Source organism: Phyllobates terribilis, unplaced genomic scaffold (genome assembly GCF_046119375.1).
Source record: "Phyllobates terribilis strain yellow unplaced genomic scaffold, ASM4611937v1 Scaffold_7__3_contigs__length_470593459, whole genome shotgun sequence".
In the NCBI taxonomy this organism is placed as follows: domain Eukaryota; kingdom Metazoa; phylum Chordata; class Amphibia; order Anura; family Dendrobatidae; genus Phyllobates; species Phyllobates terribilis.
Genome location: NW_027362767.1, coordinates 357,704,498 through 357,776,586, shown reverse-complemented (window position 1 = coordinate 357,776,586; position 72,089 = coordinate 357,704,498). Strand labels below are relative to the sequence as shown.

Sequence of the window (72,089 nt, the reverse complement as noted above, 5' to 3'; positions counted from 1 at the left end):
AGAACAGGACAAGGCCGCCTGGAGCGGTGAGCGAGAGAAGCAGGATGAGACTGCCGGAGCAGCGAGCAAAGGGTCAGAGCAGAGCGAGACTGCCGGAGCAGTGAGCAAAGGGTCAGAGCACAGCGAGACTGCCGGGGCAGCGAGCAAAGGGTCAGAGCAGAGCGAGACTGCCGGAGCAGCGAGCAAAGGGTCAGAGCAGAGCGAGACTGCCGGAGCAGCGAGCAAAGGGTCAGAGCAGAGCGAGACTGCCGGAGCAGCGAGCAAAGGGTCAGAGCAGAGCGAGACTGCCGGAGCGGCGAGCAAAGGGTCAGAGCAGAGCGAGACTGCCGGAGCGGCGAGCAAAGGGTCAGAGCAGAGCGAGACTGCCGGAGCGGCGAGCAAAGGGTCAGAGCAGAGCGAGACTGCCGGAGCGGCGAGCAAAGGGTCAGAGCAGAGCGAGACTGCCGGAGCGGTGAGCAAGGCAGAGCAGGCAAGAACCGCCGGAGCGGTGAGCAAGGCAGAGCAGAGGGGACAGGGCTCTGTTCACACGGAACAGACTGGAAGGGAGAGGCAGAACCAGGTACACGCAAGATACTTGCAATGAAGTAGCGAGTGGACTCTAAACTCACAAACGGGAGTACAGGGACAACGAGTAGGAGTTAGGTACAGGATCAGATTCTGCAGGAAAAGGGAAGGTACGGACATAGAGAAAAACAGGTAACAGGCTAGGAGAGTATTCAGACAAGAACAGACACAGCAGCAAGATACAGGAGAGGTTCTAGGTATGCGGCCACTAGAAGGCGAAACGGACAGGCTAGGAGCGTGTTCACACTGGCCTGGAAATACAGCCTCCAGGATAGGCAGAAGACAACAGGCTAGAAGATAGTTCAGACAGGACACAGTTCAGACACGGGAACTGATACCGCAAGGCAGGAAACATAGACAGGACCTGGCACATCAGTGACTAGACGCCAACTGACAGAACACAATGCTCAGGCATGGATTCCAGGGAGGAGCTGGGTTAAATACCAGGTGACAGACAGCAATAGGCTGAGGACGCACAAGGGGTGTGCCTGCAGCAGCTACAAGAAGCAGGAAGTGATCGGGCGCCGCCCTTAAGCAGCAGAAACAGAGGCAAGCAGAAAGCATGGAGGGAAGCCAGGCTAGCAGACTGGACTGGAGATCAAGTGCACGCTCTTGCACAGTGGGAGATGGACCACTATGCAAGGACGCCGCCAGGTATGTTCCAGTACCCCCCCCTTATGCCCCCTCTTCTTCAGGCATGCCAGAATGTTCCGCAGGGAATTCGAGGGCCAATCCTTCACTTCAAGGAGTTCACTTCCACTGTCCACAGGAAAAACTGGTCTCATCTGAGTAGCTAGGATGCTACCTCCTATCCAGCCATCCTCAGCAACAGACGAAACGGGTGGAGTACCAGGAACAGCACACAAGGAAGTCTCTCTCCACTTATTATCAGGTAACACCCCAGAGGGTTCAGGAGACAACTGGAAGTCCTCCGCTGGGTTGGAGGGGTGCAGAGACTCGGGGGTAACCTCTGTTTCGGGGTATATCTTGTCAAGCTCACAGGATGAAATGGGCAAGGTATCAGGTACAAGGTGTAGAAAAGTCACTGTCTCTTTGTTATTTGGTGGTACCCCGGAGGATTCAGGAAACAACTGGGGGTCCTCCGCCAGGTCGGAAAAGTGCAGAGACTCGGGGGTAACCTCTGCTTCGGAGTACACTAGGTCGGACTCGCTGGAAGAAGTGGCCGAGGTATCAGGTACTGAGTATAGGAGAGTCCCTGTCCATTCGCTATCAGATAGCACCCCGAAGGATTCAGGAGACAACTGGAGGTCCTTCGCCTGGTCGGAGGGGTGTAGAGACTCTGGGATAAAGTCTGCTTCGGAGTACACTAGGTCGGACTCACTGGAAGAAGCGGCCGAGGTATCAGGTACCGAGTATAGGAGAGTCTCTGTCCATTCGCTATCAGGTAGCACCCCGAAGGGTTCAGGAGACAACTGGAGGTCCTCTGCCTGGTCGGAGGGGTGTAGAGACTCGGGGATAACCTCTGCTTCGGAGTACACTAGGTCGGACTCACTGGACGAAGCGGGCGAGGTATCAGGTACAGAGTATAGGGAAGACTCTGTCCATTCGCTACCAGGTAGCACCCCGAAGGGTTCTGGAGACAACTGGAGGTCCTCCGCCTGGTCGGAGGGGTGTAGAGACTCGGGGTTAACTACCGCTTTGAGGTACCCATTGTCAGGCTCACAGGACGGAGCGGACGAAGTATCGGGTACCGGGTGTAGGGAAGTCTCTCTCCATTTGTCATCAGGTGGTATCCCGGAGGATTCAGGAGGCGAAAGGGGGTTCTCCGCCAGGTAGTAGAGATGCACAGACTCGGAGGTAATCACTGCTTCGGAGTAGCCTTGGACAGGCTCACCGGTTAAAGTGGGTGAAGCATCAGATACCGGGTGCAGGAAGTCCTCCTGTGTGGATTCTAGGTGGGCAGAAGTCTCTTCGGGCAGGAGAACTGGTGCGCTACCCACCATATTACCCGTCGGGGCTGCTCCGGGATACAGGGAAGTGAAGCTTCAGCAGGGACTTCAAGGTTAGGGTCATCGAAGACCATTAGAAAGGCCACTAGGAAGGCCATTATGTCCAGGACGATAGGATCCTGTGCGTCCCGTAGGGGGGGTGATCCAATTCAAGGCATCACCCGCTAGGTAAGACATCATGAATCCCACCTTAGCCCGATCGGTGGGAAAACAAAGAGGGTAGAACTTGAAGTGTAGCATGCATTGCTCCACAAATGCACGACTCAGTCTTGGATCCCCATAGTACCGTGGTGGATCCGCAGGAACGAGTGCTGATAGATCCATCTGGACGGGTGCGAAATTCGCCTGGAACTCAGCTAAAGAAATTTTTTTTTTTATTATTATTTATTTATTTTTAATGCACGTATTCGCTGGAAAACGTCTCAGAGAGCGAAGGCCGTGGGGCTCAACGGGAACCATGGCCTGAGCATGCTGTAATGCACACGCCCGGGCTGAGTGGCGTGTGCGTGTATATGTAGTGATTCCACTGGACCGGGCCGGAGAGTGAATGCCTGGAGGGGCGTAACAAAGTATCCACCCGATCCGACCAGGGTCGCACGACGGCATATGACGCCAGTGCACCAAGGAGGAACCGAGCAGAGTGACCAGGTGCTACTCCAGGACAGACCCCAGACACGGCTGTTAACCCACACAGGGGAATACAGGAACAGGCAGGTTAGGCTGGCACACAGACTGCTGGCTGTAGGCAGACACGGCTGGTATGCAGACTGGCGGATGCTGGCAAGCACGACTGGTATGCAGGCTGGGAGGTACTGGCAGGTACGACAGGTTGGAGCACCGAGTGGATAGGACCCAGTACAGACTGGGACTCAGGAACAGAACCGCAGATGCGGTGGACAAACACAGCAGAGTGAGGCCGCCCAGAGCGGCGAGCAAGAGCAGAACAAGACGAGACCGCCTGGAGCGGTGAGCGAGAGAAGAGCAGGACAAGGCCGCCTGGAGCGGTGAGCGAGAGAAGCAGGACGAGACTGCCGGAGCAGCGAGCAAAGGGTCAGAGCAGAGCGAGACTGCCGGAGCAGCGAGCAATTGGTCAGAGCAGAGCGAGACTGCCGGAGCAGCGAGCAAAGGAACAGAGCAGAGCGAGACTGCCGGAGCAGTGAGCAAAGGGTCAGAGCAGAGCGAGACTGCCGGAGCAGCGAGCAAAGGGTCAGAGCAGAGCGAGACTGCCGGAGCAGCGAGCAAAGGGTCAGAGCAGAGCGAGACTGCCGGAGCAGCGAGCAAAGGGTCAGAGCAGAGTGAGACTACCGGAGCAGCGAGCAAAGGGTCAGAGCAGAGCGAGACTGCCGGAGCAGCGAGCTAAGGGTCAGAGCAGAGCGAGACTGCCGGAGCAGCGAGCAAAGGGTCAGAGCAGAGCGAGACTGCCGGAGCAGCGAGCAAAGGGTCAGAGCAGAGCGAGACTGCCGGAGCAGCGAGCAAAGGGTCAGAGCAGAGCGAGACTGCCGGAGCGGCGAGCAAAGGGTCAGAGCAGAGCGAGACTGCCGGAGCGGCGAGCAAAGGGTCAGAGCAGAGCGTGACTGCCGGAGCGGCGAGCAAAGGGTCAGAGCAGAGCGAGACTGCCGGAGCGGTGAGCAAGGCAGAGCAGGCAAGAACCGCCGGCGCAGTGAGCAAGGCAGAGCAGAGGGGACAGGGCTCTGTTCACACGGAACAGACTGGAAGGGAGAGGCAGAACCAGGTACACACAAGATACTTGCAATGAAGTAGCGAGTGGACTCTAAACTCATAAACGGGAGTACAGGGACAACGAGTAGGAGTTAGGTACAGGATCAGTTTCTGCAGGAAAAGGGAAGGTACGGACATAGAGAAAAACAGGTAACAGGCTAGGAGAGTATTCAGACAAGAACAGACACAGCAGCAAGATACAGGAGCGGTTCTAGGTATGCGGCCCCTAGAAGGCGGAACGGACAGGCTAGGAGCGTGCTCACACTGGCCTGGAAATACAACCTCCAGGATAGGCAGAAGACAGCAGGCTAGAAGATAGTTCAGACAGGACACAGTTCGGACACGGGAACTGATACCGCAAGGAAGGAAACATAGACAGGACCTGGCACATCAGTGACTAGACGCCAACTGACAGAACACAATGCTCAGGCATGGAGGAGCTGGGTTAAATACCAGGTGACAGACAGCAATAGGCTGAGGACGCACAAGGGGTGTGCCTGCAGCAGCTACAAGAAGCAGGAAGTGATCGGGCGCCGCCCTTAAGCAGCAGAAACAGAGGCAAGCAGACATCATGGAGGGAAGCCAGGCTAGCAGACTGGACTGGAGATCAAGTGCGCGCTCTTGCACAGTGGGAGATGGACCACTATGCAAGGACGCCGCCAGGTATGTTACACTGGCCATCAAATTAGCGCTGGAGTGGCGCTACTTGCTGGAGGGGGCTCTGCACCCGGTGGTCATCTACACTGACCACAAAAACCTCGCTTATTTGCAGATCGCCCAAAGACAGGCCAGGTGGTCTCTATTCTTTGCCCGATTCTGCTTCACTCTGCATTACCGCCCGGCGGACAAGAACATTAAAGCTGACGCTCTATCCCGCTCATTCCTGTCTTCCGACCAAGAGGAGGAGCCTCTATACATCATTGACCCCTCCAAAGTAATGACTGTGGCTCCGCTTGACCTGTCTCATCTTCCACCCGGTAAGACCTTTGTAGCGGTTCCGGATCGTAAGAAGATTCTACTCTGGGGCCATTCATCCAAACTAGCCGGTCATGCTGGCCCGAGGAAGACATTTCTGCTCATCGCCCGACATTACTGGTGGCCTTCCCTGCACAAGGATGTTGCGGACTTCGTCGCGGCTTGTTCCTCCTGTGCCCGTAACAAGGTTCCCAGGCACCTTCCATCCGGCCGTCTCCTTCCCCTCCCTGTGCCTTCTGCTCCGTGGCAACACATTGCAATGGACTTCATTACGGATCTCCCTGTTTCTGCCGGTTGTACTGTCATTTGGGTGGTCGCTGACCGCTTTTCTAAAATGGTCCACTTCATCCCTCTGCCTGGCTAAGGACTTTATCCATCACATCTTTGGTCTTCATGGCCTATCCCTCCACATTGTGTCTGATTGCGGGATTCAGTTCACTTTGCGATTCTGGAGAGCTACGTGTAAGCTGCTGGATGTCTCCTTGGATTTTTCCTCTGCTTATCATCCTCAATACAATGGTCAAGTGGAACGTATCAACCAGGTCCTTACCAGCTTTCTTCGGCACTTTGTCAACACTCAACATAATGATTGGGTTGAGCTCCTGCCCTGGGCCGAGTTCTCCTATAACAACCATGTGAGCGAGTCTTCTTCTAAATCTCCGTTCTTTGTGGTCTACGGTCAACACCCCCGGATTTCGCTTCCCGTTTCCTCTTCAGTGGACAATCCTGCAGCGGAGTCTCTGGTCAGCGAATTTTCGGGTATTTGGGAAGACACTAGATCTACGCTTCTTCAGTCCTCCGAGCGGATGAAGAAGCATGCTGATAAGAGAAGTCTGGATCCGCCCCAATTCCGTCCGGGAGACATGGTCTGGCTTACCTCCAAATATGTTCGTCTCAAGATACCTTCCTATAAGTTGGGTCCGCGGTTCATCGGTCCGTTCGAGGTTCTGAACCAAATCAATCCCGTGGCTTACAAGCTGAAACTCCCGGTCACCTAGCGAATTCCCAACTCCTTTCATGTATCCCTCCTCAAACCTGTTGTCCTTAATTCTTTCTCTGACGATCCAGGTACCGCTCCAGCTCCAGTCTCTGCTGAGGACGTCTTTGAGGTAGAAAGCATTTTATCCACCAAGAGGGTAAGAGGAAAGACCTTCTTTCTTGTGGATTGGAAGGGGTTTGGCCCAGAGGAGAGGTCTTGGGAACCCAGGGAGAACATTCATGCCCCACATCTTCTTAAAAAATTTCTTACGGGCCTAAAGAAGAGGGGGCGTAAAGGGGGAGGCACTGTAGCATCAGCATCTCTGCCTCCTGCTGGGCAGAGACGCCGTTCCCCTCACCACCACGGTCCAGGTCCGGCTTCTTCCCGCTCCCCTGCTGCTGTGGATGCACTGGGCACAGCTTCCCGGGCACTGTGCTTAGGGCGCGCGCTCCCTCCCCTTTAAAGGGGTAAAGGGGCCACCTGCCTGGTTCCTCCCTGGTTCACGGAGTTGACTAAGCCGCCGTGTGACCTTGGTCGGGCCGAGTAGGCACTTAGTCACGCCCCTCTGGTCCCTCCTTACACCGAAGCACAGAGGTTCCACCACCCGGACCCGTAACAAATATATAGTTAAAAGGGTTGTCTGATCAGAATATACTGATGAACTTTGCTTCGGCTATTGCTTAAGCTTGTAATAGCTGATCATTGGCGTGCCATGCATCACCCCCCCCGATCGGACATTGATACATAAGTGTACACTGACAGTATGCTTTCTGCTGTCTCTAATATCATGTCCTTACTCTGTCTGAAACTAAATCTATCAAAAACTGAACTCCTTGTGTTTCCTCCCTCTACTAACTTTCCTGAACCCAATATTGGCATCTACGTGTGTGGTTCTACCATTACTACCCAGCAGCACGCCCGCTGTCTTGGGATCATATTTGACTCAGATCTTTCCTTCACTTCCTATATCCGATCACTCGCTCATGTCACCTACACCTCAAAAATATCTCTACAATTCCAACTTTTCTTACCTTTGACTCGGCAAAAACTCTTACTGTCGCTCTTATTCATTCTCGTCTGGACTATTGCAACTCTCTACTGATCAGTCTCCCTCTTACCAAACTCTCCCCTCTCCAATCCGTCCTGAATGCAGTAGCCAGGATAATTTTCCTCTCCAACCGCTACACCGATGCCTCTGCCCTGCTCCAGTCATTGCACTGGTTACCCATCCGCTACAGAGTTCAATAGAAACTTCTCACTCTCACCCACAAAGCTCTCCACAGTTCTGCACCATCTTACATATCCTCCCTCATCTCTATCACCCTACCCGTGCCCTCTGTTCTGCTAATGACCTAAGACTATCACCCTCAATAACCCGAACCTCCCACTTCAGTCTTCAAGATTTCTCGCGAGCTGCGCCACCTCTCTGGAATGCACTGCCCAGTACACTTCAATTAATTCCGAATATCTGCAATTTTAAGCGTGCATTAACATAATATTTCTTTAGACTGGCCTATTGCTTCACCGCACTTATGTAACTATTCCAGTTTTGCCCTTCCAAAATTTTCTTCTAAATCAGGACCCTCGTATCATTTGTTTACACCCTCCATGCACTTAATAGCACTGTGTATCTCTACTTGTACTGATACTGGCTGGTGATCGGTTCATGCAGCATTATGTGAATACCCTATTTATTACACTGATGGTTGACCGCACAATACAAGCAATTGTTACCATCCAACTTTCGTGTCTCCCCTATTTCCTCATAGATTGTAGCTTGCGAGCAGCAGGACCCTCACTCCTCCTGGTATCTGATGAATTATGTGTTATTCTGTAATGTCTTTATTGTCTGTACAAGTCCTCTGTAATGTAAAGCGCGGCGGAATATGTTGGCACTATAGAAATAAAAATTATTATTATTATGATGCTCTGGTCTACAGCGTACAAACACTGCTAAACAACTTTATGTATCCCAGCTTCCTGAACACATCTGACTGTGAAACATTGGAGGGGCACTTCTGGATTACCTGCAGGCACATCTGATTATTATTATTTTTTTTAGCAGCGTTAATCTGGTTTGAAATTTAAAAAAACTTTGATTTAACTCCACATTTTTACTGCAACACCAGGACTTCCTGCACTTCTAATAATTTTTAGACATGCATTCTTCGTGTATGAATTCTATCTTAGTTTTTCACATACAGCACTGATATCTCGTATACTTTATGGGGCAGTTCACATGTCCACGCAAAATAGCAGAGATATGTCCAATGTTGATCAGTATCGGCTCAAAATCGGCAACTCAAGTCATCTGAGTTGTCTGTTTTTCACAAACTGATAGGAAATGCTTCTGAAACTTTTTTTGTTTTGTTTCTCATCTGAAGAAACTCAGACTAACCTCAGATGACACAGATGAAAATCTGATAACAGTCTGAACGCAATCACTGATGAAACTTAGACCGATATTCTCATACGAGAAAATCACTGACGTCAAAATGAGACCTGAATCACACATAGGTCAACCTAGACCCTGTGATGATCTAAGTTTGCTTCAGCAGAACAGTGATAGTGATTGGTACTCGTAATACAGATGCTAAAGGGAGTCACATTATTGTTACGTAAAACCAGTCTAACGCTTTGACTGTTGACTATTTATGTGGCTCTTAGTAATGTTTGTGTATTAAGGTTGAGTCAGCCTTGTAATGATTGACATAGTCTTAAATTATTTCACATACCCACCAATTAACTGAATTCGCTGGTATGAGTTAGCCATAACTTCTAGTTCTAGATATATAATTGTATCTGAGGCTGTCAGGGGTGGGCTTGTTTCTGCAGCAAGCACGTTTCTCTGCAACCCTAACCTACCTTAATATAGGCCATCAATGTGTTAGGGAAGATATGTGTAAAGGAGTGGAGAAGCTGTTCACACCTCCCTTGAAGATCTCATGCTAATATAATGCATTGCCAAGTTTTATACATTATTTCATCTAGTTTGTGGCCTTCAGGACTTAGTGAGCCAGTGGATAGTGTTAACTATTGAAGCTACACATGGTCGGGGGAGTTAAGGTGGGACAGGAAATACTGTTTCCTGTTTGTGAGGGAGATAGGGAAAATATAGAAAAGGGAAGGACCTATGGTCGAGCAGACCTGCATCGAAAAGGGTGTTCTGTGTGGAGAAGGGAGACCATACTCAGATAGTAAGTTCTAAAAGTGAACAAGCATCAAGTGGCAGGATACCTGATCTCAGGCAAGTGGGGCTTGGTATCTCTACTAGATAAGAAGTGTAAAGCCCCCGTCTCACATAGCGAGATCGCTAGCGAGATCGCTGCTGTGTCACGGTTTTGGTGACGCAACAGCGACCTCACCAGCGATGTTGCTATGTGTGACACTTTGCAGCGATCAGGCCCCTGCTGTGAGGTCGCTGACCGCTGCAAAGTGTCCTGGACCATTTTTTGGTTGTTGCCCTCCCGCTGGTCAGCACACATCGCTGTGTGTGACCAGCAGGAGCAGCGATCACACGCGCACCTAGTAACCCGTTGTTTATCATGGTTACGAGCCTGCTAAAGTGAGCGGTAACCTCCAGCTCACTGTAGCAGAGTGGTAACCATGGTAAACATCGGGTTACTAGGTGCGCGTGTGCCCCTAGTAACCCGATGTTTATCATGGTTATCAGCCTGCTAAAGTGAGCGGTAACCTCCCGCTCACTGTAGCAGAGTGGTAACCATGGTAAACAACGGGTTACTAGGTGCGCGTGTGCCCCTAGTAACCCGATGTTTACCATGGTTACCAGCCTGCTCCTGCTTCAGCAGCAGGCTGGTAACCAGAAGCAGGACATCGTGGAAAGATTCTTTCCACGATGTCGCTGCTCCCCTGATCGTTGGTGAGCCTGCCTGTTTGACAGCTCACCAGCGACCACATAGCGACGCAGCAACGATCCCTGACAGGTCATATCGTTGTCGGGATCGTTGCAGCGTTGCTAAGTGTGACGGGGCCTTAAGTGTAGCCAGACCTGAGTGTCATAGAGAAGATTTCCAGGCTGGGGTACGAGTTCTCCTATGGGGAATTGAAGATGCAGTGGCACATAAATGAGCGCGTGGACCACAGCACCTGGAAGCTGAGAATAGTTGTGAGGGGTCCTGCCTCTGGATTGTGCAGAAGATCTGTTCTTTGAGTGTCATGCCTGCTATCTGATGTATATGTGTTTCACCAGTTTGTTCAGTAAAGTTAATTTTTGAAGTCTGGTCTCCCTCATTCATCTCTGGGTGTTGCCCTGCAATGTCAAGCGGCAGCATGCGGCCTGCAGTGGTGTATTTACAAGGTAAAAGCACACACATGCAGCTACAATCCCCATTTTTTCTGTAGTGTGGTGGGCACAGATGTGGTCCCTTGGCCATCCCGTTAAATACGAATGGTGTTACTTCTCCTGGCTCCAGTGCCATCCCTCTATCCATTGTCCGGTATCATTTGTCCATGTGATGTTATCCCGTCGGGACAAATAGCCCGGCTCAGGAGGTGGGAGTCCATTTCAGTATTCAGGTACTTGGTGTCCTGCCACTATATACTGCTGGAATTTCTTTGCTACACAAGACTCCGCTGCTACAACTTTTCTGCATGGTTATTTCAGCACTGCTATCAGCCTCAGCCACTACAACTCTGCTATATTGTTGTTCCAACTATGTTATCTCAGTCTTTGCTGTCCCAGCTTTGTTACACTGGTTTGGTGTCTCCTCTAGAGACCAACTCCTTCATTCTGCTGCATCGGCACCTTCTGTCCGTGCTGCTCAAAAACTTCTCTCTCGGACAGATTTAACAATCCACCTCACCAGGTGAGAAATAAAACAATATTCAACATATGAAGTGAGCCGCAGACACGGCTACATGTCCAAGGAAGCCGCAATTGCAAGTATTGCTTTTAATGGACCCCCAGGTCTCCTGTGAGCGCTGCTGCCCACTCATTCTGCTAAAACCTGTCTGACTGAGCACTAATGAAATGCTTGTATGTCAGTGAAGACTTTATTAACAAGATCCAGCGGTGGAATGAGCAGACCTGGTTGAGCACATGATAGGACGTGCTGGATAGCTTGAATATTAGGCTGCATCAATCAATGTTTCAGAAACACTTTAACAATATTGGAGGAAGGTGAGAACGGTGTTGTAGTTTGCAGTTTTTCCTAACCTCATTAGGACGTGCATTATTTCAGTGTGGTCCATTATATGGAAAATGTCATGTTTTGGAACGTTGCATTATAAGTCCAGCTCTGACAGACATTTCTTTGCTATAGACTATGGTGCTGTTCACATGTCTATATATTTTTTGCAGATCGTTTGTCATGCATCAAAATCACCCATACAGGTCTACGGATCTGTGACAATCACAGACTGCACACAGATACCATCTGTGTGAAATCTATTTTTGCAAACGTATGGCTAAGTTCACACCAATCGGGTCTGCAAATTGCGGATCTATTTTCCACACAGACAAAAAAAAAAATGTTCATCTGAACGTACTGAAATGGACAGGAGAAGCTTTGCAATTTTTTTTAGTTGCCGCAGGACAAAATAACTGATTGTAAAAACCGACACATGGACCAAACAATTGTTGCATTAATGTCCATTTGGGGAAAACCACTGTTTGGGCGCACGGCAGGGTTCGGAATGGAAGGAGCGCCATTTGACTTTTTGAATGTAAAATTTGCTTGAATAATTAGCGGATAACATGTTGCATTTGGGGAACCCCTGATGTGCCTAAACAGTGGAAACCCCCCATAAGTGACACCATTTTGGAAACTAGACCCCTCAGGGAACTTATCTAGATGTGTTGTGAGCACCTTGAACCACCAGGTGCTTCGCAGTAGTTTATAACATTGAGCCATAAAAATAAGATTTTCACATTTTTCCTACAAAAATGTTTTTCAGCCCCCAATTTTGCATTATCATAAGGGTAACAGGAGAAATTGCACCATGCAATTTGTTGTGCAATTTCTCCTGAGCACGCTTATACCCCATATGTGGAAGAAAACCACTGTTTGGGCGCACGGCAGGGTTCGGAAGGGAAGGAGCACTATTTGACTTTTTGAATGTAAAATTAGCTTGAATAATTATATATATTAGCGGACGCCATGTCACGTTTGTGGAGCCCCTGATGTGCCTAAACAGTGGAAACCACCCACAACTGACCCCATTTTGGAAATTAGACCCCTCAAGGAACTTATCTAGATGTGTGGTGAGCACCCTGAACCCCCAGGTGCTTCACAGAAGTTTCTAACGTAGAGCAGTGAAAATAAAAAAATCTAACTTTTTCCACAAAAATGCCCCAAATTTTTATTTTCACAAGGGTAAGAGGAGAAAATGGACCCCAAAAACTGTTGTGCAATTTCTCCTGAGTACGCCAATACCCCATATGTGGGGAAAAAAACACTGTTTGGGCGCACGGCAGGGTTCAGAAGGGAAGGAGCACTGTGTGACTTTTTGAACGCAAAATTGGCTGGAATTGAGAGCAGACGCCATGTCACGTTTGGAGAGCCCTTGATGCGCCGAAATAGTGAAACCCCCCCACAAGTGACCCCATTTTGGAAACTACACCCCTCAAGGAATTTATCAAGGGGTATAGTGAACATTTTGAACCCACAGGTATGACACAGAATTTGATAACATTAGGTCATCATATTGAATCATAGGTCATCAAATATGTTGTCATTAGTCTTGAGTGCAAGTGCTGGCTACTTGAGTTTGCATTGGGTACGTGGGTATGCCCCAAGTATCACGGGTGCTTTTTATTTACATTCATCTTTTTGATCGCATTTGATTCCATTTTTTGTTCGGCGGTATGATTGTGATGCATGTTTTTTTGCTTCATTTTTTATTTATTTTTTTACCGAGTTCACTAAAGGGGTTAACTAGTGGGGCAGTTTTATAGGTCAGGTCGTTCCGGATGCGGCGATACCAAATATGTGTACGTTTATTGTTTTTTTTTTCATAACACTTATTTATGGGTACAGTATATTTTGATTTTTTGGGGATTATTTTTTCATTTTTTTTATTTATATTTTTACAATTTTTTGTTTCACTTTCTGACACTTTTTTTTTCACTTTTACACTTTGTCCCACTATGGGACTTTCATTTTTTTGCAGGCTGCTCGCTTGTATAGCATAGAGATGTAGCAGCATCCTTATGCTATGCAGGCTGCAGCCCTGCACACACAAGTTACTTAGAACGTGCACTGAGCACGATCTATCGAACTTCCTGATGCCTGGTGACCCGGATGTCGTCCGACATTGGGTCACCGTGGCAACGATCGAGACCCCACGCCATAGCTCTCTGATCCAAGGTAAGAGGGGCGCTCTTACTTCTGCCTGCCCCGGAAATGCTGTGATCATCTTCGATTGCAGCATTTCAGGGGGTTAATGTGCTGGGAGCGGACCGGGACCGCTCCTGGCACATAGTACCAGGTGTCAGCTGTCAAAATCAGCTGACACCCGGCGGCGATCGCGCCTGCACAGCCAGTGCGCGGGCGCGATCGCCTGTGCGGAATAGTACGTACCTGGTCCATAAGTACCAGGGCACAGGAACGTACTATTAGTGACAATGTCAGTAAGGGGTTAATGCTGTGTAAAATAAACGGACCTCACAATGACAGGCCATAGGCTGATGTTAGCTCATGTCTTAGTGCACAAGACTATTTTTTTCACAAACCTCAGACCTGTGTGAAAAAATTATAGCATGCTCCAGTCCGGTCTGATTTGTAGACTGGTGCACCTAACTCCTGTACCCGTTGGCTAAGCGGACGGGCACCCGGAGCAATACAGGGTGGCCGTCACATCTGGAATTTGCGGACGTGACTGATCTGATAAATTTTGCGGTTGCGTGAATTTAGCCACATAAACAGCCATCTGAATGAGGCCTATGACGTCTACACACGACGTCTACTTCAGTTTGGCAAACAAGTCAAGAGATTGAAGAGAAAGATGTTTTATTTTTTCCTCCTAAAGTGTCTTTTTTATTTGGTAGTTTCCCGAGTGCTTTTTCAACATTTTTGACTGTCAACCATTTTTTTTGTAGTACCTCTTTTTTTACTGGCGCTTTTCTGTTTTGTTTTTTTTAACTCCATTCAACAATGAATAAACAAGTTGGGGCTTTCAAGCAAAAACACTGGCAAAGCGCACAAAAATACGTCTTTTGAGCCTTCCCATTAACTTCTATTATAAAGTAGAAAGTGTCAGCGGAAAGCGCCTAAAGAATGGTTAGGTCACTTCTTTTAACTGTTTGGCGTCTTTGGAAACCTGAAGCGGTTAAAAGACGATCATAAGCCTGAACATATGAACAGCGAGTCGTTTGAATATATACATTTCTATACAATTTCTCTTGAGTTCTTAGGCTATGTTCACATGTTGAGTTTTTTTCTGCAGGCAAAACCTGCTCTCTTGGCAGTAAAGAAGCTGCTTACAAAAAGCAGGTTTTGCAGTGTTTTTTGCTGCTTTTTCAGGATCGAAAGTTCAGCTTCGCTTCCACCACAGAAGCATGAACAATGCAAGGTATTAGGCCACTAATGCAAGACATATGTGAAACCATAAAACCATTTTTAAAAAAAAGAGCAATTTGATCAAATTATTTAGTGGAAAAAGATTTTTATGTCTGAAAAAACAGTGACTATTCTGAACGAAAAAGTTCATATGAGTTCATGAAAAAATATACAAATGTAACAGCAGGGGGAGGTGAATTGGTCGGGAATAGTTTACCTAAGACATTGGTAGGGCATTGAATTTGTAGGACACTGTTTACTTTCACACTTTGATCATCCCTTGAGTTGATCAGGTATTGTTCAATTTCCCACCTTGGTCGGCCAATGTTTACTTTACACACATCACTAATTTAATGAAACTGTACTAATCCTGACTGCCATCTCAGGTGAGGAGGCCAATACATTATGGTTTAAACTTGGGAAAAATCACAAAAAAAAATGGGATTAGCCTCCAAATCAGAAATTACTTCGGAAACAAATGTGCCAGCAGAGGTGTCAGTAATGTGCCACTGGATACAAATGAATTAATTGCTTGCTTTCATTATTGTGACTGCAGAACGATTCCTTTAGTCATTGTACCTGTTCATTGCTGTCAGAGTCCAGAATGCGATGTTCACAGTGTCAGAACAAATGAACTCCCTTGACCAGCCATGCTAATTAGTTTAGTGAGACAGTGCACTTGTACATGTCGGCTGTGCAGCTCAGGCCAGTATTGAAAGTTTTGGCCCTTTAGCTTCAATATTGGGGTCTAAGGGGTAACGTTTCCACTTTTGGAGACTGACATGCCAAGTGTAAGGAGACTTATAGGACATGCAATGCTCCTATGGGAAATTAAATATGCAATTTGTGTATAGCTACAACACTGGCATACTTGACAATTTCACACTGGCTATATCGCCCTCCAGTGGTGAGGTTCTATTACTGCGTGTTACAAGCACCTTTGCTGTATGTTCCTTTTTTTGGTATGGACAATAAACACTAGTGAATCCAAGTTGTTAACGCGATTTTCCTTGAGATGGTTGAGGGAAAAGAAGCCCTGGGTTCAGGACAAGATGGACAGAGTGAATGTGATGTCCTCTTTACCAAGAGTTGGTTAGTTGTTTCCTATATAACCAATAAGGTGCAAAACAAGCAGGATCGAAATCCAGTGTCTGACATATGGGTGGCATTCCTTCAAGCCTTAGGAAATTAGGATATGGTCATTGTATAAGATAGGATAGTAATATTTTATATTACAATAGTCAGGTACGCGTTCTGTTATTTTTACGTACCCATTATAGTCTATGGGCAAGTTCACTATTTCTTTGCGGACCATCCAAATTTGCAGATCACAATCTCTTATTCAAGTCAACGAATCTGTCGAAAGTTAAAAAAAACGGACAGCACACGGATGTCATTCATGTTGCATTCTAGTGCTTTCCTTTTTCAGTTATGAAGCTTAGGAAATCATAATTTTTGCTTCTTTTTTTTCTTTTTTTTGACACATAAGAAAAAAAGCATGTCACTTTGATAGTAAAAATTGACACAGTGACCAAAGAAAAAAACAGTGATCAAAATCTACCCGTATTTCTCAAACACACACAAAAAAATATTTAAAAGGGGCTGTCCCTTTTCAGAAAAAGTTTTTCCTACAAGTTCTGGTATTAGTAAAAAAACAAACAAGCCGTACTTTACTCCCCCTCCCCAAGTGCAGTGGAGTTTCCAACATTGTTCCCGCTTTTTGCTGTTGTTTGCAATGCTGACGCCACATTGACAGCTGAGGTCAGAGGCACTGAGCAGCTCATGCCATGTACATGGGTAGATCTGCTGAGCTCAGTTGTCTGCAGTGCTGATGACATGACGTCAGCGCTGCAGACAGACACTGGGAGCAAAGGCGGAGACTCAGTGGGAGATTCAGCACTGGACCTGGGCAGGACAAGTAAAGCTCTGTTTGTTTTTACTACTAACAGAACTTATAGGAAAAAAAATTTCCAAAAGGGGACAAATCTTCCATCTCTGCAATAAGGACTTTATTTCAATTGTATAGATTAGTGAGCTTCTATAAACGCTGACGATACTTTCAGAAAACTCTCATTTGATAGATAATGTGATAAATAAATCTGCAAACCTCTTCATTTAAAAATTATGCTGCCATCCCCCTAAAAAAAAAAACACTGCAAAGTGTTGGCCACTAGGTGTCTCTCTTCTGCCTAACTTTCAGTCTGCTGCCTGAGACACTGAGACGGATTTCAGGGAGTGGGGGTGAAGTGTGGGGTTCTCTCACTCTCTACTCATGTTCTTTTGTCATACAGTCATAACAGAGAGGCAGCTTTCACTTTAGGGTAGTCAATTCACTGGACAATGGCAGACACAATGTATGCTGGGAAGTAAGGGGAAGGGCGTTCCAGCTCTGAAAGTGCTGGTAGAATGCTGTTAAAGAGAAACTGCCCACTCAAAATGAATGAATCGGAAATTACGCAGCATTAAAATTTAGGTAGTTTCTGGGCATGTTAGCAGTTTTAAGTTGTTGCGGGATGGATAAAGTTTTTTGACAGATTGTGCTTGTGAAAGGACAGGTACGCTTTATGCGTTGTGTATTTTTCTAATGCAAAAATTACCAGGAAAATAATAATCCCTACAAGCATCACTATGACTGAATACACGGATTATGGGATGATACATGGTGGATAGATGAAATTAGATTATTTCCATTATTTATTGTTATTATTCCTGAAAAATGAAACACAAACAAAATGTAGAAAATGACCATCCATTGTACAATAAAAGTATCGTATAGGCATACATATAAAATGCAATTTCTTCAGATTTCTTTCACAGATGTCATTTAACAAAGAATCTTGGTTTTCTGTAACAAATTCACCAGTAATATGTTTTCAGCCATTCAGTGACGGTAATAAACGGTTAAAATAGTTTACGTTTCGGACATATTTCCTTAAAACCATTGCTATGCCTGTATGGAGGGAGAGCGCTGCCAAAGCAACCGCCGAATGCGGTCCCCGTGATGAAGTGAACAAACGCTGTCGTTTTCCAGGTGAACTAAAACCTTCATGTTCTCAGAACAACCATTGTGATAAGACCTGGAAAAAAGAAAGCAGAGACAATCCCGGAGTCAGCGCCACATAGAGTACAACAGTGATGAGGATGTGTCTGTAGAAAGGGTTAAGTGCATTAGATGATAGGGCAGTGGTGCTGTGGCCACCTGCAGGCTAAAGGGAGGTAGTGCAACATACTAAACCAAAGTTTTTTTTAAGGGATTTGGGTCACCATTGAGAATAACTTAAATGCATATATTTAAAAATAATTTTGGCTAATGGGTTTCATTAAAAACCGTTTGGCTTTTACCTGCTTTTTGTTTCCCTGCACATTGCTAGCTGCAAAATGAATTAACTGAGAGTCTTTCAGCTCATTTTTTAAGTCTTCTATCTGTCTTTTTCTGAACTCCTCTGCGCCGTTTTATGACCACTGACTTCTATCGGTGAGCTGAACTTTCGTGGGGTCATAAAAATAGCTGAGAAGTGATTAACTACTGACAGATAAAAGAGCTACAGGCTCCCTAAATGAATCAGATCACTGAAGGATTCTTAGTTAACTCATTATGCAGGGAAACAGCCTGTAGAAGCCAAGTGGTGCAAAATTCTTAATTAAGCCCAATGGCAAATTATATTTAGCCCAAAATACATGCAATTAAATAAAGAAAAAAATTCCCCCAAAGGTGTCTATATCCTTTAACTCTGTAGCAAAAATAAACCACAATTAAATAATTACAGAACTACAGGGGTGTGATAGTTACACTGTTAGTACTATGGCTTCTTACTGAGTTATTAGGAAATATTTTGTATTGATCGGAATAGGAATCGAGCTTCCAGATCGATAATGTTAGGGGAGGAAATGAAACGGAGAAGGTGTTTGGCAGCTCAGCTAATCCCACATACATATAATAACCAAACAAGATAATGGAGGGATTAATTATTAAATGTCTAGTGCAGAGGGCTTCCTGGTCACAGCTTGTATAAGTGCACAAGTCTACTCAGCCCCAGAAGGTTCCTGAGAAAAGGCCTTAAGCAGTAACTAAACTTTGGCAAATTGCTTTATTAGGGAATCAGTCTTCCTTCCTGTAAAAAAAATTGCATGTTTTTCCTCAGTCTATTTGCCTGTCTTCAGCTGCAACAATATTAGAACGTACTCATTTGGAGTACTGATGATGGCAATGATCGGCCACCTATATCCTCCTCTGAGTGTTCTGCTTAGGCTGGGGTCACACGATTGTACAGTGGGCACGGAAAGTATTCAGACCCCTTTAAATTTTTCACTCTGTTTCATTGCAGCCATTTGGTAAATTCTAAAAAGTTCATTTTTTTTCTCATTAATGTACACTCTGCACCCCATCTTTACTAAAAAAAACAGAAACGTAGAAATTTTTGCACATTTATTAAAAAATAAAAACTGAAATATCACATGGTCACAAGTATTCAGACCCTTTGCTCAGTATTGAGTAGAAGCACCCTTTTGAGTGATGAGTCTTCTTGGGAATGATGCAACAAGTTTTTCACACCTGGATTTGGGGATCCTCTGCCATTCTTCCTTGCAGATCCTCTCCAGTTCCGTCAGGTTGGATGGTGAACGTTGGTGGACAGCCATTTTCAGGTCTCTCCAGAGATGCTCAATTGGGTTTAGGTCAGGGCTCTGGCTGGGCCAGTCAAGAATGGTCACAGAGTTGTTCTGAAACCACTCCTTTGTTATTTTAGCTGTGTGCTTAGGGTCATTGTCTTGTTGGAAGGTGAAACTTCGGCCAAGTCTGAGGTCCAGAGCACTCTGGAAGAGGTTTTCATCCAGGATATCTCTGTACTTGGCCGCATTCATGTTTCCTTCAATTGCAACCAGTCATCCTGTCCCTGCAGCTGAAAAACACCCCCATATCATGATGCAGCCACCACCATGTTTCACTGTTGGGATTGTATTGGGCAGGTGATGAGCAGTGCCTGGTTTTCTCCACACATACCGCTTAGAATTATCACCAAAAAGTTCTATCTTCGTCTCATCCGACTAGAGAATCTTATTTATCATAGTCTGGCAGTCCTTCATGTGTTTTTGAGCAAACTCTATGCGGATTTTCATATGTCTTGCACTGAGGAGAGGCTTCCATCAGGCCACTCAGCCATAAAGGCCCGACTGGTGGAGGGCTGCAGTGATAGTTGACTTTGTGGAACTTTCTCTCATCTCCCTATTGTATCTCTGGAGCTCCGCCACAGTGATCTTGGGGTTCTTCTTTACCTCTCTCACCAAGGCTCTTCTCCCACGATTGCTCAGTTTGGTTGGATGGCCAGGTCTAGGAAGACTTCTGGTGGTCCCAAACTTCTTCCATTTAAGGATTATGGAGGCCACTGTGCTCTTAGGAGCCTTGAGTAATGCAGAAATTCTTTTGTAACCTTGGCCAGATCTGTGCCTTGCCACAATTCTGTCTCTGAGCTCCTTGGGCAGTTCCTTTGAGCTCATGATTCTCATTTGGTCCGACATGCACTGTGAGCTGTGAAGTCTTATATAGACAGGTGTGTGCCATTCCAAATCAAGTCCTATCAGTTTAATTAAACACAGCTGGACTCCAATGAAGGAGTAGAACCATCTCAAGGAGGATCACAAGGAAATGGACAGCATGTGACTTAAATATGATTGTCTGAGCAAAGGGTCTGAATACTTATGACCATGTGATATTTCAGTTTTTCTTTAATAAATTTGCAAAAATTTCTACATTTCTGTTTTTTTTTCAGTCAAGATAGGGTGCAGAGTGTACTTTAATGAGAAAAAAATTAACTTTTTAGAATTTACCAAATGGCTGCAATGAAACAGAGTGAAACATTTAAAGGGGTCTGAATACTTTCCGTACCCACTGTATATTCTCTCATGTGAGAGAATCGGATCGATGATGTAAATGACATTCTGATCGGAGTTTGACCAGAGTGTCAGCTTAGTGTGATCAGATTCTCTCGCATGAAAGAATTGTACCACAGGTGAGAAGATGGAGAACAAGATTTCTCCATCTTCTCCATTGTGTGTATGGAGAAATCAGTCTGCACTCAGATGTCATCTGAGTACAGTCTGCTGATTTCCATGCACCAATAGACTTGAATGGGTGAGTGCCATCCAATTTCACAGTCACTCGCAGCATGCTGCAAATTTTTTCTCATGCCGATTTAGTATGAGAAAAAAGTCACAGATATGTGCTGCCCCATAGTATAACATTGGACCGAGTATTACCCATTAAAACATTGGATAGAACTCATCCGATGAATAGGCTCGAGCCCTCATGAGAACAAGCTCCTGCAGCAGCGCATCCTCAGAGTTAATGAGACACAGGTGCTGAGCTGATCCTTTCACTGCCATCATCTGTACTCCAAAGGAGTACATACTGATATCAATGCAGCTAAAGGCAAAGCAAACAGACTGGGGAAAAGCAGCAGTGTGGAAGCCACTTACATGCAAAAAAAAAATAAGTGGAGATTATCTGCATAAAACTATTAGGAAATTGCTGAACTAATGCACAAAGGGTGTGCACAGAGCATTCATGTAATGGCTCACACAATGCATTACTGCGATAGCTGGCTGTGTACCACACTGTGTACAACAATTCCTAATGTACATTCATCCATTATGAAATCTGGTGAAAAATGTTAGATGAAAAGATGTTTAAGCCAAAACACATAATTATACAGACGCAGATAGAGGACTCCATCAAAAGCCCCAGTAGTAGTACAAATAAGTAGCTGGTAACAGTGCAATCAGACACAGGGTAATGAGAGCTTATAGTCTGACCTATTTCACCTGCTCGGTTGCTTCTGTTATTTATGAGACACAGTTTATCAACATTGTTATAAACTAATGGTTTAAAGAGATTGTCACACCAGTAAATGTGAAATGGAAATTACAATTACATGTATGGAATGGCGCCACCTGTTGTTCAAAGTGTATAATTACGTTCCACCTACTGAGCTGCGGGATCTCTATCTCTGTTCTGGATGTAGTGATCTTCTGCTCACTGCGCTACCTCCTATACTAATTGCGTCTATGCTGATTTGTCAAGGAATCCCTGAGTCTAAGCCACAGCACAGGGAATATACAGCAAGACTGAAAAAACGGCTTGACTTTTGACCAAGATGTACAATTTAGTTTTATTGTTTCAGACTATATTTACAGGTGCAAGGAGGGGAAGGAGACCAACTGAGAACTTATCATGAAGTATTTTTACAGCTTTCAGAGGGGGAAGAACACTGACTGGTAGAGATCTGGAGAAGGATGAATGGAGAACATACAGGGTGCATGCAAGGGGAGTTGGGATATTTGGGGAGAAATTATTCATGTGACACTCCCCAGAGGTCCACCAATAATAACAAACATTATTAGTGATGCTAATAGACAGAGAAGAGGAGAAAATATATGAAAAAGTTATAATCTTGGGTAAAAATGGTGCAAAGTAGTTTGAGAAGTTGTCCAGGATTTTTTTTTTAAATGTGCCAAGAGCTGGAAGTGTGCTAACATAATAAAATAATCTTTAGTGAATTCTCTGCTGCTCCAGTGCCATAACTATGGTGGTCTTCACAGACCCTGTATGACAGTGTCATGTCCAACACTCACAGGACTGGGCAGTGACGCTCAGAGTTTTGCAGCTTTAATTATTTCTAATGTAAATATATTTGAATCCAAGCATAAATGCCTTACTCGTGGCTCCAAGGTGATTAATATGGGGCTTCATCTCACGTGTTCAGCATCTTATTCTTACCTAAAACATAGGCAGCCACTAATTTTTGATTCATACTTAAGTGGAGGTAGAGAGGCACCACAGATTCCATTTCACCCAAAGTGGGCATCATCAGTGCGGCGATGCAAACTATGCCAAGGAAGACCATCAGTAGACTCGGTCCTGAAGAAGAATTTCTAACATCTGGAAGAAGAAGTAAAAAAAGAAAAAAAATCAGAACTGACTTCCTGTTGTTAAAATGCTAATTTTCATCTGACTTTTGACAACTCAGTAGGTGATTGTTGTTAGCTTCTCTACCCAATTATTAAGTTTTAATATGAGTTCACATAGGACGGCCATAGCATGTGCAAATTGTATATCCTGAGGCCAGCAATAAAATTTGTTATTTGCTATAATACCAACATTTTTTTTGCCCTTGCATTTTTAGGCCTCATTCACATGTTCAGTATTTGGTCAGTATTTTACATAAGTACTTGTAAGCCAAAATCAGGAGTGGAACAATCAGAGGAAAAGTATAATAGAAACACGTCACCACTTCTGTATTTATCACCCACTCCTGGTTTCGGCTTACAAATACTGATGTAAAATACTGATCAAATACTGAATGTGTGACCGTAGTCTTACACCCAAACCATGAAGTCATGTAGGATTTATTCCTACGCTCCATCTTTCAGAACGCTCCGCTCCACCGCCTCCCAGCTGCCTGTTTTCTGGAGAGCGGTGCGTTCCTTAAGATTGACAGTTTTTCGAACTTGCTAATTTTTAGATCAATTGAAAACATTTTAAATATGTTGTTCCATAGACAGCTAGATGACAGATAAGTAACTGTTGTGGCATCACTGATGCCTACGACTTCTGCACATTCCACTCACCCGCTTGGCATGGTGTCTGCTCGAAGAAGACACTTTCCGCTAAATGTTCTTTGATCCTCTTCTCTTCCTCCTCTTTGTGCTGTTGCTCTTTAGCGGACGGTAGAAGCGTTGCTATCACCTCTTTGCGTCCCAATGCTTTTCTCTGGCTTTGTTCGGACACTTGAAGGCGGAATTTGTCAATAACGCCAAAGTGACTGGCTCGGACATCTTTGTGTCGTATAACACTGCAGGAGAGAAGAAGAGACACAATTAAAGCAAAAATCTAGACTCTACTGCGGGCTGAGATGTAGGATATCAGAACTGGAGAAGCGACGTCCCTACTCTGCTTTCATCACAATGAAGAATGCTCACTACCTTTACAGTTCCCTGAAAGAAAAATCTATTTGAAGAGAACCTGTCAGATCCCCTAAACCTTACAAACCACCATAGTATCATTTAAAAAGATAATTCAGCATCCCAATAATGCCCCCTAGTTAGTATTATTACCAAAATGACCAAATATTAATGTCCCCCAGCTTATGCAAGTGACCCTAACTAGTTTGAGGAGGGAGGGAGTTTCTTAACCAATCCGGCCTTATATGCTGTAATAAAGGCACTGGGGAGCATTGTGAGGCTTGCAGGACCTTATAGGTTTCCCTTTAAATAATAAAGCACTACAGTGTCATCAGGATAAGGGATTTACGTTTTCCATAGTTGTGATACAAGTCTATATGAAACAGTCATGGCCTCCGTCCGCAGCAGCCCCCAAATCATGCACTTAGTTAAGGAGTATGAGCACTGTGCATGTTCTGCTATTTATATATAACAAGTCCCTTTTCTGCTCACCTATTTCTGCCATTGGTCACGCTGTATCATAACGTCAGTGTTAAGAATAATCCACCTGGATAGAAAATACTCACATATCAACACAGCACTGAGGTTTCACCGCACCAGCAGCATCAACAACAACGTACTTGTTTGGGGTTGTGCACAGGACTGTAGAGAAAAAAAAGAGAGTGTTGGTGAGTGCAGACCTGCATTTTTATTATTATTAAAGGGAATCTGTGAGTAGGATCAAACCTTCTAAGCCGTCTATATGGGCATGTAGGTCAGAGGAAGCGGAATAAAATGATACCTTGACGTCTGTGATCTGATATCTTATTCTAGAGAAATCCACATGTTTTTCTTAATATGTAAATGAGCTGTTAAGATCTATGGGCCGGACATAGATCTCTCTGAGGATCTGCCTCCAGGGCTTATTATAAATGAAAGGAGGCGTTACCAGTGTGAGACAAGTATATCAAGAGAACAGACTGTCAGCCATTACATGTCTCGCACAGACCCTTTGTTTCCCGGGTAGATAAGCCATAGCCAGAGGTGTCTGGCAGAGGCTTTGTCCGCTCTCCTCACTGAAAATACATGATCACTTGGCAGAGCTGAAGGTTCAAGCAAAACTGCATATAAATCTGTCTGTTCAAATGAATAATTGTAATTTTGCTTGATCATTAATTAGTTAGTTAGTGATTATGCTATTTGGTAAACTATGATGAAGGCAAACTTTAAAGGAGTTGTACAGAGTTTAAAAAAGGCAAATAGTAGGAAATGGAGAAAATTAAAAATAACCAACACTCGCCTGTTCAATCCATGCTAGCTCCAGGTACGCTGGTCTTTGTTTGTTTTTTTTATTTCCTGTAATGACATGCTATGCATGCACAAGACCACTGCAGGCAGTCACTGGTTTCAGCATGTACAGCAAACAACCTCTGAGGCCAATGACTGTCTGCAGTGGCCACATGGATGCGTATGTCAAAGTTACATGGAATTAAAAACCAACAGCACCGGGATAGCCGTGAACGGAATACATGAGTATTTGTTAACCATTTCTCTTAATGCCAGACAACCTCTTTAAAGAAGCACTCCTCCTCCTCCCATTAAAATGTTTATCCTCTTAATACATTGCAGTCATCATATTATACAGCACTGTGTACTTACAATTGCTCATTTTGCCTTTCTACCCAGTTAATTCTTCTGTTTTCCATTAGGTCTATGACATCACGTGATTAAAAACGGAATAGCTGAATCCTTCTAAGCTCTATGTAGAAACAGCAGGTCAATTTTCCCTGAATGAGTCATAAGTCACTGCAAAAGTCCCTAGCAGAGGGAGGAGCAGAGCAGCTGGGTCAGGAGTTGAAGAGGGGAATGATAAATGAAGGGACAAGAGACTTTCTGCTTCTACATGGAGCAGAGAAAAGAGAAGAATTATCTGGGTAGAAAGGGAAAATGAGCAATTGTAAGTGCACAGTGCTATATAATATGATGATTGAAATATGTTAAGAGGATAAAAACTTTGATGGGAGGAGGAGGAGGAGTGCTTCTTTAAGCCATAGGTATATATAGTGCATCAATAACTTTTTTTAATCTAACCCTTGTAATCAGCGACTTGCTGGCATTACGGTAATGATCCAGGATGTGTTTTACCTGACCATGTACCTTCCCCCTCAGGTGACTGGTCACATGACTGTGACATAGCACAGGTCCTGCGTGCACAGAATGTCTGTCTGATCACATGACTGTGACATCAGCAAGGTCCTGTCAGTGTGTGTGTGTGTGTGTGTGTGTGTGCACGGGATGCATATATAAACCCTGCTTGATGGGAGACAGGTGTGTTCGGTGAGAGAGGCATGAGGCCTGTTCCCCATGTGTGTGGGACACCGGTCGTGTGAGGCCTAGTGAGGCTGAGTGAAGCCTGGCAACCTGAAAGGCCGAAACTGGATCCTGTGAGTGGATGCTAGTGGCCTTGGAAGGCAGAGGCTTGATGAAGAGTCCTGAAAGGCAAAGCCTGGATCCTGTGTGGATGTCAGTGGCCTTTGAGGGAACGACGGCTAGAGACCCCCACCTGGGAAGCCGCAAAGCCACAGTGGTGGCGGATTAAATGGACTGCAGCAACTAAACCCGGCAAAGGTAATACACTTTGTTCTATGGACACTTATATAGACATTGCTATAGTATTACCTTGCTGAAGGCTGTAACTTGGGCCAATTGGGCCTGTCTGCTACTTGAGAGACTCCCGGATGTTAAGTGTGTAAACATGCCGGTGATAAACTAAGAAGGACTGTGTGATATGTGGTTTATGATAATATAATAAACTGCTGTATTGAGAAAATACTGGAAGGACATTGCACGTGTGCTTAATTTACCCGATGCAGCAAGTATCCCCCAGGATGATGACTAGCGCTGCCTTACACCCTTTAAGAAAACACTAAAATACTTGAATCCATTTCCATTTCCAATAGCCTAGAGGCCACCATTGCATGAAATATTTTTTGGACTGCAATGTTCTCGGATTTTCCCCTTGCTTCCTTGGTGTGCTTGTTATTCATGAAGGAGGTCTTTCCAAATGTATAAACCCATGAGACAAAGGATATCAAGGTGAAACTAGCTTTACCCAGCACTGAAAATAGACAGAGAAGTAAAACCCGAACACAATTCCTAAATTGAAAGGCGACCAGCAAGATCCCGTCGCCCTGCGTTCACCCTCCGCCAATTATTCCATCTCAGAACATTTTCATATGAACCTTGTGACACAAGTGTTCACGGAAAATGACAAAGCAAAGTAATAACATTTCGACAAGTACAAAAAATACTCCCTTCCTAAGTAAACTGTGATGTCCTGCCAAACAAGGTCCCGTACAGCAGCAGTGCACGCACTTCATCCCCTATTATAACTTTACTATCACTGAATAGTTTGCTTTTTGTTTTTGTTTTTTACACTTTTTTAACTCTCTCGCCAAAGACTAAATTTTCACTTTTACTCTTTAGCTTTTTCGTCCTCTCTGAAGAGTTGTAATTTTTTTTTATTTTTGCATCTTTTCTCATATAACCATATGAGGACTTGATTTACTGCGGACCGAGTTATTGTTTTAAATAAAACCATTATATTTTACCAAGTAAAATACTGAATAATGGGAAATAAATTCCAAATCCGGTTAAATAAAAACTAAATTCTGCCATTGCGTTTTGCTTTTACAGCATTCAGTAAGCGGTAAAAATTACTTAGCAAAATTATTCTTCCGGTCAGTACAATTACAGCGATACTAAACACACATCGTTTTTTTTTTTGTTACATATTTTAGTGACTTAAAAAAAATTACCAAATTTGGTCAAATAAAAATTTGATTTTTTTTTGTCCTGTTATTTCCTGAAACCTGTAATATTTTTTATTTTCCATCAATGGAGATGTGTGAGGGCTCGTGTTTTTGAAAGGCGAAGTCTCATTTTGATTGGCATCTTTCTGGGATACATTCAAGTATTTTTATAGCTTTTTATTGCATTTTTTTTGGTGGAGGAAAAATACCAAATCTGGCGTTGTTTTATTTTTTACAAATATTCAACATTTACAGCATGGGTCAAACCATTTTATATTTTGATCAATTGCACGTTTGTGGACCTTGTGATACCAAATATATTTATTTATGTTTGTACTTGCAAATAGGAAGGGGAAGTAATTCAAACTTTTTAGGTTTTTTTATTTTTTTTCAACACTTGAATTACTTTTTTTCATCACTAGGGAATTTGAACATATAAATAAATGATAGTCGCAGCTCATTTTCTAAGTTGCACCTTTACAGTGTACATACCTAACATTTACGGTTCCTGTAAAAAAAAACTCCTTGACATTTCAGTGCAGGTAATGAACATGCCCTTTACTTGTACTGTGGAGGTTTGACTGGTATTTGCACAATTCACATGGGACTCTCTGGTTTATACTGTAGTTTCTTCTTAAATGTCTTAAAATTTCAAATCAGGATAAGTCATTGACATGTGATGTAAGAAATTATTATGCCCAATAAATAATACCCACATTGGAAAAGAAACATTCCCACAATGAGCTTTTGGTGAGTTTTTCCCCCTTGAGTATTTTTGCTCTTAAAGTTCCAGCAAAGTAGATGGGATTTATAGAAATCTCATGTCCACAGTGCTTCTTTTTTACTCAGTGTAAACTGGCCTTGATGAGCTTTTGGTGAGTTTTTGATGTATTATTATTATTACTATTTTTATTAAATTATTATATAAACTAAGTTGCTTGTGTTTTTTTTCATTACATTTTGGAGTGCTTTTTTTTTTTTTACATGCGTTTTTATTGTGTTTTTGACGCTGTGGTTTTTTTGTCATTTTTTTTTTTTTAATTCGCTTTATTGAACATAATTAACATTTCATGTTTTAAATAAAGCTGCTTTGTTTTTGATACTTTCTGATATTTGGCTTTCACAAAACTTTATTGATGCGGTCATGTGTGGATTACACACGTTTTTTACCTGCAGATTTTCCGCATCTAATGCAAGTCTATGGGGAAAGTCCACACAGAAAACTTAGCGCACCCGCAAGAGAAATTGACATGTTACGGATTTTAAAACTGAACCGCAGATCAGTTTATGATGCGTAAAAGAAAAAACAGAGTTGGCAGGAGATTTCTATCAAACTCATCCACTTTGCTGGAAATGTAAAACTCTGTTTTTTTTTAAGCATCAAAAAAATGCAGCATCAAAAAAGTAATCGTTGAAACTTACCCTAAGGCCAAAGATCCACTATCAGTATTTGGTCAGTATTTTTTCTCAGGAGCCAAAACCAGGAGTGGGTGATAAATGCAGAATTGGTGACTTGTTTCTATTATACATTTTCTCTGATTGTTCCTCACCTAGTTTTGGCTCCCACTCCTGAGAAAATATACTGACCAAATACTGATAGTGGGGCCGTGGTGTTAGAGTATTTGAAGCAGATATTGAAGCAGATGCATGAAAATCCAAGTAGAAAACTAAATGTGAACATGACCCAAGAGGAATTGTGTCAATCTTGGCTTAATAAAACCAGGCTCTCTCTTTCCCAGGGTTTCCGGTAGCCTCATTGTGTGCCCCATGCTCAGCCAGCCCTTAGCTGATTCTCATAACATTGAAAAGAAAAAAAATTAGCATCATTTTTTTTCAACTAACCCCTTTAGGGTGCAGTCAGACTGCCGTATTACTCACGTGAGGATCGCACCGCAATGCTCGGACTGGCCGGCAGCTCCCTTTACCTAAGCATGACAGCATGTATTTCTATACAGCTGTCACGCTCAGGTCAGGAGAGCCGACTGCCAGTCCGAGGATTGCGATGTGATCGTCGTGCGAGTAATATGGCCGTCTGACTGCCCCCTTAAAGTCATTCTGTGTTTATCTGGTCATCAAATCAAAAAAGCATTACAGAAAAAAAGAGGCCATACTTACCAATACCTGGTCACAATACCTTATCAGTATTTTGCACCGGCGCTGTCTCCACCATTTATCATTGGGGTGTGTTGCATCCTGCAGTGCAATAATATCGTGACCAGGTATTGGTATGTTTGGCTGCTTTTTTTATATACAGAAAATCAGCGTATAAAATTGAAGCAAAAACTATGCTTACATCAATACTTAGTGATTGCCATCTTTTTTTCTCTTAAGCCGGTCACATTACTACACAAAATTGTGTGAAGATTAAAAACTAAAAAAAAAAAATTGTCATCCGTAATGTAACTTACCTTTAAATTTTAAGGCAAATTCATAGGGGTTATACAAAGTTAACACCTGCTTGTGAGTTGTCTGATCATCGGCGTAAAATATTAGCTCAGTTGGAAAGACAAACACGGGAAGGTTTCCTTCCACTAACTCTGGCTGCCGTCTATGTTGCTGCATTGGCACAGGATCTGTAGTTCCTCCCCAGCTCCTTTTGTCTCCAGGACTTTCAAGTCTTGTTTTCTTGGTGCTTGGAAGACCTCTAGTGCATGCTGTCAGATCTGCAGGAGGAAGAGGAGCGTTAGTGCCGCAGTCCGGCTCACAGCAGACGGACGGTCCTAGTAATGGCGCTTATACCAGCCCCAATCTGCTCAGCGAAGACTAAGTAACAGGACTACAGCAGCGTCTAATATCAGAGAGATTTATTTATCAATCATCTTCTCCAAAAGAGAAGACAGCTTGGCTTCTATTCTGCTACTTATCTATGATTCCATAAGTTTCACTAAGCAGTTTATTAAATTCACCATAAAAATAATAATGTCGCCATTTTCACAGTGGATGCTAGGCCTAATAATCTATCTGCACTATATAGAGGTGATATATGTCACTGTGATCCTGCCTGTAAGGATAATGAGACTGCTGAAAAGTCTTCTGTACAGAACAGGAAGTATCAGTATAGCACATGGTCTAGTGCTGAGTATAAAAGTTGCAAAATGTCTGATTTTTTCAAGTATAGATAATAACATTTAAAAAAAAATGTAATATAAAAACCTGAATGAAACACCAAGTCATTTTCTGATAACACATTCCCTTTAATGTGAACAAGTCGCATAGGCGATATAGTAAAATTCCTTCGATTAGAATTAGGGGAATTATGAGAAAATACTTTGATAATAGAATATGCACAGATGCATGATACATTTTTTTGTACTTCCATATATGATGGGAGATATTATATGGTTTCCATCTCTAACATTAGTGTGCCAGGGACAGTGCAATATAAATATGGATATGAGGTTTTACAATTATCTGACAATTTGAGATCTGTATGATTCATTTGGGGGTTTACCACCCCTTTAGATCAGGTCAAAGTGTGGTAAAAAAAAAACAATAAATAGCAGATACTATACTTACATACCTTCCAATTCCTCCACCCCAATGGCCATGTCCCCTGATGGACTCCTCTCCTTCTCTTCTGGCATTGTCTGCACTTGACCGCTACAGCTAATTGCTGTAGTCACTGATTGGCTGCAGTGGTCACATGCTGAGAAGAAGAGGGGGCTGGTGGAATTCACAGCCAGTAGGACAGTGGGGACTATATTGCCACATATGCTATTGCTTTTGCCTTTTGGAAAGTTTAAGAAAAGAGAAATAAACTCCTTTAAAAGAAATATGATGAAAGTGGGAATTTTTTTTTTTTCATGAATTTCCCTTCACAGCAATAGAGGTAAATGATACGATTATGCCACCACTAGGGGGAGCTTATTCTATAATGTTTTATTATTTGGACCAATGAATATTTAACAAGCTACTTAGCTCCCCCTAGTGGTGGCAGAATTTTATCATTTAAAGAGGACCGTTCACCAAGTCAAAAATGTCCAATTTTTGCTCTTATTTTATAGTCCCTGCTCCCCTGAGAAATCTTATTTTTTTATATATAAATCTGCCATACAGTTCCAGAGATGTGGGCCTTTTTTTATTTAGGCTAATTTTCATAGTCTTTAACAAGTGTGCATTATGCTAAGCAGCCTAAAGACATGCCCACGGAGAACCCTGAGCCCCCTTGGCAAAGACCATAAAAATGAGCTTAAAATAAAAAGGCAACATCTCTGGAACTGAATGGAGGATTAAAAAAAAAGGAATACTTATAGGGGTAGTGAGGGTACACTGAGAGCACAAGCTGCCCACTGTTGTCCTGGTGAATGTCCTCTTTAATAATTTTGCTTTTTGGAGCTCTGTAACTGAAAAACCGAGCTTTAAAGGATATAAAGACATACTGTGAGATTGATTAGAATTTTTTGACCTATACTGTACAGGTAAAAAAAAATAAACAAAAAGATAAAGTTGGAGCATTGAAGACAGAAATGGTTATCCATAGAAAATAATGAAATATTGTATTTGTACATTTTTATGTTACACTAGTTGGCAAGTCTGTTCTGATATGCATAGACCATTAGGGATAATAGAAAGACTGAGTTTCTCAGAAAGTAATATACTTTTGTACTGCAGCAAATGTTGTGGCAGTAACTACAACAGCGAGCAGTAACTTGAGGTGAGCAAAGTATTGTGCACACTTGGCAGTGATTGCTGCTTTCATTGTGTTGCCAGACAAATAGGAGAACATACTGCCTGAGCAACAAGGATGTCCTATTTCCCTCTATCTCCATAGTGCCTTATTGTCATGTACAGTCTGTAACGTGCTCCAGGCAAGTCTAGACGGTGAATTAACACATTTTAAAGACATAACCTCAAACCCTTATGATCATACAGTTGATAAAATAGTTTTTATATATTTCATATACATCATATCTTAAAAAAATTATGTTTTGCAAAACGAATAATGCCTTCTCCTAACCGTGCGTGGATACTAAGCTCTTCCGCTATACTTCTTTGAGGAGCACTCCCCAAATCGTATATTATCCACCATCTTCTTGATAGGGAATAACTTACAGGAAATTTTCTCCCAATCCCCTGATATCATGCATTGTCTTCCCTGCTGCACTGCATCAGGCACACTTTCTGTCTTTGAACCTGTCTTGAAAGAACAAGTTACCAGGCTCATCGCATCTTCTCGCCCTACTACCTGCACCAGTGACCCTATTCCCTCACATCTCCTTCAGTCCATATCCCTGGCTGTCACCACTCACCTAACTAAAATATTTAATCTCTCTCTCATCTGATATCTCACTATGCTCCGCTCTATAGGCCTGAAGGACACCACTCTCTCCTGGTTCTCCTCCTACTTCTCTGACCGCTCCTTCACTGTATCTCTTGCCGGCTCCTCTTCCTCTCCTCGTCCCCTCACTCTCTGGGTACAACAGGGTTCAGTCCTAGGCCCCCTTCTCTTCTCCTTATATACTGCCCCTATTGGACAAACCATCAGTAGATTTGGTTTTCAGTACTATCTCTATGATGACACCCAATTATACACATCGTCTCCTGAGATTATCCGTGTATTACTACAAATTACCAGGGATTTTTTTCCATTGACTCTAACATTATGTCCTCCCTCTATCTGAAACTGAATCTGTCAAAAACTGAACTCCTTGTGTTTCCTCCATCAACTAACCTTCCTACATCCAATATTGCCATTTCTAACCAGCAACATGCACGTTTTACTGGGGTCATCTTTGATTCAGATTTTTCATTCACTCCTACATCTGATCACTCGCCCACTCATGTTACCTACACCTCAAAAAGACACCTCAAAAAGATCTCTAGAATTCAACGTTTTCTTATCTTTTCTTTTACTGTTGCCCTTATTCATTCTCGTCTGGACTATTGCAATTCTCTACTATTCAGTCTCCCTTTTACTAAACTCTCCCATCCTCCAAACAGTCCTGAATGCAGCAGCCAGGATCATATTCTTTTCCAACCGCTACACCTATGCCTCTGCCCTGTGCCAGTCATTGCACTGGTTGTCCATCCACTACAGAGTACAATATAAACTTATCACTGTCATCCATAAAGCTCTCCATGGTTCAGCACCGACCTACATCTCCTCCCACATCTGTCCATCACCCTACCCGTGCCATCCGTTCTGCTAATGAGATAAGACTAACCTCCTCAATAATCCAAACCTCCGAATCCCATCTCCAAGACTTCTCACGTGCAGCACCAATTCTCTGGAATGCACTACCAGGACAATTCAATTACTTCCCAACAACAATAGTTTTAAGACTCTTTAGACTGGCCGATCACCTCACCACACTTATATAACTATTCCCATTTTGCCCTTACAAAATTTTCTTCTAAATCAGGACCCTCTTATCATCTGTTCACACACTCTCCATGTAATTAATAGCCCTCTGTGTCTGTACTTGTACACATACTGGTTGGTGACCGGTCCATGCAGCGTTGTCTGAATACCCTATTTATTAGATTGATGGGTGACCGTACAATACATGCACTTCTTACCATTCACCCTTCATGTCTCCCCCATTTCCTCATAGATTGTAGCTTGCGAGCAGCAGGACCCTCACTCCCCCTAGTATCTGGTGAATTATGAGTTATTCTGTAATGTCTTTATTGTCTGTACAAGTTCCCTCTGTAATGTAAAGTGCTGCAGAATATGTTGGCGCTATAAAAATAAAAATTATTATTATTATTGCTAGCAGTCCGACTGCTGGGATCCACAGTGATCCCAAAAACAGGGCTCTGAAACACGGGAACTGGACTTGAATGGGGTGGAGGAGCACCTGCTCCAAATCTCCTTCATTCATTGTGTATGGGAATGATATAAATTGCAAGTGCTGTACTTGGCTTTCTCTAGCAGTCCCATAGACAATGAATGGAGTGAAGGTCAAGCAGGTGCATCTTCACTCCATTCAAGCGTGGTACATAGGCTCCAGAGAGCCATTCTTGGGACTAATGGTGGACCCAGGGATCGGTACCGCCAGCGATCACTGTGCCCTATCCTATGGATTGCGGATGATTTACGATTTAGGAAAAAAAACATTAAGTGTATTCCTCTAGTACTCCTGTACTGTTTGTCTGATGAACCCATGTAGCTTACTTCTCCAGTGCCCTTCCCTACTGTGCTCATTACTGTGCTTTTCTTATGTCTTATCTACTATCTTCCTCACTTGCAATTCTCTATAGTGCTTTACTGAGGGTGAATTAAATAGTAACTGTTCATCAGTAATTCACGTCTTGTTTAAATCACATTTTTAAGTCAAGCATATATTTTTTTTAATTTTCCATATCAATATATGTTTTAAAAAAATCCTATATATATATACATAGCCTAAGCAAAGAGGATGAGGACTTCAACTCTAACACCACCTACTGTATGTAGCAGTCTTGAATATCAAACCTATAACAAGCCTTGCCACATGACTTTTAATAAGAAGCCAAACCAGACACTCCATTTGCTGCAGAAACGTGTTTTGAAGTGCTTGCCCCTAATCAGTGTAAAGCAAAAGATGTAATTTGCCTAGGTGAAAGGCCTCTGGATATGGGGGAATTAAACATTCCTATATGTAAATAACCTCTTCCAAGAGGATGAGGATTTGAACTCTAGCTCCATCTCAGGATGTTGCAATCTTAAAGTCACCTTATAACAAGCCTTACCATGTTACTTATGATAGGAAGCCAAACCAGACACTCCATTTGAAGACACAAGTTTCAAGGTGTGTTTGCTCCTCATCAGTGCAAAGCACAAGATGTGATTTGGCTAGATGAGAGGCCTCTGATGGGAGGGACTAAGTGGGAAAGGCCCATAAGACACCTCACAACAGATTGTCATTCTCCAAAAGCAGAAACGTTCCCCCTTAGGCCCCTAAAAAAAAATCCTGAAAGTTTTGAACTTTTCTTTCTGACCACTAAGCGGCTGTCTTTTTTGCTTTGTAGAGATCAGTAGTCATCTTATTATCATTACAGATAAGTATTTTTAAAGAGATGGTTGTGGATTAAAGTGCTGCTAGGGATTTTCATATTAATGATGCTATATTATATAGTGCGGAACCAAAAACTCTTGCAAAAGAAAATTCTGTATGGTGGGAACAGTTCAAGATGCTAAACTCTACAACTATGATGGGAAGTAATTAAAAGTTCCATACACTTTCGCATAATTTTTTTTATTGCTCACTAGCTTTGTAAATATAAAGTTAAGCAACTTTATAAATAATTTTCATGAAAAAATGGCTACCATTTGGCTTTTGCAGATGTCTGTAAGTCCTTTATATAGCTATGCCCCCTGATGAAGAAAGCGTGAAACGCGCGTTGGGGCGGCGGGGAAGGCACTTTACCAACATCTCTTTTTAAGTACCTATTTGACATAAATTTAATTCCCTTTCTCCTTTCCTGCACATTTACTGTTTGATAATGTCTATACTACAGTGATTAAACAGTATCTATTCATCATACTAATACATTATAGGACACAGCATGGTAGCATTACACCCTTACAAACCTATAGCAGATTAGGTAGGTTGGCTATTACAAATATGTATTTTCAATGTATTTAATCAGTCTTTGTTCCCCTGCAAATTACTACTTGATATGGTTTGTACTAACTGTGGTTGCACACTGCTTGCATAATGCATGGTTGTTTTATAATATTAAGGATTTAAAGCAGGTGTTATTAGGCTGGCTAATATATGAACTTTAATTACGGTATATATTTTGGTACTCACAAACATCTGGTTTTTGATTGCTAATCATATGCTAATTTTAAAGGTCTTTACGAGGAGGCGGTGCTTACGGGATTCCTCAGGGGTGTGTATTTAGACAGCTTTGCATAATGACCCTGTGAGCACCGTCCCCTTGTAAAGACCATAAAAATGAACACTAAATAAAAAGGCTCATATCTCTAGAACCGTATGGCGGATTAAAAATAAATAAACTAAAAGTGAATACTCAAAAGGAGCAGCGGGAAATAATATAATGATCACTTTTCACTTGCTTACAGGTCCTCTTTAAATGTTCAAAATAAAAAAACACATTATCTGCCTCTGTGATTCCTGGCGATGATGTTACATTGTTCTGGAATAGTGAAGGAGGATTGGCTGCAGCGGTCATGTAATATAACAAAGTCATGTGACCCACCAGGAATTATAGCGCTGACACTACTACATGAGCATAGCCGGTTCGAGAAGTGACTATGTGTTGTTTTTCTTTTTTGTGAAGCACTTCAGCAACAAAGAAGAAGAGTTATCTAGTAGTGGACAACCCCTTTACCACTTGTAACAGCAAAGGAGAAGATAAATATCTATGGCATGTTATGATGCACCTTCTAAGCCAACCTGTCACATACGTGACTGTGAGCACGCCTTGTGGCGCCATTCACTGACAATATGTGACACATATCAGCAAACATTGTGGATAAACAGCTGTTTCTTTTTGCACACAGCAAAGAGAAGGAGAGTTGGACTTCTGGCTAAGGGTTAGCACATGACGAAATGATTACGGTAATCTATGGTAATCTGCATTATAAAATAACAGCACCACACTTGTTTTATCTCCTTGTAATAAGTGCAATAATGTATATTTAATAATGTGAAATCTATATATACGGCCAACGACACTTTTAGTTAAAAAAAGAGATTAAACAAAGTCCATTTTAGATTTATGACCTTAGAATGATACAATAAAGATTTAGATTAGTTGGTGTGCGTTGCTTGGCTTCTTGAACGCTTCGGCGCAGACCATAAAATATCCTCTCCATATAAATAATATGTCTTTCTATATTTAAAGTATATTTCAAATTTGCTGAAGGTTTTAGACAATGTGTAAGATGATGCAGATTTCCTTGCACGTTCTCTATGGCTACGCTAATCCCTTTAATGGGTGGATTTAATCAGTGACTTCATGTTCCTGAAATTATATGGCTCTCTGGTCACAACCCCTTGCGACAGCCTGATAAAGTGCAACGCAGGAGAACTGCTGTGACTCGTCCTCTCCATAATGTTAATGACTAGCTACGTACCAGCAGAATAAATAACCAGTATGACGAAGTGGAAACACAAAGTTCTTGCTGCACAAGTCTGACAGATGTAAACAATGTCCCCATGGGGGAGGCACTTTAAGTGCTCTACTGCCTGCGTAACCAGTATAGCAACAAAAGCTTCCATACCCGATTGTGTAAAAAGCACACGACATATACACTTAAAGAGTAACCATCGTTTTATTTATTTCCCATAAATCAATAGTACACGTGAAAATAAAAAACTTATCAGAGAAATCTGCTTTTTTCTCCTCCGATTTTTCATTCTTAATTCACAGGTAAAATCTGTATTCAGTGAACTTAGATAGAAGATGACAGTTGGTGCTCATAAAATTCTATGGAGAACTGTAACTGATGTTTCAGTAGAACCTGCAGCTGAATGTCTGTGTCTGCCTCTAGCTCATCCCTCCTGCCCTCTACATAGAATCTTATGAGCACCAATATATCATCTCCTATCTCCGTAATGAGAAAATCTGTCTTCAGTGAATACAAATTTTACTGTGAATTGAGAGTGAACAATTGATTCAGGAGGTTAAAAAGCACATTTTTTTCTGCTAAGACATCTTACAAAATTGCTTATTATCATGAGTACTATTGATTTATTAAGTTAAAAAGGCAATGACGGCTACTCTTTAAAAGGAATCTGTCAGCAGAATTTCAAACCCAAAATTATTTATACGTGCATGTTTCTCTCTCAAAGACAAGTCCAGCAATACCTTTACATGGCCAGTCCGTTCCTCTGTTACTAAGAAATCAGCCTTTGAATTGATAGGCAAATGAGGCTGAAGAGCCATTGTTGATCTGAAGCCTCTGTCACTCCAGCTCTATTTTTCACCCAGCGCTGCGACCTCCTGCTTGACTGAAGGAGGCGGCGGCGGCGCTGGGCGGGCATAGATCTGGAGTGACAGAGGCTTCAGATCTGCAGATAGTTCTTCAGTCTCATTTGCATATTCATTGAAACGCTGATTTCTCAGTAACTGAGGAACCGTGTGGCCATGTAAAGATATTGCTGGTCTTGTCTTTGAGAGTGCTACAAGCACATATAAATAGTTCAGACGGTGAAAAGATGCCCTTTAAGATCATGCTTATTAAGGTCTCATTCACACGGCAGAGCTACATTCATGGTGCCTGTATGGCAGCATACACGGTTGTAAAGGATGACATCCGAGTGCAGTACGATGTTTCACACGCACCCATAGATTTGTATGGGTGCACGTGATCCGATCATCGGATGCATGCTGAATCGGCATGAGAAAATAATCGCTTATCGGCACTGCCCCATAGTATAACACTATAACACATGTCACAGTTGTCTATAGGACGGTACTGGACCTGCATGTCAGTTCTATGAATGCAGCTTAGGTGCAGCGCAACCCACAACCTGTAGAGAGGTATAGCACTGTTACGGCTGCTTCAGACAAGTGGATAATTAGTCCATGCAACATGGACCCATTATAGCCAGTGCACACAGACGATTTTCCATGTGGACTGATATTGTTTTCCACATAGACGGGCAGCATTCACTACTATGGTCCGATTTACAGACCAGAATAATACATGCAATGTAAGGCAGCTTCAGCATCCGTCCGCTGTGTGAACTATCACATAGAGACAGTTATATCCGCAATTCGCCGTTGTGCCTGGCCCGATTTTTAATACAGTCTTCCGAACCCACCTTATGGGAAGAAAGAAGATAAGTCTTTCTAATCCTGGACAATCTACTTAATACTACAAGACCCTGAATGTTAACTAAGGCCACGGCCCCACTATCAGTATTTGGTCAGTATTCGGTCAGTATTTTTTCTCAGGAGTGGGTGTCAAAACCAGGTGAGGAACAATCAGAGAAAAGATATAATAAAAACAAGTCACCAATTCTACATTTATCACCCACTCCTGGTTTTGGCTCCTGAGAAAAAATACTGACCAAATACTGACAGTGGGGCCGTGGCCTAACACTAGATCACAATAAAACAGTCCATCTGGCATAATGCTTATCGTAAAGCGTGACCATGTTACAGATGTATGAGGAAGGCCTGACTATGCTGAAAAAACACCACACCACTGTGATGTGTATCTAAACCTGGGAAATAAAAAACTGAGTAGGCGATAACCTAGAGGTAAAATTAGAGCAAGGTCTGACAACACATGCTTGAGGTTCCAGGTCTTTGGCCTTATTCACAGGTCAGGATCTTCCAGCAGTATTTGTAAAATCAGGAGTGGAAACTACAGCGAGAAACCTGTAAAAGGCGATGTGCACACGGCGTCTTTATCAGGTGGATTCCGCCTGGTACTGTCTGAAAACGCGCCATAAAATATGAACATAATGTACAGAAATGTCAAAACGTCATTGGCGCCCACGGGTTCGGTCTTTAGTCACTTCTTTTATCCGCTTCATGGTGCGAAAACGGTGAAGTGGTTAAAAGACATATCCATTCTTTGAGTGTCTCTCTATAATAAAAGATATAGGAAAAATACGCTGGTGGCTGAGCTGGCATGGAAACGACTGCAAAACTGCGATTTATTTTTTTTTTATTTTTTTTTTTTTCCTGAAGCGGCTTTGAGAAAGGAAACTCTGGCGGAATAAAGGCGTTGCGTGCACATAACCATAGAAAAATTCTCACCTGTACTGTGTAAGCCAAGGCCAGGAGTAGCTACAAAGAAGACTAATGAAATACTGACCAAAAATATGGTGTCTGAATAAGGAAGACATTTTGAGGCTAGTTCATCAAGACTGGCGTTTTTTCTATGAAGAGTTTTTCAAGAAAAAGAGGTCTCTTTTTTTTTCAGGTTTTTTTGGAGTTTTAGCTTTTCCTGAAGCAGTTTTGAAGACTTTTTTTTCTTCCCTAAAGCAATTTTTGAAGCATTTTGATTTGACAGTGTTTCGTTCGGATCTGCTCCAAAAAAAAAGTCCTCAACAAACTGTGTGTGAACATAGCCTTGAAGAACAGTCTGCTGGAGTAAGATGCATAAATTGCCAACACATGCCTCTCTGAACTGTAAGGCTGTGTGCCCACGTAGCATTTTTCAAGCGTATATGCTGCGGAATTTCCGCAGCGTAAACGCTTGAAAAACGCATGTATATCCGCACCCCATGGTCCCCAATGGGATTCCGCAAGTTCTATGCACATGCTGCGGATTTTTCCGCAGCGTTTATGCCGCGTTCAAAAATCCGCAGCATGTCATTTAATTTTGCGTTTCCGCAAGCGGAATTGCCTTTGTCCAATGCATAAAAAACGCAAGGCAATTCCGCATGTGGAAAACGCGTGATAAACGCGCGCGGAATTCCACATGCGTTTTTCCGGGAGAGGACTTGCATTTATGCAGCAGAAATTTTCTGCTTCATAAATGCAACGTGGGCACATAGCCTTAAACACGGCGGATTTTCCGCACAAAAAGAAGATGCAGCGTTTAATCTATGTAAGAACATGATCTGATTCTTTCCTCTATACCAATTTTTTTGTTAGGATCTACTCTTGGATCAGCGTAAAAAAAAAACATGACAAAAATGTTCCTATCCGTACTGTAAATGAAACTGGGTATAACAGAATAAACACTTGTGAGCACTTACTCCGGCTATTCAGCATGCATTAGCTCTTAATTAGGCTTTGATCAAGAGTCTTCTCTGGCTTAAAAGACATAAGTAAGCTTTCAAGAGTGTTTCTTCACATATGCCAGAAAGCTTTTAAAAAAAATAAAAAATTCAAGGAAAGTGCTGGCTATTCCTAAGTTTGTCCTCAGTCATACCATCAGTCTATGCACTGAAGCTGGAACATAATTATTAATGGTGACCCGTTATTTTTGCTGGGGAAAGCTGTGGTGGTAGTCACTTGCAGCAGTCGCTGTGTATTTAAGGCTACGCTCCCATAATGAGTTTTTGATGAGTTTTTTGATGTTGCAGAATTTCTGCACCCATTAAGTAAAATACATTGGGTTACTTGCATTTTTTTTTTAAAAAATGCAGCTTAAAAAAACTCACCAAAAACTCATCATGGGAACGTAGCCTTATGGTGCCCATTAAAAGGAATGGTCTACTATGTAATGTATAGACAAACTGATTGCTCATGAGTAGAGATGAGGAACCCGAACATAAAAGTTTGACGATCGTACCGTACAGTTAATGTCCAGTGCTAAACACCGAACATGGACTTTCCCCGGAAGTCCGTTGTAATGTTCGGTGTTCCAGGGGAAGTCCAAGAGAGAGAGAGAATTTTCAGGCTCAAGAGTCCGGGTCCCCATTGTTTTCAATGGGATTTGGGTTCTGGTTCAAGTTTGGGTACAGTTCTGGTACCCGAGCCGAAATTTAGAATAAAGTTTGGGTTGGGTACCAGAACTCTAACTTCCACGGGTCCGCTCATCCCTACTCATCAACAGAAAGCCATGCAGGTGTGTGGGCAGGAAGCATCAAAACCACTTGCCTGTGTTCTGGCTTTATTATAGTATGTGCACATTGCATCTTTTCAAGTGGATTCTGCCTCGAATCCACCTGAAAAAACTCTACAAATGCATAAAAAAAAATTAAAATATGCATTGCAATGTCAAAACGACTTGCGCATATGTTCAGTCTTTTTTTAACTTCGTTCCTTCGAAAGCAGAGAAACGGCTCAAAGGACTAACCGGACCTTTCTTCAAGACGGTATTTGCTTAGAAGCCACCACAATTTTACATGTTAAATTCAGAAAAAAAAAAATGCCGAAGGCAAAGCTGCTGCAAAGACAACAAAAAAGACGACAAAGAAGATGCTTCAAGAAAAACACTACTTGTATGTGTGCATACAGAGTCTTTTTCAAGCAGATTCTGCCAAAAAAGCACAGCAAAAACTCCTATTAAACTAAGACAGTGCACAGCAATGTCAAAGCGACACTGCTGTGCACATGTTCCATCTTATGTCACTTCTTAAAGACGCTGGTGGGAGAGTCACTGCAAGATTGACGGCAACACTGAACTGTTAAAAGAAGAGACCACCTAATTCTTAGGCCGACTTCCACTAGGAAGCAGCACACTCAATAACCTTCACAGTATGAGTTTTTCAAGAGGAAGACGCTTTTTCAGGCAGGTTTCGGAGCAGACCCGCCTGTTCAGATGTTCAGGTTTTTTAGCATACTTTAAATGCTGCAGACTTTCAAAAACATCATGCGGGAGAAAAAGTTTGTATGGAAAAAATAAATGGTAAGTTTCTTCTACTCATTGCAATGTTAAAAAGGGACGGCACACGGATTGCACGTGGATGACATCCGCATGACATCTGAGAATTTAACAGACACATAGACTTTTAAGGGTGATTTTTCATCCAAGGCTCAGATCAATAATATACATGTATTTAGTGGAAGCATGGTTTGCATAAACCCACGGATATGTGAATGGTACCATAGATAATAATTGGTACATGTACAGTACTATGCATGAAAAACACACATAGAACATGTACGTAAAAAACGGACGTCTGAATGTGGTCTTAAAGTAGTGAAGACATAATAAAGTAGAGATGGAAAGGTTCCTACCTTGGATAACACCGTGTTCCTTTCCATGATTCAGGCTGTAAAATACAATAAAAATGTATACTAATTAGCGGTAGTATACTATTACATTTCCAGTATTATCGTGAGTCATGTTGTGTCTGAGGAAGAGCTGAAATCCCCGATACAAGACAAACCTAGACATGGCATCTCGTGTACCTACACAATCCAGGTTCATATAGAGGAATTTGGATTCTGTAATCCTTTAATTAGCCATTACTTTTAGATCACCTACGTAACTAGTAGCCGCAACCTGTTGGCCCAGCCTCTGCTTCTATAACAATATTTGGCAATGCTGAAACTAAAGAATACAGAAACCATGTTAAAATTGAAAATAGCTATAACCTTTACACTATTTTTTTTCCAATGAAATATGTTAACTAAATTAAGCTATCATTTTGCTAACTCTTTTTCTGACACCCCGCGTTTAAACTTCCATGTAATGGCTGCTGTGCAAAATGAAAAACTGATGGCTAAAAATGATTATTTTTTTGTTAATGCCCGTGCAGTTTTTGCAGATAAACCTGCAATCAATTTTTAACATTTATAAAATATGCATTTATAAAATGTGCTGACCGTTATAGAACGCGTTTTCCACTGTGGTAGCAGCCACTAAGTAGGGTGAATTCATACAGCCATATTTTACGATCTGTGTACAGACAAAATGCCCGGGGAAACAGAAGTGTCATAAATGTATGGTGGAAGTGGATACCATGAAAGGGACCTAACATCTATCTGGAGAATGGGGCCCTATCATGCACTCCTTATAAATTAATGTGAAGTCTCACCACCTCTTCACTGAAAGCTGAGTTTGCGTCAAGAGCTCTGTGCTTGTCAGAGCTCTCTTCTCAAGACAGAGATAGGACCCATTGGTGGGATATGGCATAAATGTACGAGAAAGAAAGTTCAAACCAGATTTTTCCTTTATTCCTTAAAATAAATGACTTGCACACTCATGTAACCGACACCTCAAAACTATTACCAGAATATATCCCTTTCTGGCTGCGGAAAATGTTGTCTTTCTATCCAGCTACTACATCAATACCTTCACCCTGTTCCAGTCACTGCACTGGTTCTCCATCCACTAGACAATACAATTCGGCAAAGTTCTCCACCACTCTTCTCCAAACTACACCTCAGTCTACCACCCCACCAATGCTTTATGTTCTGCTAAAGATCTAAGATTAGGATCCTCAATAATTTTAACTTCTCATCTTCCAGATTTTTCTCCTGCTGCACCAGTTCTCTTGATTGCACTACCCCAGACAATCATATTAATTCCCAACATGCATAGTTCTTAATATGTTCGAAAAAACCCTCATCTGTTAAAGCAGGACTATTAGTTTGTAAACTGTCTCCTGTACATCAACATTTTTCTTCAAAATTTTGTCTCTTCATTACAGATATCACGCAGACTCCTTGCTCTGTAATGCACTTTATATTTGTACATTCAAACATACTGGTTGAATGATAGCACATTCCGCTGTATTTCTTCTTTGTATAAAAAAATAGCTGGATTAATGTACAAAATGGTCATTTTAACTCTTGTGTCATCCCGGTTTCCTTACAGATGGCAAGCTCCTGCGGTTAGGGCCCTCATTCTCTTGTCTGAACATTACTATATAACAATATCCCATAGCAGTGGAAAATAAAGACTAATAGAATGAAAGATGGTCAGGACTCATGAGACAACTACTGAGATTTGCGCATTATGGTATAGTTTATCGTGATACCGTATGTCAGGAAGAAGCTGAACACTATGACCCTGGGATTTTAGAGGTTTATGAATGTGCTAGATGGAGGCCCGATGCTATGGCATCGGGAGGGCGGTAATGTCACGATGGGGGCAGGCTTTGCAGCGTTGAGAATCTCTCCCCCACCCCACCCCATGTGCTCACCCACCTATCCACTCTCTCTTTCCCCCATGTGCTGATGTCTCCCGTCTGGGCTCTCTTCTTTGACCTGTCTACCCCATGTGCTCTCCCCCTTGTCTGCTGTCTCTCCTTCCTGTGCTGTGTTCTCCCCTCATGTGCTGTCCCGTTTGAGCTGTCTCCCCCCTGTGCTCTGTCTCTCTCCCCCTGTGCGCTTTCTCTCTCCCCCATCTGCTGTCTTCTCCTCTCATGTGATCTCTTTGACCTGTCTACCACATGTGCTCTCCCCCTTGTCTGCTGTCTCTCTCCTTCCTGTGCTGTGTTCTCCCCTCATGTGCTGTCCCGTTTGAGCTGTCTCCCCCCTGTGCTCTGTCTCTCTCCCCCCTGTGCGGTTTCTCTCTCCCCCATCTGCTGTCTTCTCCTGTCATGTGATCTCTTCTTTGACCTGTGTACCCCATGTGCTCTCCCCTTTGTCTCCTCTCTCTCTCCACCCCTGTGCTGTCTTCTTCCCCTATGTGTTCTCTTGTTTGAGCTGTCTCCCCACGTAGTAAATCAGACCGCCGCCATCTTTGTGCAGGCAGATAGCGGCGGTCACATTAAAACTGCGCATGCGCTCCTCCTGTACAAAGATGGCAGCGGTCAGTGAATCATTCGGCTGATCCCGGCGGTGGCGTGTACGGCGAGTTTGCGACGGTGTTCCGCTGGTGGTATTGCGTAAAAGGCTGGTACCACCAGCGGTTTCCATATTGAGACACCCATCATTTGGGTGTCCCAATATTGCGGTCGACGAACTTCCGCCGCTTGGAATTCTGGGATCCAGACACATCTGGACGGAACAGGATGTGAAGACATTACAAGGTAAGTATATTATAGATAAGGCCCATTTAGATATGAAAATAACTCAGAACGAGCTTTCCTAGGAACGTTCGTTTTGCGATTATCGATCTGGCATACAATCGAATAAAACGCTTGTTAGTCAGATGAAACTATTTTTAAGTTGGCTTCAAAATGATTATTCCGGGTAGCACATTATTTGTGCTGCCAATAAAATGGTGTTCTATGCATACAGAATGATCATATTAATGACATGGAAGTATGATCAAACAGTTAAACAAGTTATTAAACGGCCGGCGATCGGCCTTCATGTGGTCGATCTGAGGTTATTTTACGAACAAGTATGGCTTGTCTAAATGGGCCCTTAGGTGCCTGAGCAATGTGAATCTATTTATGTTGGAAAATTTGCATTCTCCATTCAGAGACATAGAGGAGGTTTTCCTTCAAGTGCCGGGCTGATAATAAGGTCACAGGACCGCCCTGTTATTCGGCCAGAGACATAGAAAAGATAGGGAATAAAAGAGTGACCAATTTCTAATCAAGAACTGAGGCCACCAGGCCGTGCACCTTTACCTTTGCTATTTCTGTCATTTTCTTGTCATAAAGCAGTTGGTTGCAAAAGAAGCCTCGCTCTATAGTTCCTCATTATATTTGGAAATCAGGATACGTCTACTACAGTGTTCAGTTATTTTACATATATTTCTTTTCCTGAATAACTCTTTTAGCCTGAAGGCCCCCATAAGTTTATGGGGTGTTAAGGAAAGAGCTGTCTGCTGAGCGAATGTTCAACTGTGAGTTATTTTACCTGTATGGCCAGTTTAATGGGGTTGTCTGGTGAAAAAAAAGTCATCATTTGTTTATCACTGGGGGTCCAACTACTGGGACATGCACCGATCAGCACTTTTATCCCAATTATAATGGAGAGACAGCGTGCATGTGTGACCGCCATCCCATTCATTCCCTCTGGGGCGGTGAGCATTATGTTCGGCTTTTTCTGGCAGAGCCATAAAAAATGACTGGAGTAGTGGTTGAGTGTCCGACCTGCCACACTAGTTTGTAACAGGAGTAAAAGTTCCCTGTCAGAGATAAAAATTCCCCATTCTGCGGATCAGTGAGTATCCCAGCAGTAAGACCCCCAACGATCAGTAAGTTATAACCTAGACCACATCCGGCCCTCTGGCTGTTCCAGTCCGGCCCGCAGACTGAGACACACGAAGGGCTGAAAACAATGGCACATGGGCCACAGCATGTGCGCCCTGCCCCATCGATATCACCGCTATCTGCAACCTTATACCACAGCTCCACTATCCGTTTTTGGTCAGTATTCGGTCAGTATTTTTTATCAGGAGTGGGAGCCAAAACCAGGAGTGGGTGATAAATGCAGAATTGGTGACTTGTTTCTATTATACCTTTTCTCTGATTGTTACTCACCTGGTTTTGGCTCCCACTCCTGAGAAAAAATACTGACCGAATACTGACCAAAAACGGATAGGCTCCTTCTACCATCATTCAGCGCATGCGTCTCAGACAGCAGTCTTTATTATATCACTACATTGTGTTTACTTTGCGGTGCGTCAGTATACACATTTCACGCAAGGTGTTGGAAAGATTTAGTGCAACACAGAGGGAAGAGGGAAAGGGAGCCCAGACTCTAGGGAAAGGGGGGAGTGGAGACCTCTTAGGTTGATCTAGTGTCACCCTGTTTCCACTAACGTCCCTATATTGGTTCTTCACCAATCGCCGCATGCGAACCTCGCCCTGTCTTTCCCTGGCGTTTGGCCCTGGCTAGGGAAGGGAGGGGGTGAGCGCTAGTTGTTCCCACTGACCACTGAAGACAACAAGGGGGAACAAACAGGAGAAGATAGATTAGCTTTTAGTCGACTTCAGAGAAATGAACACCCGTCCTCATAGCTCCAGAGAGGATGAAGTAATGCACTTGCTCCAACCCTTCACAAAGGGTGATGTGGGTATCGCCAGCACCTCCCTCTAGCAGATAGCAGGTATTTATACACCCAGACCAGGGTGTTAATTAGCCAGAGAAAGGTAGCCGCTGGGTCCTAGAGAGACAGCCTCAAGGTGTCTGTAATGCCAAACGAAGAGATCTCCTGCAACTAACTGCAGGGCAACTGTCTGTCACCGCCTCCCATTGAATATAGGTTGGCTATGTGGGGGCTCATAGTGTATATATGGTGGCTATGTGGGGGCTCATACTGTATATAGGGGGACTGTGTGTGGGATCATACACTATATAGTGGCGTGTGTGTGGAGGTCCATACTATACATAGGGGCTGTGTGTGGTGGTCCATACTATATAGGGGGCTGTGTGTGGACTCGTACTGTATGTAGGGGGCTGTGTGAGGGCTTATATGGTATATAGGGGTGTCAGCATACTTAATTCTGCTCATTAAGTGATACCTTCAATAAATGAATATAAAATAATAATTAAAGTTAATATTGATATTGTTTAGAATTAATTTCAGCCTATTGGTTCGGCCTCCACAGCAGTCACGGTCTCTTATGTGGCCCCTCGGGAATATTAATTGCCCACCCTTGACCTAGCCTGTAGATCGGAGAAAACCCCTTCACTGACACAATACTATGACGACTTGTGTCCTTAAACCCTTAACAGAGTGATGTAAATTCTGGCGGATCCCTCTGACCTATAATAGGGTCTGTCAGGTTTCTGGGGTTTAAGTGTTTTTAATGGCAATAATATGGCTGCAGACTACATGAAAAACAGCAGAAATCCCAACAGAACAAAAAAACAGACCCCGATCACCCAGAACACACGAGAACTAAAGGAAGCTACAGAGCAGGGTCATACGTTACCTCACGTGTGCCGCCATGTTACGTGCAAGCTGTGAGCTGTACGTCATAGGAGCGGGTACGGCTGAACATTTCCCACTTATTACAGATGAGGGATATTATGGCGTGCTCTCAGCGTCTCGCCTGGAGCTCACAGAACCTTCGCTCTTTGTTTTTCACCCTGTGCTCTGTCTCTTTTTTTCCTCCTATTTGCTGGTGTATTTTCCCAGCCTGTATAACTTGCACAACACTTCTCCTCCCTCCCCCTCCATACTCAGTGTCGCTCCACGTGGCTAGTCATGTGACCATGTTTACAGGGCGCTGCTGCCGTCTGTCAGGTCCGTCTGTCAGGTCCGGGGTTACAATGTCACTGCCTCAGCAGTGTCACCCTGACTCCGCCGACCAGCCAATCATTGAGCTGACTTGGCCGCAGACAGTGCTGACGGCTGTGAAATCTTAGGCTCACAAGCAGACCTTGCAAGATGGGGCCCGCCCTGAGTCACCAAAACAAAAGGGTCCTGTCCCAGAAGAAAGAACAACAAGACGGCAGATGGTGCCATGTTCCTTTCTCCATAATCCCCCTGAAATGGCTGTTCAGCAGCTCCGTGTTATAACACTTTGTAGGAAACTAAAGAGCAATATAAATCTTATCCTGTATATACAGACACTACGGGCACCATCTAGTGTTACTAATGGAAATGTGAAGATCTTGTCTCCACATCCTCCAAGGTTATGGCGCTGTAAGAATACTGTGGTGGGACCAGGGGTGGATTAAGAGTAGCAAGGGCCCCGGGCAGTTTAGAAGGCCCACACACACACACACACACACACACACACACACCTGATGTATCACGTGACATGTCACATGATCCCCTGTGATAGATCATGTTATAGTTCACGCGAAATTAATCTGGCACAATATTAATTATAATATTTTTTTTTAGGCTGTGTGCCCACTACGCGTTTTTTAAGCGTTTCCGCAACGGCAATTCCGCTGCAGAAACGCTTAAAAACCGCTTGGTAGAAGGTCTGCCACGTTGCCCAATGATAATCCGCATGTGCTGTGCACATGCTGCGGAAATTTCCGCTGCAGATTATCATTGCGGAAAAAAAACGCAGCACTAACAATTATTTTGCGGAAGCGGCGCTTTCGCCGCCATTGACTTGCATTGGAACACATGGAATCCGCATCACAGCATCTGTACTTGCAGAATCCATGCGTTTCAATGTGCGGATGGTACCCAGGTTTTGAGAAGAGGAGACTCTCCTCCGGACCCGGGTACCATAGAACCTGTAAAAAAAGAATAAAATAAAAAATAAATATTATACTTACCTTCTGATGGCCCCCGGTGTCTTTATCCGATGCGTCCTGGCTTGCCGGCAGCTTGCGATGGTCTAAAAAGGACCTGCCGTCACGTCATTTAGTCATGTGACGGGTCACAAGACCGCTGACGTCGGCAGGCCATCAGAAGGTAATTATATATTTATTATCAACCCGCATGGGGAAATGCATGTGAAGAACGCTTCACATCAGCATGTCCCTGTCAGGAAAAACGCATGTACAATCCGCATGCGTTTTTTCTGCCAGGGAGATGCAGAAATGCTCAAAAAAAATCTGGAGCATTTCTGCAACGTGGGCACATACAATTAATGTAAGGCTATGACTCAATATTGAGCACACGTAGCCATCTATACATGGCAGGAGGACGCACGTAGCCATCTATACATGGCAGGAGGCCGCACGTAGCCATCTATACACGGCGGGAGGCCGCACGTAGCCATCTATACACGGCGGGAGGCCGCACGTAGCCATCTATACACGGCGGGAGGCCGCACGTAGCCATCTATACACGGCGGGAGGCCGCACGTAGCCATCTATACACGGCGGGAGGCCGCACGTAGCCATCTATACACGGCGGGAGGCCGCACGTAGCCATCTATACACGGCGGGAGGCCGCACGTAGCCATCTATACACGGCGGGAGGCCGCACGTAGCCATCTATACACGGCGGGAGGCCGCACGTAGCCATCTATACACGGCGGGAGGCCGCACGTAGCCATCCATACACGGCGGGAGGCCGCACGTAGCCATCCATACACGGCGGGAGGCCGCACGGAGCCATCCATACACGGCGGGAGGCCGCACGGAGCCATCCATACACGGCGGGAGGCCGCACGGAGCCATCCATACACGGCGGGAGGCCGCACGGAGCCATCCATACACGGCGGGAGGCCGTACGGAGCCATCTATACACGGCGGGAGGCCGTACGGAGCCATCTATACACGGCGGGAGGCCGCACGGAGCCATCTATACACGGCGGGAGGCCGCACGGAGCCATCTATACACGGCGGGAGGCCGCACGGAGCCATCTATACACAGCGGGAGGCCGCACGGTGCCATCTATACACAACAGGGAGCCGCACGGTGCCATCTATACACAGCGGGAAGCCGCAAGGCGCCCCTCCCCCCCCAAAGACAGCAGGAGGCCGCACGGCGCCATCTATACTCAGCAAGAGGCCGCACGCAGTCACACACACACAAACATATACAGACATATACACACACGCATAAACACATTTGAAACACAAAAATACATATAAACAGACATCACACAATGATATCTGCCAGCACACACATACATACATACATACACATACACACACACTCACCATCCCCCTGCTCGGCTCCAGTCCTCCTGCTCCTCTCCGGTGGTAAGTAGCAGTGCAGGCCGGGCGCGCACTGCATGACGTCACAGCTAGGAGACACGGCCGCGCACAGGGCCGTGTCTCCTAGCAGTGACGCGGCCGGGCCAGCACAGGGAAGTTAACTGCTGCAGTGCTGGCCCGGCCGAAGCAAAAGCAGCGGCCGTGCACCGCTGCTCGGGGAGCGGTCCGGGGGCCCTCCCCGCCACCGTCTACCGGTATGTGCCGCGGGGCCGCACATATAATGAGGGCAATCCGGCCATAGACACCCACATGGCACCACATAGTCCTCCATACAGAATAATGGCCCCATATAGTGGTGGTTGCTCTGCTAAAGTGCGCCAAGTAAAACCACCCTGTTGGCCAGATTGAATATGACATGTATGGCCTATACAGACACAGGGAGGGAGACAACTGTTAGTCTAGGAGAGAGGAGGACAGAAAACGCCAACCTAGGTCTTGGACTAGTTATCTTCAAAGTATATTTTTTCTGAAATACTGTGGCATTTCAGAATAGAATATACACGATAGTGATAACACAGTCATTGTCTGAATCGTGCTCCCCGTAGTTCAGGCAGCAAAAAAAAGCTTTTAAAAAGCTTGTCCAGCCATAAGATATTTTTGACCTAGATTTGGGATTAGGTCATCAGTATCAGGACAGTTGGGGTCGGACAGTCTGTGCCCCCACCAATCAGCTGTTATTAGCTCGATGCTGGCCAGATGTGAGCACTGGACGGAGCGGCACTGCACAGCCCCATTCAGTGTGTGGTGGCGGCCACCGCCGAGCTTCTTTTCACATTTGGATCTTATTAATAAAGTGTAAATGAGAGCAAAAAGCAGTTTGTAAAGAAAGAGAGGAAAATCTCACATTCCATGACGTGTACTCTCTGCAGGCCAGCAGCCAGATAACAGACATTGCCAGAGACCTGACCTGAATGGCCTGTTAGGTCAGCAGCAGTCTGCATTGTTTCCAAACAGGTCGCCCTGCCTTAAGCAATATGAAAGCTGCCAGTACTGCAAGGCTACATCTCTCATCTTTATATACACCAATGATTATAATTCTATAAATACTAAGTACAATAAAATACAGATTCAATCATTAAAAGGGTTTTCTGGACTCAAGAGAGATTTCTGCACTTACCCTGATAGTGTACAATGTGCACACTGTCAGGATTCCCCTCTATTTCCAACATTACATGACCACAAGAATGCGATTTGCATATCTGAGGTCACGCCTGAGTAGATTCTCATCCACTCCTCTCAATAGAGCACTGAGACAAGCGGATAAGAATCAAGTTGCCACATGATTGCAAGTATGTAATTAGTACACTTGTGGTCACGTGACCACTCACTTGCACTGGAAATAGAGGGGAATCCTGACTGCAAGCACATTGCACACTGTCATGATTCGGCAATTTGAGTGACTGCAGAAATTTCTCAGGCGAACACCCTTATACAACTCACATTAAATATACGTTGTCCGAGCACTTGTTTGGTCTGGTTGACAACTCTCCATGAACTTGGAAGCTTTACTATATAAAAATAGGCTTGACCAGACTTTTCCACCAGTAGCATGACTCTAGTGGGAACAGATCCAACATGCCCGAATCCTTCTTTGGTCCCATACACAATAGAAAGTTGTCCAATCTCAAGGATGGCAGGTTTGAAAGACTTTGATCTAATGCCAAAGTGTTAATCTTCTATGCATACAGTAATGTTTAACCTAATCTATATGTATGAACCATCCACAATTTGGGTTCTGGTGCCACTGTAAATTGATTGTTACATTTGGTGATAGTACACTATGTGAGTGCACCATAAAGCCGATACTATACAAGGGAATGTGACTGTCCATAATGATACTAATTATCACAAGGTATGTGCGGATACTTTACACGTGACATACTGATCCTCCAGAGTCAGCAGCTGCCTGGAGATGTGTGTAATGTCTGAAGCATCATCGCAAATGACTTATCACATAAACACGAGCATGCACAGGATACATTACTGCGTAAGTGGGTGAGCACTGAGGCTGGGGCTGTGAATCAAGATGGCCATAATAGTTCATAAAACAATAAACGCTGCCGCGGTTTTAATCAATGCATGGTAATGTAGACTCACTTATGTGGTCAGCGTCGGACTGGGATGTCAAGGGACCACTAGTAACACTGACTCTGGGGGCCATAGGTACATGCAAATATTACATATAATTATAAAATAATATATAATATTAAGAATAAAATAAATAATAATACACTGGGGCAGATTGCACATAGAGAATCAAGTGTATTGTGCAAACTACTGTTCATGTATGAGAGTGGGGGACACTCATACACAGGGGCCAAAAGGGGGATTCACCTGTTCCCCTGTCAGCCAGTCCAAGTCTGCGACAATCTAAGAGAGGCACGTTCATTACGTCCCCTAATGAAGTTTCAAAACAATGAAGACTTGGCAGAATATTAAATACCTGTCAGGTGATAGAAATATGACTGACAATCAGTGAAGTCAGATCCATCCAGCTGAAGAGTAAACATAAAATGACAACAATTATCATTATTGGAACTGAATTGGACAGCAGATCCTTGATATGAACACACATTGGCCCGACAGCGATCGCTCTCCACCACACCACTCTCCCCCCATACAATTGCATTCTTAGTTCAGCCAAGTGTGCATGTGTGCAAATAGCATAAAATGCAAAAGTAATAAGTGATGGCATATCGATATTGGCGCAGTACCGTGGCCCGTCATGTCCATGACCATAGGAGGACTAAGAGGTCAGACCCCCAGCAAATCATTACATGATGGCCTATCCTAGCTGTCACTTACTGATACGGCTATTAACCCTATAAATGTATACTATACTAATTTGTAATCAAAGATTCCTGTAAAATGAATTGGCTGCAGCATAACACCGCTGCAGCCAATCACTGAACTCTGCTATGGAAAGCCGTTGAGATCAGTGACTGGCTGCAGCAGTGATGTGCGCTGTTAACGTGACGTTGTCTCTGCAACCAAAAACACAAGACAGAAGGAGCGGCGCTGGACCCAGGGAGAGTGAGTACTAACGGATTTTGTTATTTTACATGAATTCTATCATTTGGATGCCACTTTTTAAAAGTGAAAAAAAAACTTTAAGGGGATTTTCCAGTTTCAGAAAACCCCTTTACCCCTTTATCTTAAAAAAACAACAACTCACTCTCGTCATGTCAAGCACTGAGTCTCCTCCGCTTATCCTGGTGTAAGAAATACCATTATCGCACACAATCTCGATATCAAATTAAAAAGATACCAAAGAATAACAACATCAAGAATTATTATAATTATTATTGACAATACCAATATCAAACGATAAGAATACTGCACAACAACAATATCCCTACGTAGATTCTAGGGGGCAGTCAGCAAAGAAAGCACATCAACAAAAGTGTATAAAAAGAAACTATTTTAAATCCCAAACCAAATGTGCAATATAAGGCCATGGCCACACTATCAGTATTTGGTCAGTATTTTTTCTCCGGAGTGGGAGCCAAAACCAGGAGTGGGTGATAAATGCAGAATTGGTGACTTGTTTCTATTATACCTTTTCTCTGATTGTTCCTCACCTGGTTTTGGCTCCCTCTCCTGAGAGAAAATACTGACCAAATACTGATAGTGCGGCTGTGGCCTAAAACTGATATTTTTCTTTAAGATACCGTAAACATTGTTATTCGGATAAAACTGGTCCGTTAAATAGCCATCCGTTTTCTTCCATTTGAAACTGCCTCTACCATCAGCCCGCCTAGGACAAGTATGTACCGTCACTTCATGGTGGACGCACTGGAGGTCCCGAGATGTCAGATGTAATATTAGCATGGGACCAATAATACAAAGTATATGAACACTTAATGCGCTTGTTTTAATAAACTTCATGAAAAAAAATTGTAGACTCTCTAATTATTATGTATTAACTGTTCCTTTCCAAATGAGTGTCCTATATCATATTCACCTTGTCTATGAAAATTATGTATTTAATTAAGGATAAGCAAGAAGTAATATACGGCAAGAACATTGTTAATAAAAAATTGGGCACCGGGCCGGCAATCTAATCCAGAGACCTGATCTGAAGGATGAAAGAAGATTATTGACTATAGAGATGAGCCAATAAAAACTGAAACAAAAATCACCCTAAAATAGTCACAGAATGAGGTAAAATCAGAACATATAAACCTATAAGAAGAGCTCGCAATCAAAATCTGAACATGCAAAACGGAGAGAGAGAGATGTAATAGAGATAATGCTGATGTATAAAGGACATCGCTCTCTTTGGGGTATTTTCGATCGTAACCCCTATTTGGTCTCTCATCCTAGTCACTCTTATTTGTCTTTTACTGCTATATATCACATGTTGTACTTTGTTTAATAAAGATACAGTATTTTGCAATAACAGCTATATCTTTGGCTGTTATTTACTGAGAACGATGTCCTTTATACATCAAAATCAGAACATAGTCGACCTGGGAGCCAAGTAAAGACCAGGAGGAGGAAAAAAAAGCTGCAAGGAAATCAAAAGCTCCATGGCCGGTCAGCAGGCGCAGTATGTTTTATGATAGCTAATGCACCATCGGCAGAATACAGGCTGCCACAAAAGAGCAGCCCGTATTCTGCTGATGGGTTTTGCTGGGAAACATCACGTAACTTGATTTCTGAAAAAAAAAAAAATGCTTCTCCCCATACAAATGTGAAATGTTTATCCTGCACGCAGGCAGCGTACGGCCCTAGAGAAAAAGTATCTAGATAAAATGATAACATTAGACATTTCCTGCACTCACCCTGCCTTAGCCTCCATCCACGCCTGACTTTTATGACTGAGAAGCTGCTTCCTGTCTATAATAACAATGGTAACTCTCTTTTTTTTCCCCTCAGAGACTATTTACAATATCTGTGGGGAAAAGGCTTGTGAGTCTGGCTTCTAGGCTATTAATGGTGAATGCTGTATTCTCAAAATCATGGACTTATCCCATCGGATGTACGTATGCAATATGTGTTCCCACATGCAGTTCATAGGCTTCTTTTTTCAACACTCACTTTATGTCTGCACTGCATGTATGGGATGGGCTCAGGAGCTGGGCCTGCTACATACTGAGCAGGTGCCGGCTGTATTAAATAGCTGGCACTCAAGTCTAACTGCTGCAAAGGGGGCTATCTTAGATGGCAGCAGTTTAACTTCTTAGATACTGCTATCATTTAACAGGTTGGAAATATGGGGAAAATGTCTCTTCTGATCCCCATTTGCTTCCCCGGTTGGGTGGTGCATTGTCATAGTAGCCAATGGTCTATTGAATTCACCCATGTGTGCCATGTTTGTACATGGCAGGGCTTCACAGGGGCTAGTTTTAGAATACACTGCAATATTACAGTATTGCAATGCATTGCACAGTCAAGAGATCTCTAGTTCAAGTTCTCTAGAAGGCCCAATAAAAAAAGTAATAAAAATAAATATTATATAATTGACGGCATAACTATTTTTTCATTTTATTTTTATAAAAAAATACAAACATTCCTACCATTCCTCTATTACCAAAAGATGAAAAAATAAAATAAACATTAGGTATTACTATCACTACAAGCGCTACTCTATAAACTGATAAAATATAATATTTACCCCACATTTAGAACTCCAAGATTAAAGAAAAATTTAAATGGCAAAATTGTTGTTGCTTAATCTAAAAAATGAATAAAAAGAGATCTAACGGAACATATAATGAAAAAGCTACAGCTTTTACCTTTAAAAAAAATTACAAGACCAGATACAACTCTATCAACCAAAAAATAAAAAAGCTTTAGGTCTTGGAAGGCAAGGAGGAAAAGTCAATAGTGAAGAGGGGTCCACTGGGACCCTGTTACCCAAGGGCCCACATACAGTGGGTACGGAAAGTATTCAGACCCCTTTACATTTTTCACTCTTTGTTTCATTGCAGCCATTTGGTAAATTCTAAAAAGTTCATTTTTGTTTTCTCATTAAAGTACACTCTGCACCCCATCTTGACTGAAAAAAAAACAGAAATGTAGAAATTTTTGCAAATTTATTAAAAAAGAAAAAACTGAAATATCACATGGTCACAAGTATTCAGACTCTTTGCTTAGTATTGAGTAGAAGCCCCCTTTTGAACTAGTACAGCCATGAGTCTTCTTGGGAATGATGCTACAAGTTTTTCATACCTGGATTTTGGGATCGTCTGACATTCTTCCTTGCAGATCCTCTCCAGTTCCATCAGGTTGGATGGTGAACGTTGGTGGACAGCCATTTTCAGGTCTCTCCAGAGATGCTCAATTGGGTTTAGGTCAGGGATCTGGCTGGGCCAGTCAAGAATGGTCACAGAGTTGTTCTGAAGCCACTCCTTTGTTATTTTAGCTGTGTGCTTAGGGTCATTGTCTTGTTGGAAGGTGAACCTTCGGCCAAGTCTGAGGTCCAGAGCACTCTGGAAGAGGTTTTCATCCAGGATATCTCTGTACTTGGCCGCATTCATGTTTCCTTCAATTGCAACCAGTCATCCTGTCCCAGCAGCTGAAAAACACCCCCATAGCATGCTGCCACCACGTTTCACTGTTGGGATTGTATTGGGCAGGTGATGAGAAGTGCCTGGTTTTCTCCACACATGCCGCTTAGAATTATCACCAAAAACAAAAAATTCTATCTTCGTCTCATGAGACCAGAGAATCTTATTTCTCATAGTCTGGGAGTCCTTCATGTGTTTTCTCAGCAAACTCTATGCGGGCTTTCATATGTCTTGCACTGAGGAGAGGCTTCCATCGGACCACTCTGCCATAAAGGCACGACTGATGGAGGGCTGCAGTAATAGTTGACTTTGTGTAACTTTCTCCCTACTGCATCTCTGGAGCTCAGCCACAGTGATCTTGGGGTTCTTCTTTACCTCTCTCACCAAGGCTCTTCTCCCACAATTGCTCAGTTTGGTTGGATGGCCAGGTCTAGGAAGACTTCTGGTGGTCCCAAACTTATTCCATTTAAGGATTATGGAGGCCATTGTGCTCTTAGGAACCTTGAGTAATGCAGAAATTATTTTATAACCTTGGCCAGATCTGTGCCTTGCCACAATTCTGTCTCTGAGCTCCTTTGGCAGTTCCTTTGAGCTCATGATTCTCATTTGGTCTGACATGCACTGTGAGCTGTGAGGTCTTATATAGACAGATGTGTGCCTTTCCAAATCAAGTCCTATCAGTTTAATTAAACACAGCTGGACTCCAATGAAGGAGTAGAACCATCTCAAGGAGGATCACAAGGAAATGGACAGCATGTGACTTAAATAATAGTGTCTGAGCAAAGGGTCTGAATATTTATGACCATGTGATATTTCCGCTTTTCTTTTTTAATAAATTTGCAAAAAATTCTACATTTCTGTTTTTTTCAGTCAAGGTGGGGTGCAGAGTGTACATTAATGAGAAAAAAATGAACTTTTAAGAATTTACCAAATGGCTGCAATGAAAAAAAGAGTGAAAATTTTAAAGGGGTCTGAATACTTTCCGTACCCACTGTAAACCTTCAGACGACACTTACAAAAGGTTGTAACGACATGAATTCTCATTCAACCCCGTATATTTACATGCTGTCAATCCCAAATCGGGAATTCCACATTGTACTTAATGTTGGCAGGACGCTTATTTAGGTGGGACTGGCAGGCCATCTGACATGTATTAGATGTTCAGCTGATGTTTGTTCCAGAGATGTCCAAGAAAAAAAAAGATTAATTTGTTCTCAAGGGAAAGAAGCAGCAGCCAGTGGTGTCAGTGGCTTAGTGCCCTCTCTACATTGGGAACACATGCACACATGTGCAGGGGAGGTTGGGATGAATATCTGTTGGCCAAATGAGCGCATGGCTGACAACTATTGAAGGCGGACGGCCATCTTACAGCAGAGAGCTGCTTCCATTCTTGTCGACCTAGTATATACCATAATACTAAAATTGTGTCTAAAACCTGATGTGATAGTATGCGCTATGTTTTTTGTACATTCTTTTCTAAATTCTGAGAGCAAACAAATTAATCTGTCCTGGTATATTCTGGACACTTAGCCGGGATGTAACTAGAAGATTGTGGGCCAGAATGCTAAATCTCCACCAGGGCCCCCAACTATCAGGGGTCTTTCATAGCATTGGTCTTCCTAACATGGGCCAAACAGACCTTTTGGGTCCCACTAGGGTTCAGGACTTGGGTGCATCTACAACCCCAGCACCCACTATAGTTACACCCCTGCGGTATCTTATAGAACACAATAACTAAGAAACCCATATTGTAATAGTGAGTCCTGTGCAGATATGAGGTTGCGCCTTGTGTACACGAGGCTCCTCGGCTCAGCCGCTCATCAATACTGAATAATTCATCATTGGAGACCTGTAAGCGTCTTGTGATGTTTCTTTATCCCTATCGGTTCCTCAGCGTGTGACAACTACACAGAGGAGCCAGAGCAGACGAGCGACACTATGGCCAACCAATATCCAGTACTGGCAATAATGTAGGGACACTGCCCCATGGAGAAGGCTTCTCGTTGCCTTCACCCTGTAGAATTTGTTTTTCCAGCAAGTGCCCAGCTTCTTACTGGAGACTAGAGCCCATCCTGCTGACACGTTTTATCACTGTGTAATTACATTATCATTATTGTTACTATTATTATTTGTGTGGTGATGAGAATAATAATATTATTAGTTAGTATGATATTCTTAATAGTATTATGTTTATCATGATTAAAATTATTAATAATCATATACTGTCACTATTAACATTATGGCATTATTATTAGTAATATTACACTCTTACTATTATATTATGTATTATTGTTATTATTATTATTATTATTATTACATTACTACTATTAGAATCATCACCATTAGAATGATTACATTGATATTATTATTATATCACTATATTGGAATTACTATTATTATTACATTATTATTATATTATCACTAAATTGTATTATTATTATATTACTGTTACTATTATTGCAGGATTATCACTATTACTATATGGTATTACTATTATTACTATCATTATATGGTATTATTACTATTATATCACTATTATGGTATTCTACCTATTATCACATTATTATCACTATTATAATACAGTATTATTATTGTATTGTTATGGTATTATTAAACCTATGACATTATTACTATATGGTATTATTATACAACTATTATGTCACTATATGATATTACTATAATATTATTACATTATCACTATCCCTTTATGGTATTATTGCTATGATTACATTATTAGCACTATTACTATTTTATTATGATCACATTAGTATTATCAGTATTCAGTATTATTATGGTATTGTACTACTATTACATTATTACCACTATCACTATATGTTATTATTACTATGGTCACAATACAGTATAATTGTTACTATGGTCACTATACAGTATTATTGTTACTATGGTCACTAGAAGGTATTATTACTACTATGGTCACTATATGGTATTACTATGGTCACTATACCATATTATTATTGCTATGGTCACTATACCGTATTATTATTGCTATGGTCACTATACCGTATTATTATAACTATGTTCACTACATGGTATAATTACTGTGATCACTATACGGTATTATTATTATTATGGTCACTATATGGTATTATTATTATGGTCACTATATGGTATTATTATTACTTTGGTCACTATATGGTATTATTACTATGGTCACTATACGGTATTATTACTACGGTCACTATATGGTATTAATGCTATGGTCACTATACGGTATTATTACTACGGTCACTATATGGTATTAATGCTATGGTCACTATATGGTATTATTACTACTGTCACTATATGGTATTAATGCTATGGTGTGGTCACTCTACAGTATTATTATTATGGTCACTATACGGTATTATTACTATGGTCACTATACGGTATTATTATTACTTTGGTCACTATATGGTATTATTACTACTATGGTCACTATATGGTATTAATGCTATGGTCACTATACGGTATTATTACTACGGTCACTATATGGTATTAATGCTATGGTCACTATATGGTATTATTACTATGGTCACTATATGGTATTAATGCTATGGTGTGGTCACTCTACAGTATTATTATTATTATGGTCACTATATGGTATTAATGCTATGGTCACTATACGGTATTATTACTATGGTCACTATACGGTATTATTATTACTTTGGTCACTATATGGTATTATTACATTGGTCACTATACGGTATTATTATTATGGTCACTATATGGTAATAATGCTATGGTGTGGTCACTCTACAGTATTATTATTATGGTCACTATACGGTATTATTATTACTTTGGTCACTATATGGTATTATTACTACTATGGTCACTATATGGTATTAATGCTATGGTCACTATACGGTATTATTACTATGGTCACTATACGGTATTATTATTACTTTGGTCACTATATGGTATTATTACATTGGTCACTATACGGTATTATTATTATGGTCACTATATGGTATTAATGCTATGGTGTGGTCACTCTACAGTATTATTATTATGGTCACTATACGGTATTATTATTACTTTGGTCACTATATGGTATTATTACTACTATGGTCACTATATGGTATTAATGCTATGGTCACTATACGGTATTATTACTATGGTCACTATACGGTATTATTATTACTTTGGTCACTATATGGTATTATTACATTGGTCACTATACGGTATTATTACTATGGTCACTATATGGTATTAATGCTATGGTGTGGTCACTCTACAGTATTATTACTATGGTCACTATACGGTATTATTACAGGTATTATTCGCCCCGTCCCCGCTGCTGTGTCTGGCACCGCTGGGTATGTGGATGCCCCCGGTCTCACGTTTCCCCTCCTGCACACAATGCTGCGGCTGCCATTACCGCGGGCTCAGCGGACGGCACATACACACAGCACACCGCGCTGCGGCTCCGTCTCACACTGTTTACTCGGCTCGGTGTATTCGGGTCAGATGAGGCGGTGTGTGCGGATGTCACGTAGTTCCCCCGCCCTCCCCCGGTGACTTCCCGCTCCCTCCCCCCGGTTCCCCTCTCTCTTTACCTCCTCTCCGGGTCCCGCTGTTCTCCGTCCCTTTGTCAGCAGCCTCTGGCCGCAGTGCCGCCCCGGAGCACAGCCGTGACGTCAGCGCTCCTGCTGCGGATGCTGAGCTGCTGCTGCCGCCTCTGTCACTGATCGGGCAGCTCACAGCTCAGCAGCGCACCCCGGGGATGGCGACACCAGCAGCCACAGGGCGTGACGTCACACAGCTCACAGTAACTCACTGCAGCCCCTACGTCATCACCAACTATCATCATTGCCACCTGCACTGCACCTTCTACATCCCCACCACTGCTCCCTGCACCTTCTACATCCCCACCACTGCTCCCTGCACTGCACCTTCTACATCCCCACCACTGCTCCCTGCACCTTCTACATCCCCGCCACTGCTGCCTGCACCTTCTACATCACCATCACTGCTTCCCACACTGCACCTTCTACATTACCACTGCTCCCTGCAGTGCACCTTATAAACGATCACTACTGCATTCTGCAATGCACTTTATACATCGCCATAATAATAATAATCTTTTTATTTATATAGCGCCAACATATTCCGGGGCGCCTTACAATTCAGACAATTTACAGACATTACTGGCACTGTCCCCATTGAGGCTCACAATCTACATTCCCTATCAGTATGTCTTTGGAACCTGGAGGAAACCCACGCAAACACGGGAGAACATACAAATTCCTTGCAGATGTTGTCCTTTGTGGGATGGGATTTGAACCCAGGACCCCAGCGCTGCAAAGCAACAGTGCTAACCACTGAGCCACCACAACTGCTCCCTGCACTTCACCATCTACATTACCACCATCTACACCATCACTGCTCCTTGCAGTGAACCTTATACATTACCACCACTGCTCCCTGCACCTTCTCTATCACTACGTCTGCTTCCTGCACTGCACAGTATACATCCCTAGAAACTGCTTCCTGCACTGCACTATCTACACTATCACCTGTGCTTCCTATACTGCACCTTATTCATCACCACAACTGCTTCCTGCTCTGCACCATCTACACTATCACTGCTGCTTCCTGCACTACACCTTTTACATCCCCACCACTGCTCCCTGCATTGCGCCTTCTCCATCACCATCGCTTTCTACACTGCACTTTCTACATGAACACTGCACCTTCTGCACGATCACTGCTGCTTCATGCACTGCACCTTCTACATCACCACCACTGGACCATCTACACAATCACTGCTACTCCCTGCACTTCACCTTATACATTACAACCACTGCCTGTTATGATCTGCTACAAGCACTAAGGAAAGACAGGAGATCTGTCCCTACAATCGAACTAAACTGGATCCCTACGATGTAACGGGGAACCTGATCCTGCGATCAGACCCGCTAAAGTCCTCGGCTAGTCTGTACGAAGACCTATAGATGCAAGGGAGGAATCCCTACAAGAACTAGGGACTGGGATAAAGTTGGACACCTCCTAGCAGAAATTGTAGCAGTCAAAGACAAACACACAACAAAGAACATAGAGGTCCAAAGACCTAGCAAAACTAACAGAGAACGGTAACAGAGTACCAAGCTAGCTCAAGAATAGTAAATACAATGAAGTCCAGCAAGGCCAGGAGGGCGGAGCCGGATTAAATAGGCAAAAATGGTCATGTCACCAGCAAACTAGAAAAAAACTAACAGGAGAGTTCTAACAGTACCCCCTCTTCTAAGAGGATCCTCCGGATCCCCTAGGATCGGGCTTATCAGGAAACCTCCTGTGAAATGCTCTGACAAGTCTGGAAGCAGAAACATCATCCGCCCTCACCCATGAGTTATCCTCGGGTCCGAAACCCTTCCAAGCGACGAGATACTGCAAACTCCCTCTATACCGTCTAGAATTTAGGATGCGGGAAATTTCGTATTCCCCGTCCTCCACCACCGGAGGAACAGTGGCAGAGGCGTCACCAACCGACACATCAGCTTTTTTCAACAGAGAAACATGAAACACCGGATTAATCTTCCAGGAGGTAGGAACCTCCAACCTAACAGCAGATTGGTTAACTATCTGAAGCACCTTAAAGGGCCCTACAAACTTGGGTCCCAATTTTTTAGAAGGAATCCTCAATCGCAGATTCTTAGAGGACAACCAAACCATGTCACCAATAGCAAACGAAACCTCTTGCCGTTTCCTATCAAAGTACCTCTTAGATTTTTTGTTAGCCTCCTGAAGATTATCACGCACATCCGTCCAAACTCTCTCCAAATCACCGGAAAAACTCTCCTCCTCCGGCACAGCCGATACCAATTTGGAGAATGACCCAAAAGACGGATGTCTCCCAGTACAACAAAAAAAAGGCGAACACCCAGCAGAAGAGGATGTATGGTTGTTAAGAGCAAATTCAGCAAGTGGCAGAAGCTCAGACCACCCCTCTTGATTGTCTGCCACAAAGCAACGCAAGAACTGCTCAACATCCTGGTTCTTTCTTTCTGTCTGGCCATTAGACTCAGGATGATATCCGGATGAAAACGACAAATGAACTCCCAACCTGTCACAAAAGGCACGCCAAAAACGAGCCACGAACTGAGGTCCCCTATCAGAAACAATGTCAGTAGGAACGCCATGTAGTCTGACAATTTCCTTGACAAAGGCCTTAACAAGTGTCTTAGCGCAGGGCAGTTTGATGAAGGGAACCAAGTGACACATCTTGCTAAAACGGTCCACGACCACCCAGATGACCGTGAAACCTTCAGAGGGGGGAAGGTCAGTAATAAAATCCATAGCCAGATGTGTCCAAGGTGCACTAGGAACCTCCAGAGGGCAAAGCAACCCCGCAGCAGGAGCATGCGAAGACTTAGATCTAGCACACACAGTACATTGATGCACCCACTTAATGACTTCCTTCTGCCATCCAGGCCACCAAAAACTGCGACCCACAAGTCTCTTGGTCTCAGAAATTCCTGGATGACCTGCCAACCGAGACTCATGACACTCAACAAACAAATCTCTCCTAAAGGTCCTAGGCACAAACAACCTCCCATGACGAGTGTTAGATGGGGCATTCTCCTGAGCTTTAAAAATCTCATCCTCCAAAACGGAGTCCAAAGCAGCAATCACAACACCTTCTTGTAAAATGCTCTCCTCCTCCTCCTCAGCACTGACCATAGGAGAAAAGCTGCGAGACAAAGCATCCGCTTTAACATTCTTAGTACCCGGGATGTAAGTAACGGAAAAATTAAACCGCGAGAAAAAAAGTGCCCACCTAGCCTGACGGGCATTCAAGCGCTTGGTAGCATCAAGATAGATCAGATTTTTATGATCCGTGAAAACCTGAATGGGAAATTCAGCACCTTCCAAGAAATGACGCCAGTGTTCAAATGCGAGTTTAATAGCCAGCAATTCCCGATTACCAATATCGTAATTAAGTTCAGTCTCAGAAAAAATTTTTTAAAAAAAGGCACAGGGATGTACTCCATCCTTGCTTTCCTGAGACAACACCGCACCGACCCCCACAGAAGAAGCATCAACCTCAACCAAAAACGGCTTAGTCACATCAGGCTGCATAAGAATGGGAGCAGAGGTGAACCTCTCCTTTAGAAACACAAAAGCTTCAATGGCCTCAGTAGACCACTGAACCGCATTAGCACCTTTCCTGGTGAGATCGGTCAGTGGTTTGACAATAATAGAAATTTTTTTTATGAATTTTCTGTAATAATTGGCGAAACCCAAAAACCTCTGTATCGATTTCAAACCAATAGACCTAGGCCATTCCTGCACAGCTTGAACTTTAACCGGGTCCATCTCAAAACCTTCACTGGAGATAATGTAACCCAAAAAACTAATTCTCTGTACAGCAAACTCACATTTCTCTAGCTTAGCAAAAAGCGAATTGTCCATTAATAACTGTAAAACCTCACGTATGCTCCGCCAATGAGACTCCAGATCAGGCGAATAAATCAGAATGTCATCCAAATACACAACCACATTTTTGCCGATCAAAGGTCTAAGGATGTCATTAATAAGATTCTGAAAAAATGCTGGTGTGTTGGTAAGACCAAAAGGCATAACCAGATTCTCAAAATGACCCACAGGAGAGTTAAAAGCAGTCTTCCATTCATCACCCTCCTTCATGCGCAACAAATTGTATGCCCCCCGGAGATCAATTTTAGAGAACCACTTGGCCCCCACTAACTGGTTAAACAAATCAGGAATCAATGGCAGTGGGTAAGGATTGCGTACAGTAATTTTATTAATCTCACGAAAGTCCAGACAAGGACGTAAACCGCCATCTTTTTTTTTAACAAAAAAAAATCCAACAGCCACAGGAGACTTGGAAGGCCTAATGTGACCGGCGGCCAAGCTTGTCTGTATGTATTCCTCCAAAGCCTTTCTCTCAGGAATAGTAAGATTAAATAAACGACTTTTAGGAAGAGTCGCTCCAGGGACAAATTCAATGGTACAATCATAGTCTCTATGGGGAGGCAAAATTTGTGACTCCTCCTCAGAAAAAACTCTCCAAAAATCCTGAATAGGTACAGGTAATTCCCCTTTTTCCACCGCAGCAATACGTCCGTTACAACACTTGTCATAACATTTAGGGCTCCAGGACTTAATTTCATTGGTAGATCAATCCAGTACAGGATTATGCAATTTTAACCAGGGCAACCCCAATATTACTGGAGAAGGCAAATTATTCAATACTACCAAATCCAAATTCTCTTGATGAATACCATTAATAGTGAGGGGAAATTCACAGACCTTGTGAGTAACACTCTTCAAGGGAGAGCCATCGACAGAAACCACAGCAATAGGGGATGACAAAGGTTTAGGTTTTAATGTAAGTTTTTCCAAGAATCCCCCATCAATCACATTCAGAGTAGAACCATAATCCACAAATACCCGAAATTCAATTAATTCTTCCTGAGCAGCGGTAGTAGCAGATAGGAATACTCCCTTTGTATTTAAACAGGCAATACGGGCATAACTGACCATTTTTTTTTTTCTTTGTTCATACGAAGCACACAGTTCTTAATAAAATGACCAGAATTTCCGCAATAGAAGCACAAACCTTCAGAAAGCCTGCGGTCTTTTTCCTGAGAGCGGGGTGTCATCGCCCCAATCTCCATCGGCTCTCCTTTGTCAGCACAGACCCTCTCAAGACTCTGAGCTGACATAGCAGAGGATTTGCTCTCATTAACCCTTGCACGCAGTCTCCTGTCCACCCGTATAGCTAATTGCATAGCCTCCTGCAAGTTTCCAGGTGTAGGATAAGCAATCAGCAAATCTTTAACCCTTTCACCTAGCCCCGCCAGAAACAAACTTTTCAAAGCTGAATCGTTCCACCCCACCTGGGCAGACCACCGACGGAAGTGAGAACAATACTTTTCCACGTTACCTGATCCCTGCCTCAAACGTCTCAATTCAGACTCAGCAGATGAGACACGATCAGGATCATCGTACAACAAACCCAAAGCAGAAAAAAAACTATCCACTGATCTAAAGCACGGATCACTAGGTTGGAGAGAAAAAGCCCATCCCTGAGGATCCTTGCGCAAAAGTGACATTATGAACCCTATGCGCTGTGATTCATCACCAGAGGATCCGGGTCTTAAACGAAAATACAATAAACAAGCATTTTTAAAAGAAAAAAAATCTTGTTGTTCACCAAAAAATAGATCAGGCAGACGTACCTTTGGCTCTACCAAATGTGCTCCAGAACAGCTACTCAAGTGTTGTTGGAGCTCGGCCACCTCCAGAGAGAGTCCCTGCAAGCGTTGAGCCAAATCTTGAACCGAGACCATGATGGAAACTGGAGGTCTTTCCTTAGAGAAATTCTTTGGGCTGGACTTACTGTTATGATCTGCTACAAGCACTAAGGAAAGACAGGAGATCTGTCCCTACAATCAAACTAAACTGGATCCCTACGATGTAACGGGGAACCTGATCCTGCGATCAGACCCGCTAAAGTCCTCGGCTAGTCTGTACGAAGACCTATAGATGCAAGGGAGGAATCCCTACAAGAACTAGGGACTGGGATAAAGTTGGACACCTCCTAGCAGAAATTGTAGCAGTCAAAGACAAACACACAACAAAGAACATAGAGGTCCAAAGACCTAGCAAAACTAACAGAGAACGGTAACAGAGTACCAAGCTAGCTCAAGAGTAGTAAATACAATGAAGTCCAGCAAGGCCAGGAGGGCGGAGCCGGATTAAATAGGCAAAAATGGTCATGTGACCAGCAAACTAGAAAAAACCTAACAGGAGAGTTCTAACACTGCCCCATGCACTGCACTGTCTACACAATCACTGCTGCTTCCTGCACTGCATCTTCTGCATCACTATCACTGCTTCCTGCTCTGAACATCATACATTACCACCATTGTTTCCTGTAGTGCACTATCTACAGGATCATTGCTGCTTCCTGCACTGCACCTTCTACATCACCACCACTGCTGCCTGCACTGCACCTTTTACATCACCACCACTTTCTACACAGCACCTTTTACATGAACACTGCTGCTTCCTGCACTGCACCTTCTGCACGATCACTGCTGTTTCATGCACTGCACCTTGTATGTCACCACTACTGCTTCCTGCACTGCACCTTCTACATCACCACCATTGCTCCCTGCACTAACATTCAGCACAATTATTGCTGCTTCCTGCACAATCACTTCTGCTTCATGAACTGCACCTTGTATATCTCCACCACTGCTTCTTGAACTGCACTATCCACTCTCATTGCTGCAGTGCACCTCATACATCATCACTGCTTCCTGCACTGCGCCTTTTACATCAACACCATTGCTTCCTGCAATGTAGCGTCATACTTCTTCAACACTGCTTACAGCACTGCACCTTCTACATCACCACCACTGCTGCCTGCACTACACCTTTTACATCACCACTGCTTCTTGCAATGCACGTTGTGTCTGATGACTGCTTCCTGCACCATCTACACAATCACTTTGGCTTCCTGCACTGCACCTTCTACATCACAACTACTGTTTCCTGCGCTGCACCTTCTACATCACCACCAATGCTTCTTGCACTGCACCATCCACACTATCATTGCTGCTTTCTGCACTGCATTTAATACATCACCGCCACTGTTCCCTGTGTTGCGCCTTGTACATCATAGCTACCATTGCTTCCTGCACTGCACTTTCTATATGACTATTATTGCTTCCTGTTGACACCTTATACATTGCCATCATTGCTTCCAGCACTATTCCTTCTACATCGCCAACACTGCTTAATACAACGCACTAACTTTATCACCAATACGCTTCACCTTGCATATCATCACTGCTTCCTGCACAGCACATTCAACATCACCACTATTGATTCTTGAGCTGCATTTTCTACACCACAACCACTGCCTCCTGCACTGCACCTCCTACATGATCACTGATGCTTCCAGCACTGCACCTTTTACTTCATCAGCACTGCTTCCTGCACTGCACCGGCTACATCACCACTACTGCTCTCTGCACTGCTCCTTCTACATCAACACCAGTGCACCTTTTAGATCACCACTGCTTCCTGCACTGCACCTTCTACATGATTACTGCTGCTTGCTGCACTGTACGTTCTACATCACCACCACTGTTCCCTGCACTGCACCTCCTACACAACCACTGCTGTTTCCTGCAGTGAACCTTATAAATCACCTCCACTGCTTACTGCACCATGTACACGATCTCTGCTCTTTCCTGCACTGCATGTTGATCATCATCACCACTGCTTCTTGCACTACACCATCTACACGATCACCACTAATTATTTCATTCTACATCACACCACTGCTTCATACACAGCACTAACTATATCACCTATACACGTCACCTTGCATATCATCACTGCTTCCAGCACTGCACCTTCTACACGATCACTGCTGCTCCCTGCACTGCACATTCTACATCACCACTATTGATTCTTGGGTTGCAATCATTTTCTACATCACAACCACTGCTTCCTACACTGCAGCTCCTACATGATCACTGATGCTTCCTGCACTGCACCTTCTATATCATCACTACTACTCTCTTCGCTGCACCTTCTACATCACCACTGCTTCCTGCACTGCACCTTCTACATCACCACCTCTGCCCCTGCACTGCACCTTCTACACGATCACTGCTGCTTCCTGCATTGAACCTTGTAGATCATCACCACTGCGTCCCGCACTGCACCATGTCCACAATCAGTGCTCTTCCCTGCACTGCACCTTGATCATCAACACCACTGCTTCTTGCACTACACCATCTACACTATCACCACTGCTTTCTGCAGTAGTACATCACCCCCACCCCCTGAACAGCAATTTCTACACGATCACTGCTGTTTCCAGCAGTGCACCTTCTACATCACTACGACTGCTTCCTGCACTGTTCCTTTTACACTACCACTGTTCCTTGCGCTGCATCTTCTGCATCACCACCACTGCTCCCTGTACCTTCTGCATCACCACCACTGCTCCCTGCACCTTCTGCATCACCACAATTTCTCCCTGCACCTTCTGCATCACCACCACTGCTCCCTGCACCTTCTGCATCGCCACCACTGCTTCCTGCACCTTCTGCATCACCACCACTGCTCCCTGCACCTTCTGCATCACCACCACTGCTCCCTGCACCTTCTGCATCACCACCACTGCTCCATGCACCCTCTACATCATCACCACTGCTCCCTGCACCTTCTGCATCACCACCACTGCTCCCTGCACTGCACCCTCTACATCACCACCACTGCTTTCTGCAGTAGTACATCACCCCCACCCCCTGAACAGCAATTTCTACACGATCACTGCTGTTTCCAGCAGTGCACCTTCTACATCACTACGAATGCTTCCTGCACTGTTCCTTTTACACTACCACTGCTCCTTGCACTGCACCTTCTGCATCACCACCACTGCTCCCTGTACCTTCTGCATCACCACCACTGCTCCCTGCACCTTCTGCATCACCACCACTGCTCCCTGCACCTTCTGCATCACCACCACTGCTTCCTGCACCTTCTGCATCACCACCACTGCTCCCTGCACCTTCTGCATCACCACCACTGCTCCCTGCACCTTCTACATCATCACCACTGCTCCCTGCACCTTCTGCATCACCACCACTGCTCCCTGCACCTTCTGCGTCACCACCACTGCTCCCTGCACCTTCTGCATCACCACAATTTCTCCCTGCACCTTCTGCATCACCACCACTGCTTCCTGCACCTTCTGCATCGCCACCACTGCTTCCTGCACCTTCTGCATCGCCACCACTGCTTCCTGCACCTTCTGCATCACCACCACTGCTTCCTGCACCTTCTGCATCACCACCACTGCTTCCTGCACCTTCTGCATCACCACCACTGCTCCCTGCACCTTCTGCATCACCACCACTGCTCCATGCACCCTCTACATCATCACCACTGCTCCCTGCACCTTCTGCATCACCACCACTGCTCCCTGCACTGCACCCTCTACATCACCACCACTGCTTTCTGCAGTAGTACATCACCCCCACCCCCTGAACAGCAATTTCTACACGATCACTGCTGTTTCCAGCAGTGCACCTTCTACATCACTACGAATGCTTCCTGCACTGTTCCTTTTACACTACCACTGTTCCTTGCACTGCACCTTCTGCACTACCACTGTTCCTTGCACTGCACCTTCTGCATCACCACCACTGCTCCCTGTACCTTCTGCATCACCACCACTGCTTCCTGCACCTTCTGCATCACCACCACTGCTTCCTGCACCTTCTGCATCACCACCACTGCTTCCTGCACCC

At 43.6% G+C, this 72,089-nt stretch overlaps 1 protein-coding gene across 4 annotated transcripts; it reads right to left on the bottom strand.

Moving 5' to 3' along the window:
• Positions 1-17,402: 17,402 nt before the first annotated feature.
• On the bottom strand, positions 17,403-62,553 carry MOSPD1 (motile sperm domain containing 1). Of its 4 annotated transcripts, none has more exons than XM_073641303.1 (7): positions 62,343-62,553; positions 43,019-43,053; positions 29,881-30,135; positions 24,248-24,323; positions 23,349-23,572; positions 22,498-22,659; positions 17,403-17,803 (listed from the first exon to the last, which is right to left on the bottom strand). In XM_073641303.1, exons 3-7 carry the CDS (start codon positions 30,032-30,034, stop codon positions 17,772-17,774), a joined length of 648 nt encoding a protein of 215 aa, XP_073497404.1. In that variant the 5' UTR covers positions 30,035-30,135; positions 43,019-43,053; positions 62,343-62,553; the 3' UTR covers positions 17,403-17,771. The 4 variants fall into 4 exon arrangements, with proteins under 4 accessions (XP_073497404.1, XP_073497403.1, XP_073497405.1 ...); XM_073641302.1 differs by lacking the exon at positions 62,343-62,553 and adding an exon at positions 62,165-62,279; XM_073641304.1 differs by lacking the exon at positions 62,343-62,553 and adding an exon at positions 62,058-62,081.
• Between the last annotated feature and the right edge of the window lie 9,536 nt (positions 62,554-72,089).

What these genes read in the sequence shown, in the direction of transcription:
- MOSPD1 (XM_073641300.1), bottom strand. Translation starts at nt 48,614, where the DNA reads ATGACGTACAGCTCACAGCTTGCACGTAACATGGCGGCACACGTGAG. An exon ending in GCAGACACCATGCCAAGCGG is followed by an intron (nt 22,660 to 23,348) that starts GTGAGTGGAATG and finishes TTCTTCTTCCAG; the next exon opens with ATGTTAGAAATTCTTCTTCA. An exon ending in AGTGGCTGCCTATGTTTTAG is followed by an intron (nt 17,804 to 22,497) that starts GTAAGAATAAGA and finishes TCTTTTTTCCAG; the next exon opens with GTCTTATCACAATGGTTGTT.